The sequence below is a fragment of the Zingiber officinale genome, chromosome 2A (genome assembly GCF_018446385.1).
Source record: "Zingiber officinale cultivar Zhangliang chromosome 2A, Zo_v1.1, whole genome shotgun sequence".
Classification (NCBI taxonomy): Eukaryota; Viridiplantae; Streptophyta; class Magnoliopsida; order Zingiberales; family Zingiberaceae; genus Zingiber; species Zingiber officinale.
The window spans coordinates 3,766,100-3,825,307 of record NC_055988.1 but is presented as its reverse complement, the minus strand read 5'-3'; the positions used below and the strand labels follow the sequence as shown (position 1 = coordinate 3,825,307).

Below are 59,208 nucleotides of genomic sequence, written 5' to 3'. Positions count from 1 at the left end.
TCCTTCAGAAAATTATAGTTCATATCCGAAAAAGATCACAAAAGAGGAAATAAATACCTTGGTATTGCTCAAGTGTATTTAAACCTCTACACTCAAGGTCCTTTAATAGACTCGGCAAAGTTGTGATGATAAGAAGCGGGTACCCTTATTTGGCCCCATCGTCCTTCCTATTCAACACTTTTGTCGGCCATTATGGACTTTACAACGCATACTGACTCATCTTTATGTCACTTTGCTGAGTCATAAAGCATTCTTTACAGCTATTTGAAAGAACGGCTCCCCGGAGCTCAATCCCTTCTTTTTACACGTGTTTGGATTTCAGGCTTACCACTTGCTTCCGAGTAATGGTAGAGTTTCCTGTATGACACGATAGATGTCTCGTAAGGCATTGGATGACCTCCAGAGATCTTTTCTCGTTTCTTGAATTATTGGGAGTTTCTCGGTCCAATAATTGTCTCTTGTTCCTCCCAGATGTCTTCTTGGTTAAAATCATACTCCTTCATTTGCTGAATGAGTTTCAACTCATTAATAACTAAGGATGCATTTCTAATAGCTTGATCTTCAATGTCTCTCATCTTTCGTCGCTTCTGATGTTCTTCAGGAAGGAGTATATTTTTGGCAGTCTCATGTATTAAGTCTTCGTATTCAGTTAGTAACGGAAATTGAGCAGATCCTCCTACCCCTTCTTCTGTTAGTACTGCCAATGTCTCTGAATCTTCCACCAGCTTGGATAGATTGTCAGCGAAAACATTTAATTTTCCATCAATATGCTCAAAATTTACCTTTACTCCGGTGCTCGTAATAAAGTCTGTACAAGCAACCATCTAACTCTAGAAGGCTTGTTTCTGACAGACTTATTATGAAAGCTAATGATGGCTTGGCAATCTATCCTCAGTGTAATTTCCTCCTTATCCAGGAAGTGAATTTTTAAGGCGCTCATAGTTTCCATTGCGGCAAAATTTTCTGCATCAATTACAAATTTGACTGTTGGGAACTTACCATGAACATATGCGCATACTTTTTCCATTACTCGTGGATCATTCCTTTTGGGCTTCCATTTACAAACGCCTCCCCACCCCGTCATTGACTCATCTGTTTCGAGAATAATATAGGCCTTTTTAGGAGGGATTTCAAGGTCAGGTAGTTGTTGAACCTGGATTTTGATCTGTTTGACAAGAGCCTTCATCCTTTTATCTCCATGGGGTGATGTCTTTTCATATAGCGGCCAGAGCTTAGAGCTAAGGTTTGGTATATAAGTCCTGGCGTAATTTAAGACGCCCAACCAGGACCTCGACCCTTTCTTTTCCATTAGTTGATCATTCTTGACTTCAGTAATCTTCTTTATAATGTGTGGCTGAAGTCATAGCTTTCCTTCACCAATTTCTGCTCCCAGAAACTCGATTCTAGGGATTGCGATTTTACATTTTGTGGGAGATAAGACCAATTCTTTCCCCTTTTCTAAAGATAACTGTTGTAAGTCTTCAAGTAACTCCTGGGTTAATTCTTCTTCCTAGTCCGAATACCTCTTCGTTAGTCTGTTTATTTCAGCTGTTAACCTTCTGTTTTCTACGAGAAGATAATCAATATAGCTAAGTAACTCAGATACTAGGTTCTTTTCTTCATAAGGCATGGGTGGTGGGGGTGCAATGACTACTTCAATTCCCCAATAATAATCTACACACATTGAGCAAGTTGTTAGTGAGCATAATAAGCAATGAACTCTTGACCTTATACTCGTATTTCGCCCACAGCCTTGACATCTGATTTTAGTAGTGCTGACTTCTTTATTTATTTCCCAGTTGTGCCCACAAAGGTATTGCTCTTCGGGAATATCAATTTGCACCTGCCACCCTTGCGATTCTCCTATTAGTACAAACACGCTTTCTGGCAAAATGCTTGTAGCTGCATTACAATGTTGCTCTGTATTGTATTCTCCCTCTGAAATACTACATATTGCTTCGTTGTCACTTTCCTCTTGATCCACAGAGAGAACATCATAATCTTCCGGGAGATCTAACTCTTTAAGCATTACAATTCTTTCTTTGTTTCCTATCTTGTTTCTGCATTCTCTTGCAAAGTGTCCCTCTTCTCCGTATATAAAATACTTGCATTTTTTAACTTTGGCTCTGTCATTTTGATGTCTTTTCTTTATTACCCTCACATGAGATTTATGAGGTTTTCCTTTATAGCTATGAGCTTTCCTTAGGCCATACCTTTTTCTGCTTTGGTAATAGCCTGGCATAGGTATTTGGGAACAAAACTGTAAGTCCTTCAGACTTCGTTGCAAGGATGTCTGCTTGCACATCTCAGTAAGCTCTTGATAGGCATGGTGGATTTGGGGTAATATACCAATGGTATTTCTCTTGAATTTCTCCTGGAACTTTCCTTCCAGGTAATTCCCAATTAGTGGCGGCATCTTTCTATAAAATTTGCTAGAGAGTTCTTCATTGATGAACATCCTCCCTATTCTGGCTGCAAGATCTTTATATTGGTTAATATAAGTTATAAGATCCTTGTATTGTGGCATACTAGATGCTCTAGGTCCAGGTAGGTCTGGTTTTGCTCAGCCGTCGAGCCTGAGGCGGGATCTTCCAGTGTAATGATGCGTCTTATTTGAGACAACATTCTGGGTCTCATCTGTCGAGTTAATCAATTTATCATATTGATCCGGATACATCATTCGCCACTGGATAAATGTATTCTTCTCAATTTCACCCAATAGATTTTCAATGAAATGGACTTTAGTCCGCTTATCTGACCATAACTTTGAGTCGACCACGTTTGTTTTTATAGATTCCCACCTGGATATAACGTCATTATAAAGCCCAATGTTATCGGGAAGTACAAGTAACGCATCAGTTTGTTGTTGGGTAGACGGCAGAGTCCATGGCTCGCTATATTCTCTCTTTATCTTCCCAATCTTTGCACCAATAAACCCTGGATTTTGATAGGGATTTTGAGTAGATGGTTGTTCTGTTACTGGTGCATATTGTGGTGGTCCCATCATTGTATCTTCTGGTGGATTATATCTGTAAATTGCAGATGATGAGGCAAAGATACCTTCACTCTGCTTCTGAATAGGATAATCCAGTTCTAGCCCTTCTTCTAGGTCAATATGAGCTATCATCTGTGCATTATCATCAGATTCAGCAGAATTAAAGGAAGAGTTAGATGACTCATACCCACCACCTTCCGTATAGAATGGATTAATCCATTCGTCTGGCTCATCAGTGGTCAAAACATGTAATTGTTGCTGACTTGTTGAGGGAGTACTATTTAAAGGCACAAGTTTATTCATCAAGTTTTCCCATTCTAGGGTTCCTATTTGAACCTGCGAAGCATCAATTGGATTAGTTACCATGGTCCTTTGGTTCATATTCTGTTCTGTGGTGGAACCAAAACTTCCAGCTCCTCGTACAGTTTGTGGTAATTCCACCATTTGTATGACTTCAGGGGTTGCTATCTTCTCCAAGATTAGTTGTGCTATTGCTTCCCCTTTATTCAAGACTATATTTCCATAAGTCATATTAAAAACAAGAATTTTTACTCCGCCTCGGAAGTCGTTATCAATAACTCCTGCCCCAATTTGTATGCCTTTCTGCCATGCAACTCCTGAGCGTGGGGTTATCCTTCCATAATACCCTTTTGGTATTGCGATTGCTAGTCCTGTTGAGATTAATTCTCGTTCTCCTGTTTCAATAATATATGTATGAATTAGTGATAAATCATACCCCGCGACTCCTAAAGCTTTCGCTCCAGGAGTATTGCATTTTGGTCCAGCTTCATAACATAAAGCGTCGTCTGGAGTTCTTCCGTCATCATTGCCAATATTTCACCATCGGGAGAGGTGACCTCCATATCATCTTGATCTTCTCTTACAACATTACTCTCCTTGGTGTTTTCTGACATAGGAGTGTAACCTTGAAACTCCATTGAGACACTTCCATCAAGTAGTGTCCTACTTAATACCCTTGTTGGTGCTACCAGACTTTGCCTTGTTGATGGTCGAAGGATCCATCTTTGTTGTCATAGCTCTTCAGTATTAAATCTTGTTCCTCGTATGGCGATGATACCTCTGCTGGCCAGATAGTCTGCAACATTTTGGACATTATAGGCAAAATTTGTAAAGCTAGTGTTAGTTAACGGGTTAATTCTCAATTTAGTCCCTCGTTATTTAATGTGGTGCTGATTTCGTCCCTAATTTTTCAATTGATCAAATTTAATCCTCCAATTTTTGAACGTTTTCCCAAATTGATCCTTCCGTCTAAATCCCCGTTAAAATAAACGGAAAGACTTGTTTAACCGGTGAAAGTAACCTATGTCTTGCTGGATAATTCCTAATTTAGTCCCTCATTATTTGACGTAGTACCGATTTCGTCCCTAATTTTTCAATTAATCAAATTTAATCCTCCAATTTTTGAATGTTTTCCCAAATCAATCCTTCCGTCCAAATCCCAGTTAAAATAGACGGGAAGACTTATTTAACCGGTGGAAATGATTAGTTGCTTTTATTCTTGCGCTATTTCCCTAATCCTGACATTGATTGAGTTCGAGATTTAGAAACTTGTTTCCTTTGTTGGTTTATAAGCCGCAAAGAAGAAACACTGACCGTATCGAAGTCTGTAACGACGAAGTCAGTCATTTTTTTTTACCTCAAAGGATGTTAGTTAGAGCCTAGAGCCAATCATTTGATGATTGTATGGACTCATGTATATCATATTCTTTTATATTAATAAAGGCATTTGTTTGGTTATTATACTTATTTATATTAGTGCCAAATAGACTAAGTATAATAGCGTCCTTGAGTATACCTATATCAATCGATTAGTTGAATCGATAGTGAGATGATATAGGAACACTACTCTAAATCATTCCTAGTCAGTATTAGCATTCGGGGACAATGTTAATACAATAAGACTAGCATGTAGGTCAGCTCGATGACTTGATCTCACAAGTCATGGATATAGAGATATCAATCTGACACAGAGAATGTATCTTGAATGACCCGCCATGAGAAAGTATCATGGATCGTTATATGAATGTCATATACTTTCTCATGTGGCTATTAGTATGACTATTAGTCCTTAGACCTGAAGTCACCATGGATCCCTACATAGGAGTTATGTACTTTGATTTCGTCAAATAGATGGGATCTATCCCTCCCATATGACGGGAGCGACATCGCTATTCTTGATAGAGTGAGACCACTAAGTGCATGGCCATGCCCAAATGAGTCAACATTAGATGTTGAGCTCATTTGATTGAGTGAGTCTACTTGGAGTTCAAGATTTAGAGGATGACACGGTCTATGCCTCATATTGATCAATCTAGATGTCTAGGATAGAAGGACACTTGTCATATATTGTGAGGAGTCACAATTAGTAGTCACAAGGTGATGTTGGATCTCGACATTTCTTGTAACTTGGGTAGCAATGATGTATTGCTAGATGCCGCTCATTGCTTATGTTTCTAAAGGAGTTTAGAAACATTGCCAAGAACCTATTGGGTCACACACAAAGAACAAGTGAATGGAGATTAGGTTCATATGATGAACCAATTGGATTAGGTTCATATGATGCACCAAAGATTGGATTCGAATTAGACTTATTGAGTTAGACTCAATTAGATTCAATTGTTGAATGAGTCTAATTTAAATTTGATTCATTGAGTCAATTTATATTAATGAATTGAGATTCATTAAATTGAAATTGACTTGAATCAAAGGTTGGATTTAACTCAACAAGGAAGACAATTGGTCAAGTTTGACTTGACCAAGTAGAAGTTGAAACATCAAGTTTGACTTGATGTATTGCCACATCATAAGGATGACTCATCCTTGCCACATCACCTCCACCTCATGAGGTATGCCACCTCATGGGGGTTACACTCTCCCCTTTGGTTTTAATGTGGCCGGCCACATTAATGAGGGGGTTACATTGTGTGTGGCCGGCCACACTAAAGGTGGAATTGGTTTCATTTAGTGTGAATTAATGTGTGGTAATTGGATCATCTTCTTCCTAGTTTTCTTCCTCCTTCTTGCTGCTGTTGCCGTGGACTTCCATGGATGAGAAGGTGGTTGACTGAATCCAAGAGCAAAGGAAAGGTGAAGGTCACAAAGGAAGGATACTACTAGTGAGTGTATAAGATTTCTTTTGTACCTTCTTCTTTTCTTCCTTTCCATTTCCCATCCGAGAGCCCTAGAGAAAGTGCTAGCACACTTGGGGCTCTCTTCTCCATCCTTTGAGTGTGGGAGACACTCCTTGTTCGTGTGGATATCATTAGAGGAGTGTCTACGTTGACACTCTTGGAGGATTAAATTTGGTCAATTGAAAAATTAGGGACGAAATCAACACCACGTTAAATAACGAGGGACTAAATTGAGAATTAACCCGTTAGTTAACTGTCCAAGCATCATTCGTGTAATTAATAAATTGCTTGAACCCCTTTGCCATTCAGTATATCCATGGGTCTGAATAGAAATTTCCACATAATTTGAGAAGTCCTGTATATTCATCATTAAGTTTGGTATCACATATATCATTTGGGTTCCTCGGGTAAGGTCAATTTCCATAGTAGCAATAATGGATCTATCCCCTCGCCGTCTGGTGTCTTGAAGGACAATTAATATCATTGCTCCTGTGTCTCATCTATGTAAAGCATAGACCCTTATCATTACGTGACCCATATGAATATGGTGAAATCCAACCTCTTGTAATGCATGATGGCTTTGATTTGTAACAAGTGGTAAATCCATTTGATTTTCTTCAATACAAAGAACATCTTCTTCAGAATAGTGCTGGTAACCCCTGTGTTGAGTAGGTCTAAATCCTACTGAGTATAATATCTCCGCTGGCACCATTCTAGCTCTTCTGGATCTCGATATGTCCAATTGCTCTTCAGGGCTTATTTGGCTCTTTATAGTTCGTCTAAAATGCCTTTGGCCGGGCATTAATCTTATTTGCATATTATAAAGTCTTCTTCGATTGGTTCGATAATGTCTGATTTGATCTTTCGCGTTGGGTACTTGAGTTGTTGTTTGAGATACTGCTAGAGGCCTTGTAGTACTCATTTCTTTTTCTCTTGTTCGAGAATATCTGATGGATTGCGATGGACTAGAATTGAGCCTCGCTTCTTAGGAATTACAGATTCTGTTCCCAAGGATAATCCGCTTAGCTTCTTTGTAAGCTTTTCAATTGAAGCTTCAAGTTCCTTAGTGTTGTCCTGCCTTGTAGATGTTGAAATATTACTTTTTAGAGCCTGCACCTGCTCCTGTAGTTTCAGAACTTGATTACTTAACACAATAAGAAGGGAAATGATCGTATTGTTTTGCTTTATCAGGGTTCTGTGAGTGTCAAATGTTGTTTTAAAATCTGCAGGTTTTGCAAATCCAACGGATGAGGCTTCTAGTAATTATGTAGCCTTACTCTTTTAAATAGTTCGGGTCTTCTGATTGTTTTGCTCAATCTTCACTCATTAACCTATAAGGGTTTTGATCTTTTCTACCAATCTTTCAACCCTTTTGATGCTAATATTTAGCTCCTTAATTTGCCTAATAACTTCTTCTTCAACTGGTTTTGGTTGCTTAAACACTTCTATGATCAAGTTTAGGACTTCCGCTCTAGTTAGTGACCTATGATCTACTAATTCCTTCTCAAGATTACAAGCAGAGACTTGTAGCTGAACTACCTCCTTTCGCAAAGCTTGGTTTTCTTCCTCTAGAGCATAAAAGTGTTTTAAGGAAACTTTTGATAGTAATTAAATCCTATCATAAACTACTCCAATATTATGTACTAGTTCTGAGGTTTTGGGTTTTGGTATTTCAGCAAGGTCTAAATATTCAAGGTTTACGGTTCAGGATTTGTTGTACCACTCATTTATGCTTCGTTCAAATTTTTCAGACATGATACATCAAATGAACACATTTACAGCTTAGGAATTCATAAAACTTTCTTGCTCACCTGAGGGGTAACGACTTCTTACTATAAGACTTACGCACACTGCAGTCTTTTGCAATCAGTTAATGAATTCAGTCACCTTATCATATGCTATTTGATATATCTTCATTCTTTAGCAAGGAGTATCCTCAAATAAGGCTTTCCGGCTTACCGTCTTACGCACTTACTACCCTTGCGAAAATCCAGACCAAGGATGCTTATCGAGTCTCTGTTGGATCGAGACGTGCTAAAGGGGGGGTGAATAGCACTCGTGGCTAAATCGTTCAATTTGTGAAACACTCGAGTAATTAAGACGCAGCGGAATAAAAAAGCAAACACACAAACACAGAGGAATTTACTTCGTTCGGAGCTTAAGGCGACTCCTACTCGAAGGCCGCAACAACTATAAGCTCGTAAAAATTACAAACTAATTACAATTCAAGAAGTAAAAGATTACCGACAACAAAAGACTAAATCTGAAGCTTCACCTGAAACACTCATTCAACATGTTAGATAACAGAGAATCTTAACTTTGAATCCCTTTGCCATTATCAAAACTTAGGTTCGATCGTCAGATGCTTCCTGCACCAACAGTCTCCACCTTTCAGCCTAGCGATTAACTCCTTGAATCATAAGAGAGATAATGAACACATAAATGAATGATATACAACCCTTACCTTCACCTTGAATTTATATTTCTAGTCGGCCATGAGCTTTAGTTACTTTGCACTCAAGCTCTTATACCAGAAAAGGATTGTTATGAGAATTTGAAATTAAACTCGAGACGACGCTCGAAATTTATTTCTCCTTCAGAAAATTACATCTCACAACCGAAAAAGATCACAAAAGAGGAAATAAACACCTTAGTGTTGCTTAAGTGTGTTTAAACCTTTACACTCAAGGTCCTTTAATAGACTCAGCAAAGTTATGATGATAAGAAGTGGGTACCCTTATTTGACCCCATCATCCTTCTTATTCAGCACATTTGTCGATCATTATAGACTTTACAACGCATACTGACTCAGCATTTCTTCTTTATGTCACTTTGCTGAGTCATAAATCATTCTTTACAGCTATTTGAAAGGGCGGCTCCCCGAGGCTCAATCCTTTCTTTTTACACGTGTTTGGATTTCGGGCTTACCACTTGCTTCCGAGTTATGGTGGAGTTTCCTGTATAACACAATAGATGTCTCGTAAGGCATTGGATGACCTCCAAAGATCTTTTCTCGTTTCATGAATTATTGAGAGTTTCTCGATCCAATAATTGTCTCTTGTTCCTCCCAGATGTCTTCTGTGGTTAAAATCATACTCCTTCATTTGCTGAATGAGTTCCAACTCATTAATAGCTAAGGATGCATTTTTAATAGCTTGATCTTCAATGTCTCTCATCCTTCGCCGCTTATGATGTTCTTCGGGAAGGAGTATATTTTTGGCAGCCTCATGTATTAAGTCTTCGTATTCAGTTAGTAACGGAAATTGAGCAGATCCTCCTATCTCTTCTTTTGTTAGTACTGTCAATGTCTTTGAATCTTCCATCAGCCTGGATAAATTGTCAGCGAAAACATTTAATTTACCATCAATATATTCAAAATTTACCTTTACTCCGGTGCCCGTAATAAAGTCTGTAAAATCAATCCATCTAACTCTGGAAGGTTTGTTTCTGATAGACTTATTATGAAAGCTAATGATGACTTGGCAATCTGTCCTCAGTGTAATTTCCTCCTTATCCAGGAAGTGAATTTTTAAGGCGCTCATAGTTTCCATTGTGACAAAAATTTCCGCATCAATTAGCAACGAAGGATGAGAGATATTGAAGATCAAGCTATTAGAAATGCATCCTTAGCTATTAATGAGTTGGAACTCATTCAGCAAATGAAGGAGTATGATTTTAACCAAGATGACATCTGGGAGGAATAAGAGACAATTATTGGATCGAGAAACTCTCAATAATTCAAGAAACGAGAAAAGATCTCTAGAGGTCATCTAATGCCTTACGAGATATCTATCGTGTCATATAGGAAATTCCATCATAACTCGGAAGCAAGTGGTAAGCCCAAAATCCAAACACGTGTAAAAAGAAAGGAATTGAGCCCCGAGGAGCCGTCTTTTCAAATAGCTATAAAGAATGCTTTATGACTGAGCAAAGTGACATAAAAAAGAAATGCTGAGTCAGTATGCGTTGTAAAGTCCATAATGGACGTACTGAATAGGAAAGACGATGGGGCCAAATAAAGGTATCCGTTTATTATCATCACAACTTTACCAAGTCTATTAAAAAACCTTGAGTGTAGAAGTTTAAACATATTTGAGCAACACTAAAATATTTATTCCCTCTTTTGTGATTTTTTACGATTGTGAATTGTAATTTTTTGAAGGAGAAATAAATTTCGATCGTTGTCTCGATTTTAATTTCAAATTCTCAGAAACGATACACGTGGAGTTCTGTCCCTATTAAAGGACCCATTGCCGTAACCTCAAAAAACCCTAGCCGCCCCTCAGAGAGAGAACAAACAGAGCTCGCTTCCTTCTCCGGCCCTCGTTCGCTACACGTCGACATGGGTTAGTAATCGAGATCTCCCTTTGCTGATACAATTTTGTATTGGTATCCAATTCGTCGTCTTCGTTCTGATCGGCGTCAGGTAAGGTGCACGGTTCTTTGGCTCGCGCCGGGAAGGTTCGAGGGCAGACGCCGAAGGTGGCGAAGCAGGACAAGAAGAAGAAGCCCCGCGGAAGGGCCCACAAACGCATGCAGTACAATCGTCGTTTCGTCACCGCCGGTATTGATTTTTTTATTTTTTTTCTTCCCGTAGCTCTCCTTTCGCACCGGACAATTCTCTGATCGTTTCTTCTTCTTTGCAGTTGTTGGATTCGGGAAGAAGAGGGGCCCAAACTCGTCGGAGAAGTAAAGATTCTGGTGGTCACGGTGGTACCAAAGTGCCTCCTTTATCATTTTGCGTACCATTTCCTGTCTACGTACTTTAACCTTTTGATCTGTCTTTGTTTTTCCTGTTTGTCTTTGATTACAGTAATTAAGTGGGATATGAATTGAATCGTGGAATTCTTCTTTACATTGATGTTATTGCTATGCTGTTCTGATGCCTAATTTTATGATAAATGCAATCTCTCTGTGTGATTCTTTTGTCTCGGATCTCACTCATGTTCATAGTTAACCTGGAAACAGATCTACTATTTGCTTGATCATGAGATTACACTTGATTCCACTTTGTATTAAAACTTTCCAGTAACACCTTAATGTTCCATCATTAAAGTTGGTTTAGGAAGAAGATGGATAGCATCTTTAGGCATTGTTTGCTCATTGCATGGTTTAGGTTTTGAAATGCAAGGGTTTATTACTCATACCACTCCATCCGAGTAAACCTAGTTTGAGTCCTTGTTTAACAAGAGAATGTAGAGAGGATAGGAGGTTTTCTAGGCATGATAAGTAAACCTTAATCTTGTAGTCCCTTTTGGATAGGGAGTTTCCGAGTTCTAGTGGCTCGAGTAGACAGACGAGTTTGAGTGGTTGATTGAATGAATCAAGATGATCTAGTTGGACCACGCTCGCCAAGCTATTCGGATGAGTTGGGACAGTTTGAGTAGATCAAGTGGATCGAACCGAGAGAGTCCAGTAGTAGATTGGGGGGCTACACTATCGAGCCGGGTAGCGGTTGTCTAGGCACGATAAGTAAACCTGGTAATCCTTGTTGGATAGGAAGTTTCAAGCTCTAGTGGGTCGGGCAGACAGATGAGTCAGAGTGGTTGGTTGAATAAATCAAACTGATCCAGTCGGACCATACTCACCAAGCTATTCGGATGAGTCAGGACAGTTTGAGTTGATCAAGTGTCGAACCGACAGAGTCCAGTAGTAGATTGGGTGGCTACATGATCGGTCCCGGCCAAGGTTTTGAAAGAGTATACACTCTGTTCAAGACCTAAAAATTCCCTGTTGGATTGGATAAACCGACTAAAACCTTGGCCGAATCCTACTCATTATTTTTCTTTGAAACATTGTGATCTGTAGATAGGAAGAATAAGAAGAAAAAAAACTCAACTAAAATTGCCTATTGATGTAAACTTGGTGCTATTTGAATCTCCTTTCACTGAAAATTGAAATCCCTGCAATCTTTACCTGCTAGTGTTCCCGTGATGTAATTTTATTTGTTAAAAATTGTCTAAATTATAAATGATTTGCATCAAATAGTTGTATGTTATTTCAATCATATTTTATTATTTCAAGCGTATTTATTATAATAAATATGGAATCTCTGTGAATTAGTTAATATGTTTGTTAAGTTGGTGATTAATTTGCAAGAGTTCAATTGTATATCATGATGGTTGTGATTGTAAAGCTGTGACTGTGAAGATGCTTTTGTGATGATATTGATCGTAAAATGCAAGAGGGCAATTTCAATTCCAGTGAGGACAGTGAAAAACGTTTTGAAAATGGAAATAATTTTTTTAAGACATCTTGCAAATTAAAACCAGCTTAAGCATTTTTTTAAAAGAAAGTGAAAAAAAAATAGCCACCATGAATCCTGTGTCGACCTGCTATATTTTGTCTTCACGGCTTAAAGAGGTTGTTTTTGGGTAAAATATCGTTTTCTATTTAGCAGTATTTTGTATTCTGTATTTTAAAAAAAATACTTAATCTCTTTTGACTAAAAATCTGAAAAATATTGTAAAAGATGGTTATGTTTCTATTTGTTTTTATAATTTTTAATAATAATAAAAGGGTAAACATATTGAAATTAATTATTATATTCTTCAGTAAATTTTTTTATAAAATTCATTTATATGTAAATATAAATAATAGAAAAAAATAATTAATCAGGTTGGGTAACGTCGAGTCTAGGATGATCGATCTAGTTTCATGAAAATTTTTCACCGATCATCAAAGTAAATTAAAAAGTGTTCGCAATGGACAGTTCAAAAGTTCAACATCATTTAATTATTGTGTGTCCTATTTAAAAGAAGAAATTCTGCAAAATCAGATTCGATTTCATCGAAATAACAATCAACAAAACTATAATAAATATTTCATTTAAGTTGTATTTCATTCCACGTAGTATAACAATAAACAGAACTATAATAAATATTTCATTTAAGTTGTATTTCATTTTAAGTTGAATAATCGAGGATACGAGAAGTTTTTATTTGGTTACGATCAAACAAGAAAAATTAGTCCAATCCACCTTTTTATAGAAAAATTTTTTCGTTTTGATTTTTGTTTGCATAACATGCATTTGTCATGTACAATTTAAATATAAAAATACATGAGAGGATTCAATAATTTATATTAGATCTATGATAGATAATGAGCTAAATTTTTGGGAGTCCATCATCTTTTAATTACATGTTCCATTTCTCATTTGAAAGAATTTGTTTTACAAATTTATTATAACTAGGGATCGAATTACAGGTATCTAGTGACAACTTAAATACTCTGTCGCTGCACCATAGCCTCGAGGCGATATAAATAATAGAAAAAAATGATTAACCAAGCTGGGTAACGTCAAGTCGGGGTGATCGGTTCGGTCCACAGAAGTTTTCAACCGACCACTAGGGTAAATCATGAAGCACTCACAACGGGTAACCCAGGAGCCCAACATTCTTTAGTTGTGTGCCCCATTTAGAAGGAAAATTTCTACAAATTTGTCATTTGCGGGTGTCTGAATGATAACCTACACCATAGTCCCGGGGGCGATATAAATAATAGAAAAGTAACTATATGAAAGAAATAATCAATTAAAAATTTATATTATTGTTTATCTATTGTTTGATTTCTTTTGTTTGGGGGAGTTTTTGACTAATTATTCATTTTAGAATTAAATCGGGTTAGTTTTTTTCCCTTTTAAGGTAATTAATAATGTTTAAAAAATAAAAATATATTGTCTTTCATCTAACTTAAAATGTTTTTTTTTTTCAATATATAGAGGTAAAAAACTGCTAGAAAATACAACGAATTAAAGGTATTTTACCCTTTATTATTATTATTTTTTTCATTTTGTCATGGGATCTACAATCAACAATGGTCGAAATGAGTGACTTATCTTTTTGCCATATCGTAGCCACAGGTCAAGTCGTCATTTTAACGGCGAGGGAGGTCAGGCATCAAGGCATTTGAAAATATATATAGAAGTTTTAAAGGTATTTTAAAAAGAATTTTAAAGGTTTCTTCGTATTTGAGAAAAACTTTTAAAAATAATGTTGGATTAATATATTAATATATTTTTAAAAGAAAAAAAAAATCCATTTATTGCCGCAGACTGCCCCAGGCATCAGCTCTGAATCCCCTTTACCTCCTGCCGACCAGAGCGATCGCCCTATTTTTCGGTCGCCACCTGCTTTTAGCGGCGCCTGTGAGGAGCGATCGGCCCGGGGATTGCGCCATGAACCCCGAATTGTAAGCAGCTTACCTTTCCCTACCCTATTAGTCGTTTATTCTGCAAAGTTTCCTTCTGATTCGATCTAACTAGGGCATGTCTTCTTTTTTTTTTTTTTTTTGTTTTCAAGAATTTTAATTTTTATTCGGTCGATTTGTCTTCCCTGTTTTCCATCTTTCGCTTGAAATCGATATTATTTTTGATGTCTATATGGCTAAATTTGGGGCGCGGCATGGAGTCGCTAAGTTCGGAAGAGCACGAAGTTACCATATGACTTTGTTTCTGGATCGTTGCTAAGGAGATAAGGAACGGTCGTAGTCGATGCGAAAAAATGTCTTTCCTTACTGGGCATATTTAGTCTGATACTTTGAGATTTCCGGCTCATGGATGATTTCAAAGGTTTATTGTCTTTTCAGAAGTTATGTGGGAAGAAGGGTAGGGCACCATCTCCAAGATTTGGAAAATATTAAGCTTCCGGTTGGTAGGTGCAAGCATTAAAATATCATAGTTGATATGAAAAATTGTTTTTAAGAACTTAATTGATATGAGCAATAACATTCATAGTTGATATGAAAAATATCTTACCTTATTGGGGGTATTGACTCCTTAAGTGCTAAGAAGGATACTTACTAAAATCCTACTCATAATTAATTGCATAGCATTCATAAAATGGTGGTGTAAAATATTTCTAAGAACTTAAATACTATCTATTCACAAGTTTGTAAATTTTAAAGAAAATATATTTCAAACACAAACCGAATAAATAAGACTGTTATCATCTATGCAAAAGTTTCAAACATTTATTTGTAAATTTATCAAATTTCTTTAGCAAGAAACTTACCTTGTAAGATCTAATCATAATTTGTCTTGAGTCAAAATTGAGGCTCAATAGTTTTAGTTATTGCTGATTTGTTGTGCGGAATGGAATCTGGAGCTTTTTCTTAGCTGAGAGATTTCATTAGCATCCAGGTCTATGCAACTAAATGAACCTCATTTTTAGTCTATGTGTGACCTCTTCTCATTCTAAACTATCAATTGGCTATAACAACTGATTGGTTATATTTTATTTTCTCTTTCATAGCAAGGAGAACTTTGTCTGGGTAAAACAAAAAGAACTCACAAAAGATCGCTTCTTACCAGGCGACTCTAAGTTACACTAATAGCAATAAATGGTAAGTGTGGATTGTTCAAATGCAACTAATAGCAACCCAAGAACACTGAGATTTATGTAGAAAATCATTGAAGATGAATGAGAAAAATCATGAGTAAATTTCGAGGGGAATCCACAAGCATATAAAGATCTTCAAGAGAAAAAAAATCTCCTTAACTTTTCTTTTTTCCTTCCTCTCCTCTCTTCTCTTCTCTTCTCTTCTCTTTTGCACTATTTTTCCCTTTTATTTGAAGCTGCACTTAAACTCGCAGGACTTTGTTGGTTTATTCACACACTTGCACACGCCTGACACCGGTAACATTTCAAAACCTTTTCTTTAATTAAACCTCAAGCTAAGTTGGCCCACCTATAAGTTTGGGTGGATCGTATGGATCTCACTTACTGTCCAACTCTGCAGGGGCGAACTTGTACTCCTCAATGGGGCCCATGCTAGCTTATCTTTTGCAATAGCAAAGATCTCCACTGACAACTTTGATTAGCATGTCTAAGAGTTCCTTGCCAATGTGGATCATTATGAGTATATCAATTTATTCTCAATTGCATCATGATCCAATGATAATGAACATCAATGTGCCTTGGTCCAAGAGGGATATGTACAATTTTTGCACAGATTGAATGCATTCTAACTATGATAGAATTTTGTTATTCTTCTGTTTCAAATCCAATTCTTGCAAAATGTCAATTCTTAACATTTTATCAATTTCACTTACTGCTTATATTATGGTTAAGTTGTCAATATGACAACACACTTATGTGAATACTGAAATAGCTTTTCTTTAATTGGCATATTCATCTCTATAACCTTCAAGATTGATTTCAACCTCCCAAAAAACATTCATATTTGTAATTTGCCAAAGCTATAGCCTATATGGAATTCATTTTATTCATGAAAATGGTATCTTTGAGACTTTGATACACAAGTAATCATTTTGGAAACTGGGTCCATTTCTTTCATGAGTCAAACTTGTGCCAATTGGAATTTATGTGTTTTTCTACCTTGGTTATTTTGTTGAAAGATATCTCCATTCTCATTCATGTTCTATCACTTGCAACCTTGTTATCTTTGGTGAGATGTGTGCCATCTAGCCTCATTATAGAAAGAACTATCTGACAAGTAAGTATTTGCAGTGACTATCTCTTCAAGCTTCTGCTTATCGGTGATTCAGGTGTTGGAAAATCATGTCTTCTGTTGAGGTTTGCGGTAAGGATTCATTTAACTGCTTTGGAGTTTTCAAGTACTTATAATCAATCTTCAGTATTTCTCCTGCCTGTATTTCGTTCAGATGTTTGAGTCCTTTTGTGACCAAAATATCCTTTGTTTCCTATTTGCGACAAAAAGGTTTTTTTTTTTTTGTCATTTTGAGTGTTGTGACAAAAACAGGGTGGGTTAAACCGATGTCAAAACTAAGGATGAACATGAGTGTTGAGTCGACTATGAAGGACCTTAAGAAATGTTATTCATGGTGGGTGAATTTTCTAAGATGACCTTTATGTTCATAGGTCACGTTTCAACCAAGAATTGTTGAAGTGGTGACTCGTGGGATTGTTTTCAGTTGAGTTTGTAGAGACTTATAGAGGTATTTCTGATTCCTTTCAGGTGGGTTTGCAGGAAGTAAATCATTCAGAAGTGTGCGATCGCACGCAAGTGGCTTGTTATTTGCAATTCCACTTGCAATGAAGGATTAATTTACACTTAAGATTAGGAGAACATAATAATTTCACAAAATTGAAAATTCACTTCTGTTTGCTTGAGTTTTATTTGATGTTGTAACTTGTAAACATGCTGGCACAATCTTTGTTAATTTTTGAAAATGAAAGCTATCAAAAATAAACTAGTAAAAAATATATAGAAAAGGTAAAATATCTGAGATTCAAATAATAGGTTTACTATGTAAATGGTCGTGTACTTGTACCCTCAGGCATAAAAAATGATGTTGCTGTAAGGGTTGCTTAAACTGCAAACAATCAAATTAATTCTAGAAGCTTTACCTTTTCCTTTCATGGTAGAGTTGGAACTCTTCTCTTGATATATTTATATTTTCATGTGGATATCTATGCTTACTAAATAAGAAATGGTCAGTACTGATGGTTTTATATGAAGCACTCAATGTTTATGGTAACTTGTTCAAGCTACTTCTAGTCCTATTCTTGATTTCTGTTTTCATGCACTTTCATCTGATGTAAATTTTTTCTATCTTGCATAGGATGACTCATATTTGGAGAGTTACATTAGTACAATCGGTGTAGACTTTGTAAGTATCTGTGAAATGTTTGTCTTTTGCTTCCTGGATTGGTGTCTTTAGCTTATGCATGCTATTCTGTTATCAGAAAATCCGCACAGTTGAGCAAGATGGGAAAACCATAAAGCTTCAAATTGTAAGAGTCATGCTTATAAACACCTATCTATCTTGACTAATTGTTTTTTCCTCTGTAGTGGGATACTGCTGGTCAAGAAAGATTCAGGACAATAACAAGCAGTTATTACCGTGGAGCTCACGGGATTATTGTAACTAACTGTCCGCCTATTTTGTTTGTGTTCAAGCTAAGTTCTTCAGTTTAACATGATTGTCCACGTTGCCAGGTGGTTTATGATGTAACTGATGAGGAAAGTTTCAACAATGTGAAACAATGGTTTAGTGAGATTGATAGGTATGCTAGTGAAAGTGTAAACAAGCTACTAGTGGGAAATAAATGCGATCTGACTGCAAACCGAGTGATTTCCTACGAAACTGGCAAGGTAGGGACTCAGTATCTTAACTCAGAACCTTCTTTTACGATCAAGCAATGTAGTTTTATGCTGAGGTCACTCGGTCAGTTACCTTTATTAAGACTATCTAGTTTTATGACTGAAGGCATTTGCCGATGAAATCGGGATACCATTCCTGGAGACTAGTGCAAAGGACGCAACAAATGTCGAACAAGCTTTTATGACAATGGCAGCTGAAATAAAGAACAGGTTTCCCTTTGAGACTATATATATATATATATATATATACTTTTTATATTGTTGGTGCACGTATTTATTCAAAACATGGCTGCTGAAATAAAGAAATGTTTCTTTTTGGCATTTTTTTTTTATGAAATTGATTCCTTAAATATTGTACAAGAAACTATAATGTGCATTTCTATGCAGGATGGCAAGTCAACCAACAATGAACACTGGTTTAGCTGCTACAGTGAAGATACAAGGTCGACCGGTGGAACAGAGGAGCAGTTGCTGCTCCTGATTTGCGCGATCACGAAGTAGTCTTTGATCCTAACGAATGTGCTTTGGATGGATCGTTTAAGGGATGGAAATCTGTCATGGTTGTGGATGACTGCTTGTGTAAATAATCAGATTACTTCAGAAGCTTTAACTGTGGGTGAGACACCTTGTTGACTGTTACTAGATCGACATGACTTGTCTGGTGCCAAAGCAGTCTTTTCGGTCTCTTGGCCATTACCACATCGATGCCTATGAGAACTTATATGGGTTTTTATCAACCAGTTCCAATATTGTCCTGTCAAACTAATGCTTAAATAAGGTTGACAAATTGTCGCAGATTGCAACATAATCATGCACATGATCTTCAGAATATTTGTCCAATTTGAGATTTGAATTCAAAAACTGCCATCTCATTGCTTTAGCACCATTATCAAGCTGAGCCAAACTTTATATACTTTATAGTGTTCAAGTTTGTTTGAGCTGAGTTTAAAATGAATTAAGTTGTTAAAATAAATGTTCAAACTTGGTTTGATTTGAGTTTAGCTTAAGTGTGATTCATTTAGATATTATAATTTTAAGCTTGATTTGAGCTTAGTTTAAGTTTGGTTTATTTAGATATTATTGAATTCTCAATTCAAGTTTATTTGATTATTTGAATATGGTACCTTTTAAGTTTATTTGATTAGTTATTAAATTTAATAATATAAATTTGTTTCTCTATTTTGAAGATTTCTTTATTTATTTAGCAAGTTAATAAGAGTTTAGTTCACAAATATTGTTTATAAACATTAACTGAACATATATGTTTTCAAGTTTGTTTGTTTAGTTGAATTATATTTTCAAATTTATTTATTTAGTTAAATAAGTTGTTCAAACTTATTTATTTAATTAATTTTATGTATATTGAACGAATATAAATAATTTTTTATCAAATTTATTCATAAATATTTGATTCATTTACTACCCTAAGCATCTTGAGTTGTCTTATTTACAAACCACGTGTCACCAGCAGTCTTTTGAGAACCGGATCGGCAACAGGTTGGTCGAATTGGAAATCAAATGCCAGTTCAGTCCAGTCATTTGAGTACCACTGCTAGAGATAACAAATGATCTTTATATCAAAATAGTATCGTTTGGAGCCAAATCACACATCATAGTGAATAAGGACGTGTATTATTACATTCCAGTACACTCATAGTTTTATTCAACTTTACAACATAAATAAGTTTCTTGGAGGATGATCTGCTAGTTACTTTAACAAACTTTGTATCGAACAATCAAAATAATTCTCCACAAATGAACAAGCCAATGTTTACCCAACAAACTTCTACTGTGCAAAATTACTGCCCCAACAAGAAGAAGCAATTTGCCTACTTACGCACATTTGCTCGAAGTGACTGAAAGTGAGCGGCAATAGAGTCGTAATCAGGAAGGTTGGGATGAACATGAGATGAATTTTTTGAAGAGTTTTCACGTGAAATTGATGTTGAACTTGAATTGGTTGCAGTAGATTTTTCATTATTTTCTTCAACAGGAGGATGCCTAGACTTATCTTGGGATAACCTACTACTTTCCCTGACTGCAGATGGCTCAGTTGGCAAGTGTTTCGCTGAAGGTTCACGTGAAGTTGCTTTTGAATATGAATTGGTCGTAGTTGATTTTTCGTTTTTTTCTTTAACAGAAGACTGCCTTGACTTATCCTGAGATAATTTCATACTTTCGCTAATGGTGGATGGTTCAGTTAGCAAGTGTTTCACTGGAGCTTCTTGGGTCAATGAGTACGGTTGTCGATGCTGAGACCTCTCGGTGCCCTCAAAATCTTCAGAGTGCTTTATTTTGGCAAAAGAAGATCCAGTTGCAGACTTTAATTGAAAAGCCTGTGAATCCCTTGCAGGATTCAATATGGTTGGGGCTTTGTCTTCTTTAACTTGTGCTGCGGGTCTTGTTCTTCGAGAAAACTTAATAGCATTTCCGTCTCCTATTACAGAAGCGGTTTGTGACCCAAGGTTGTCCGTCTCGCTGTCATCAAAATTAGAGTTACTGATTGGCTTTCTGGAGCTCAAGGCATTATAAGGTCTCACATGTGCTTTCTGACTGTCAAGTCCCTCTTCTGAGACTTCAGATTCTGATGGTGTTTTAATTTGCATGTTCAACTTCTGGTTTCGGAAGGTCCGAACACTGTCTCTTGACTGTCTAGCCCCAGTTGCATAAATTTGCTCTGTGTTGCTGTCTACGCTTGGGCTTGTTGCTGAGGTTCTTAAAAATGTTTTGCTAAGCTCTTTTCCTTCTTGCTGCTGGAGATTTGACTCATAAACTGGACTGCCCAAATCCTCAGTTCTATACTCAGAGTAAACTGATCTTGATGAACCATCTGCCAACCGCCCATCACTACCAAGACTAGTATCCGTATTAGCTCTAGAAGCTCTTATCTTAATCCTGGAAGCATTTGTATGCAAATCTTTACTCTGTTTCTCTTCAATGTCTGCCGAAAAAACTGCTGCACTGACATTTATCTCTTCATTGTTGTTAAGAGAAGTATCATAAGAATTTAGTTTTGTCCTGGATAAAACATCAGCATTGCTTTTTTGTAAATGAGATGGACCAGTGTATCCTTTATTCCTCAATCCACCAGACAATCTACCAAAGTTCAGGACTCCACTGTCATACCCTTCATTTGATGCAGTTACATCTTCTGATTCTTCTTCTGTTGATCCTCGCACTGTATCATCAGAGTGAGAAGATATGTCAATTCTTTGACTTTGCTGGTTATTATGCACAATAAGACCAGATCTCCGATCCTTATCATTAGAACCTTTTTCGACTTCAAGATTTCTTTCATTATGAAAGGAAGGTGAAACTTGATTACCTTCATCAAATATCATGCCATCATCCATGGAACTGGTTCTATGACTAGGTTGTGCTGGTAATGGGCCTCTCCCAGCACTGTTATCAGCATCTACAAAATTGCTTGATCCCCTGCGCTCCAATAAATTCACCTTCTCCATCTCGTCTTCACTCTCTGAAGGAGAATCATATCTTGGTGAGTCATATTTCGGATGCAGATTGTCATCAGAATCCGACTGAGGGCCAGCCTTTCTGATATTCTCTGAATGATCACTTTGGTGTTGTTCTGAGAATGAATGTGAGGATCTGATTTCGTTGTTTTGAACTCCAGCATTTGCTTTCTCCATCTCGATTTCATTTTCTGAACCAGAGTCATATTTTGGCGAGTCATACTTTGGAGGCAGTTTGCCATCTGAATCTTCCTGAAAATCAGCCTTTTCTATCTTCTCAGAATAATCTGTTTGTTGTTGTTCTATGAAAGAATGTGAGGAGATGAATTCATTATTTAGAAATCCAGTTGCACTCTCCTTATTTCTCCAGGAGTCCGTGTTTAATGAGGGACTAGGATATCCTCTTTGTTGCGGCAAAAATGAGTCTAACAAGTTCCTTTCATTGTGCCTTGATTGATCATCATAGTCATCAAAATGTACACTGAAAGAATGGGCTTCAGTTTGATCCTCAACATAATCCGTTGTTTTATTTTCCTTGAAGATATTAGAATGAATTGAAAAAGGATATGTGTCATGTCCTTGATCATAGTCTGTAACACTATCATCATTACCTTCAGCATTATCACTATCATCAGCATCAGACTTAGATGCAGATCTACTATCCGAAAGGCTTCCTTGAGCATAATGATGCGGTTTGGTGTCATCTTGGTGAAAATTATTTCCTGATACTGGATGGACTGCCGAACCAATGAACTGAGTCTTCTCTGACATCGGTTTTTCTCTACCATCGAGATTATTATTTGAGGTTTCATCTTCAGTTAATTTGTTGGTCCTTACCAAGTCATCTTTCTGCACATCTTGTGTCTTTGGTTTCACAAACTCAGAACCTTTTCGATCAGTATCCTCAGATGTCTCTAAACGAGAAGTGTAATTCCTATCCTGATATTTGCTTTTTGTTGACTGAGAGCCTTCATTTTTCATAACATAAGCAGATGGTGCATTACCAAAAGACGGGCTAGAAACATTCCCACTCCTTACTAATTCAGCAGCAGCTCTAGCTGCCATGCTAGCTCTTTCAGCAGATTCAGCAGCTGCCTCAGCAGCAGAAGTCGCATCCTCAAATTCAAGTTTCCAATTAGAACCATGCACATTCTCTTCCTCAGCAAGTGTTGATTTGACTGCTTCCACACCAGAAAAGATCTCATTTTAGACAATGAATGGAACAAATAGCTTGTAAACAGAATTAACCAAGGATGGGAAACTAAATTGTTTCATACGTGTAATAAACGTTTAGACAGGAACTGAAGTACTAGTATGGGTCGTGTTCATTAGGATAGTCGACAATACCTTGTGGTTGACTTGTAGTATTATATGGAGAGACTGTGGTAGTCGATTCACTATTCTGTCCATGAACAAATGAGGGTTTCTCATTGAAGGATTTAATTTCCATCTTATCCAAACTACTGAAAGAGGATGGACCACTCTGTTCAAATGCAGATTCACAAGTTTAGAATTAACTGCATCTTGGAGCTTACAATAAATCTAAAAAGTGATGGAATGTTGCAGTTTACCAGCAAGTCATCCTTAGGCTTTTGAACTTGCTCCTCAAATGCTTTTGATTCCCATTTGATGTCATGTTCTTTAGCAATTTCAGTCATGACGTTAACTTTTGTCTGAATATCAGGTGCATTTGCTGATAATTTTTCAACCATCTAAACAACATTAAATTAAATGGAAACAATAATAAGCAAAATTTGTGAATTAAACGTTTTAAAAAAAAGACTATTTAGGAAAAAATGGAGGGCTTTTGATTTCCAATTAAAAAAAAAGGGGGAAGACAAGAAGAGAAGAAGCTTTGCCACTTTTATCATATTTCCTATTAACAGAGGTAGCTTAATAAATTGGACCTTACCATACGGCTAACTCCAGATTCTGGCCGAAGTTCAAGAGCAGCCTTAGCAAAATCTTTACCATACTTTGCTGTTAAATGTTTACGAATATCCATAAGTTCTGGGATATCTGCACATCTTGGGGATGCAAATATTACACTTGATATTGCTTCCTTCAGATCTATGGGGCAAGCCCTACAAAATTTGCATTTTTCAAGATTTAAAAAATTCAATGCCAGGAAAGATCTTGTGCAAAAATAGTTAAAAGAAATACAATCAACAATCTTGTAGAGTTATTTGGAATTTCAATTTGAGAAGGTTGTTATTTCCCGTTATCTTGGGTAACAAATGAAGAATGCATTTTAGCATGCGAACAATGAAGACAATTAAAACTTGCTTGAGAAAACAACTTCAGAGTGAGAGAAATAACCAGTAGAAAAAGGAGAAATAACCAGTACAAGAATTTCTACAAAAGGGTACCTAAAACATGTTGATGTAATATTCCTCAGTCAAGGTAGACCAAGTTGACTAAATTTGAGTTGGCTTAAACTTGAGTCTTGATGTATGAGTTTCGATGTTTGACAATATATGAAGATTGCAGATGCAATCGTCCGATTGGGGAGATTGTTGGTGCAATTCCCCTCTAGTCAAGGTTTGACCAGTTTGATATGAAGAAGAGTCAAGTAGGTCAAGGCTGACCGGTTACTTGACTGGGAAAAGTCCTAACCAGAGAAGTTAAGCAAAGGCAAGTCCAACAGAAAGGTTGGCAGAAAGGAATATCCAAGTGGGTCAGTGTTGACCGGACACTTAGTGGTGAAAGTCCCAGTGAGTGAAGTCAAGCAGTTGAAAATCCTAGTGAGTGAAACCAGGTGAAAATTCTAGTGAGTGAAGGTAGGTGAAATTCTTGGTGAATGAAGTCAGACAGGGGAAAGTCCCGGTAAGTGAAGCCGAGTAGTGGAAAAATCTTAGTGAGTGGAACCAGGTAAAAATCCTACTGAGTGGAGCTAAGTGAAAGTCCTAGTGAGTGAAGCTAGGCAGATGGAAAGACCTGTTGAGTGAAGTCAGACACGTAGAAATTCAGGTGGGTCAAGGTTGACCGGACACCTGGCATTGGAAAGTCCAAGTAGGTCAAAGGAGTGACCGGATACTTAGCACAAGGAAATCCAGATGAGTCAAGGTGATCGGACATCTGGTGGAAGGAAGTCCAAGTGGGAGGACCGGACACTTGGCACGAGACGGTAAGTCCAAGTGGGTCAAGGTTGACCGGTCACTTGACACGAGGAGAAAAGTCCAAGTGAGTCAAAAGATTGACCGGATACTTGGTAAAGAAGTCCCAACAGGTCAAGGTTGACCAGATGCTAGGCATGAGGAGTTCCAACATGTCACGGTTGACCGGATATTGGATTTAAGAACCCTTGAGCTTGAGTTGAGCAAATCAAGGGAGGTCAATTGATCACCCGATCGATTGAACCGAAGCCCAATCGATCAACCGATCGATTAGGAGAGTGTTGCGATAAATAGCAGCCTAATCGATCAGCCGATCAATTGGGAGCCTGAATCGCGAGCACAGAAGCATCCCCAATCGATCAGCCGATCAATTGGGCACCGCCAATCAATCGGTCGATCGATTGGGGCTGGAATTCTTGCACGAACAGTGAGCTTCCTAATCGATTAGGAAGGCTTAATCGATTAGTCTAGTCAATTAAGCCTGGAAAACTAACCGTTGTGCGTCGCGATAAAAGGCTTCACGTGCACTGTTCCAAGATATCTCTCCCGATCTTCTTCACTGAGCTCACCAGTCTTCCGCCAGATCTTGAAGCGTCTTGGAGTAAAAGTATTGCTGCACTTAAGGTCACGCGGCATTCCCAAACCGGAAAAAAAAGCTAGCTAGGGTTTATACTGTAAATCTTGTAAGATTTCATTTATATTTATTTTTCCTTTCTTCCTGTTGTATTGAGAACTTGTACGAGATTTCTCCACCTCCGGTAGTTACAAAGAAGGAGTATTTTTTATAGTGGAGAGAGTGTCATGTGTGAATCCTTGGATTAGTCACCTCTTCTTGAGATGGATACCAAGTAAATCTATTTGTTAGCATTGGAGAGCTTGGCTTTGAGTTTTATTCCGCTGCACATCATCTACGAAGCAAGCGAAGTGTCCTAACAAGTAGTATCAGAGTCAGACCGCTCTTCATTGGACTATCCGCCATTGAGGGCAACGAGCTAGAGGCTGAAGAAGTTGAAGCTCCAAAGTCAACAAGACAAGATTTCAAAAGCTCAACTTTAAGATGGATTTCCGAGATGGACTTGAATATGATACAAGGGTGCCTCCACCATATGTATCCACAAGTTTCAATTCTTGGAAATCAAGAATTGAAAATTTCTCCATGATGGAGATAGAGCAATGGTTTGCTCTAATAGAAGGCTTTGAAGCTCTAAGGGATTCAAAAGGCAAGCTCATCAAGAAAGACAAATGGAGCAAGGAGCAAATTCAAAGGTACGAGGCAAACGACAAGGTCACTAAATTATTGGTTAGTTTATTGCCAAGCATAATCATGAGCCAAATTGGAGATTATCAAGACACCAAGGAGATTTGGAGCAAATTGGTGAAGATTCATGAAGAACCCTCCACTGTACAAAATCAAGAATAATCCAAAGAGGGCAATTCATTGAATCAAGGGAAAGAAGAATCCGAAGTTAAGAGGTGCTCAATATCAGAAGAAGAAATTCAAGAAAAATCATCTTCAAGAGAGCATAAAGATAAAGGCAAAGGAGTAATACTCATTATTTTATGTGCCTTAGGATGAAGATGAATAGGCCTCCACCTCTAGGATTGAGGGGGAGCATGAACCTTTAATGTCGGATCAAGAAGAAACCTCCTCGTCTGGATCAAATAAAGAAAGTGTCATCCCATAAGCAAATGTATAGCAATTTCAATTGTCAATAATAAAGATCATATCATTTGTTTTGAGTGTAGGGAAAAAGGGCACTACAAAAGTAAGGGTCAAGTGGCACCAAAGGGCAATGAGAGGCCCAAGGATATCGGTCCCTCAGTCTGAAAAGGCAAAGAGCACATTGTGTGCTTCACTTGCCATCAAAATGGACATTATCAGAGCCAATGTCCAAAGGGGAAGAAACCGATCAAAGTCAAAGGAGAAAGTTCAAGTCAAGGGGGAGCTTCTAAAGGAAAACTCAAGGTATCATTTATTGAACCAATTCCTTTGACCCATGATAAAAAGCATGCTAGTTCTAATTTATATCATTTTAATATTATTTATCATGAAAATAGAAAGCATGATAGAGTTAAGGAAAAATATGTAGCTTATCATGCTAAAATCACTCAATCTAAGGCTAGAAAGATAGATAACAAATTAGGCAATAACTCTAAAGATTTTAGATATAAGCCTAGAAATAGAAATGCTCAAGGGAAAAATAAAAAATCCAAAACTAAGGATTTAAAGATGGAAAATCAAGCCTTGAGGTCAAGGCTTAACAAATTGGAAAAGGTCCTAAAAAGAATAGAAAATATTCTAAAAAGGCAAATGAGCATAACCTAGGTTTAGGAACACAAAAGCCATCAAATGACCATAGAGGTTTGGGATACAAACCTAAGGCCAAGAAGAATGTGGCTTCATATCATAGGGTTCCATATAATTATGGAACCAACCCTAGGTCTAGAGGTCAAGTCAAAGATACAAGGGAAACCATTCCTAGAAATATTTCTGCCAAGACCAATGTGACTAAGACTTCTAAGAAGTCAAAGAAAGTCATCAAGAAGATCACAAGGGAAGCTATCCCTAGAGTTGACTTAAGTGAGTCAAGTGTGACCAAGGCTTCTAAGAAACCTAGGAAGGTCACTAGGAAGGTATCTAAGGAAGTCATCCCTAGTGAATACCTAGAACATCCAAGGTAACCCAACCTTAATAAAATTGATACTTAGAGGCATTTTCAAGGTTTTTGTTAACCTTTGAAAATGAAAAGGATTAATTGTTTACTCTTTGGAAGAATAAAATGTGCCAAAATTTGAGAAATTGGATTTAATTTAAATTGGCACAAATGAGGAAAACCAATAAAAATGTCAAGTTGGGAATTTGACATTTTCTTATGAAAATTGGGGCAACCTAGGATGATTTTATTTAGTTTAGCTAAGGATTAAGGATACTTAGATTATCTAGGTATATTTTATCTATGCTAATTTGCCATGATTGTTTGCCCATCATATGCCATGACATCATATTTTGTATTTATGCTTATTATGAAAAACACAACAAAAATTACATGTCATGTCATATATACATCATGTAACTATAGTATGCTTTCTTTTGGAAATTACTTATTCTTGATGTACGCCATAAAACCATCATGCATTAATTTCAAATTCCTTATAATTAAGGACAATGACATTTACTAACAAGTGACATCTAGGTGGATGTTCATGAATTAAAATGCCTAGATAAATATGCATAATCCCTAGTTTAGGGCAAAACCAAAATCTACATCTCACAAAGACAATAAATTGACTTGTATGTGTTTTAGCGTACATTAGATACAAGTGAGATGCTAGAATGACAAACAAAACTCAAGATGTTGATTTGGTACATCTATTTGAGTTTTGATTTCATCAAAACACATAATTATGTGTACTCCAATCATTAGGAAAGTTAATGTACAAGTCATGTGCATTGAGCCCAAAGAACATGATTGGAAATTGGTTTTAAAAATCATTTTAAATATACTTTGGAAAACCTTAGTAAAGACTATCTTTTGATAGTAATCATCATTGAAAAGTATAGACACGAAACTGGGAAGAAACATTGAAATTTTTACAAGTTTCTGTCAATCTTTGGAAATAAAGTATATTTTCTTAAAAAAAAATTCCATGATAGTATAACCTAAATAATGTCTACAAGAATTTTCATAATTTTAGAATTTTGTAAAAATTTTAGGACATTTATGAATTTCGCTGAAATTGGATCTCAGGAAATCAGAGCTCTAATCGATCAGCCGATCGATTAAAGTGTCTCAATCGATCAAGCGATCGATTGAGATGGGGTTTCTCGCGAACAAAAGCTCGCGGAATCGATCCGCTAATCGATTCAACGCTGCTGAATCGATTGGTCGATCGATTCAAACGTTTTCTCTGCGAATAGAAGCTCCCAGAATCAATCGCTGGATCGATTAAAACGGATTCAATCGATTGAGTCTCAACCCCAATCGATTGAGAAAGTTGATTTTGGTTGGGAAAGTCTAATTTCAGCACTTTAAGCCATTTTTAGTCTCGTTAACCACTCCTAACTCCTTGGAATATATTTATATACATTTAAGGGTAGTTTTCAAGATGAAAACAAGGAGAAGTGGTTAAGGAACACTAGGTTGAAGTTTAGGATGAGGTTGGTTTCAATATTGAATTTTTTAAACCTCAAAACTTCATGTTTGGGGTTTCCTAAAGGTTTAGGGATTCCAAGTCATTGTTGGCGCAACGACAGAAGTTTGGAGCATGTTTGTAGAGGAAGCCACTCTTTAAGGACATGAAAATTTTTTTTAACATCTCGGAAGGTGGTTAACCTTCGTTAGAGAAAATACTCTAGGATGAGCATTGTTAAGTGGTTTAATGCTCAAGGGTGAGCATTAAATACAATGAAAGGTATGAGACCTTCATTATAGTGTTGTGAACAACATGTGAGGTTGTAAACAATGTATGAGTAACTCTTAAAGGGGAGAGTTTTTGATGTATGCCAAAGGGGGAGAATATAGGGTTTAAGTTAGGCTTTCATTACCTAAAGAGGGAATTTGCCCTATAATAAAGGAAGAGAATGAAGGAAACTCTCATTCATGATTTGGCATAAAAAAAAAGTTGAGGCTAGGATTAGCCTAACTTAAAAGTATTGTCAAACATCAAAAAGGGGGAGATTGTTGGTGCAATATTCCTCGGTCAGGGTTGACCAAGTTGACTAAGCTTAAGTTGGCTCAAGCTTAAGTCTTGATGTGTGAGTTTCGATGTTTGGCAATATATAGAGATTGCAGGTGCAATCGTCCGATTGGGGAGATTGTGGTGCAATTCCACTCTGATCAAGGTTTGTTCAGTTTGATGTGAAGAAGAGTCAAGTAGGTCAAAGCTAACCGGCTACTTGACTAGGAAAGTCCTAACTGGAGGTTAGGCAAAGGCAAGTCCAACAAGAAGGTTGGCAGAAAGGAAAATCCAAGTGGGTCGGTGTTGACCGAACACTTGGTGCTGAAAGTCCCGGTGAGTGAAGTCGGGCAGGTGAAAATCCTGGTGAGTGAAGCCAGGTGAAAATCCTAGTGAGTGAAGCTAGGTGAAAGTCCTGGTGAGTGAAGCCCGGCAGGGAAAGTCCCGGTAAGTGAAGTTGGGCAGTGAGAAAATCCTGATGAGTGGAGCGAGGTGAAAATCCTAGTGAGTGGAGCGAGGTAAAAGTCCTAGTGAGTGAAGCTAGGCAGATGGAAAGACCTGGTGAGTGAAGCCAGACACATGGAAATCCAGGTGGGTCAAGGTTGACCGGACACCTGGTGTTGGGAAATCCAAGTAGGTCAAAGGAGTGACCAGATACTTAGCACAAGAAAATCCAGATGGGTCAGGGTGATCGGACATCTGGTGGAAGGAAGTCCAAGTGGCTCATTGAGGACCGGACACTTGGCACGAGACGGTAAATCCAAGTGGGTCAAGGTTGACCGATCACTTGGCACGAGGAGAAAAGTCTAAGTGGGTCAAAGGATTAACCGGACACTTGGTGAAGAAGTCCCAGCAAATCAAGGTTGACCAGATGCTAGGCATGAGGAGTTCCAATAGGTCACGGTTGACTGGATGTTAGATTTTGGAACCCTTGAGCTTGAGTTGAGCAAGTCAAGAGAGGTCAATCGATCAGCCGATCGATTGAACCGAAGCTCAATCAATCAGCCGATCAATTGGGAGAGTACTGCGATAAACATCAACCCAATCGATCGGCCGATCGATTGGGAGTATGAATTGCGAGCACAGAAGCATCCCCATTCAATCAGCGGATCGATTGGGCACCGCCAATTGATCGGTCGATCGATTGGGGCTAGAATTCTCGCGCGAACAAAGAGCTTCCTAATTAATTAGGAAGGCTTAATCAATTAATCTAACAGCATGGAAAACTAGCCGTTGTGCGTCGTGATAAAAGACTTCGCGTGCACTGTTCCAAGATATCTCTCCCGATCTTCTTCACCGAGCTCACCAGTCTTCCGCCAATTCTTGAAGCGTCTTGGAGTAAAAGTGTTGCTGCACTTCCAAGGTCAAGAGACATTCCCAAACAGGAAAAAGAAGCTAGCTAGGTTTTATACTGTAAATCTTGTAAGATTTCATTTTATTTGCTTTTCCTTTCTTCCTGTTGTATTGAGAGCTTGTGCAAGATTTCTCCACCTCCGGTAGTTATCGAGAAGGAGTATTTTTCATAATGGAGAGAGTGTCGTGTGTGGATCCTTGGATTAGTCACCTCTTCTTGAGGTGGATACCAAGTAAATCTATTTGTTAGCATTGGAGAGCTTGGCTTCGAGTTTTATTCCGTTGCACATCATCTACTAGCTCCAAAGTGTCCTAACAAAACACATTATAAAAACCAGAACCCGACTATCAGATTTTATATCAATGATACAATCGAACAGTTATCTATTTTGTATAAGTTAAAATTCTGTTTACCAGGAAAGATGAGATAACATTGTTAAATATGTTATGTGTTAAGAGGCATCACACAAGAGAACGAAGTAAAAATGGAAGAAGTATTTGATAGAATAATGAAACAGACTAAAAAACAATAGTTCTGCTTGCTTTATCTTAGAGAAATCTTAGAGAAGGCCATCTCAGTGGGGGATGGATGTAAGGTGTTTGGGTGGTTGACTTGCCATGACCTTATAGAAGTTGGGCATAAAAATAAAGGTATTTGTTCTCACATGCGCACCAGAGGCATCTAAATAGGGAGAGATGTTTTCAAGTGCAACATGTAGATAAATCATCAGAAGAATATGACATGGAAATAAATATTACTGCCTGCATGGGTTGACTGGTGACACGTGTCCCACATTTAGAGAGTGGGTTTCTACTTTTCCTACAGTTTGTTGACACTAGAAAAGGCAAGTCATTAAGTTTAAATTGAGTAATCACTTTTGTCAATTAAGATATCTATGTCAGATATATATTATATATGTATCACATCTAACAACTGAATATTTTGCATGGGCAAACATAAAATTGAGTGCAAAGAGGAAAGAATAGACAAAGTAATTTAGAGAATGAACAAACAAACAAAATATAAAAAATAAGTTACATACTTCTGTGACTCGATTATTGGTAAACGTGAATCAATGATTTCACAATATATCTCAATGAGCTCATATGCTGACATAGTCTTCTGTTCTCTTATAACATGTTCAACCTGTAATCATCAATGTAGAAGGTTTAGACAAAGTAGATATTTGTATGCATTCTGAACTTTCTCAGTGGCAATATCACTAAACTCACTAGGGAAGGAAAGTAAGACGTAATCATGAACGCATTCTAAATTTCCTCAGGGTGGCAATATTGCTAAAATCACCAATTAGAATATCCTCTTTCAAGATATTGCCGCTTGACAAGCATTTTAAACTACTCTAAAATCTAAATCGACATAAAAAAGATATCAGATGCAGACTTTATCTATGGTTAAATTATATATGTCTGAACTAAACACAAATAGAAGAAATTAATGCAAAATCATAGCTAGCTTCCGCACTCATCATGAGAATTTCTTGTTCCTCCTAATGCACTTCGTATTGATGAATGCAATATCCACCTACCAATCTTTGTTGTACATCTTAAAGTGGACTTAACTGAGATCGACAATGAGTTGTGGATTTTCCTTGGACTCTGAGCTACTACAAAAAGTTCATCAAGGACTGCAGCCACTACTCCCTTGGGTGCAATTCAAGGACTACATGTAGTTAGTTAATACATCTTGTACGAATGCCTCTGCAAAGGTCTACAAAACCAGTCAACGTCTATTAAGCCATGACACCTACTTCTGCTAATTTGGTTTACCTATGTGGCTAAGTCTACTAAACTACTGTACATACAAGGAGCAAGGAACAAAAAAAGACTAACACGCTTTTAAGGTTGGAGCCGGATAGATGTCATGCTTTGAAAACATCTTTTGTTTACAATCCTCGAGGTTAGTCAGTCAGTCATGATCCTAAAGGAATCAATGGCTGCAAAACAATAATATCCGAGATCCTACGGTGCGACCCTATGATCAGGGCCATACCATTGTCACTACTATGGAGACCATAAGGGAGAATAAAGAAGACATGTTGATTATCATTCAAAAGTATATATGAACGCAGATAAAATGAATGCACAAACAATGATGAAAAATCAAACAGACACCTGCAAGGAGTCAACTCATATAAATTGATTGAAACTATCATTCTCAAAATCCATCCTTTTGCATCCTGGATCATCGATCAATATTAACTTAACCATTCAGTAAATAGAGACGGACCCGAATCCTAGCGGTTTGCTCCTGTCCAGTCTCCAGGAGCTGAGCCAAATCCCGCCGCATCTGCTTCACTAACACCTCCCGCTTGTTCTTGAGCAGTTTTATACGAGACACCGCCAGCTTCAGCGACGTCTTGCTGCCGCCAAATCCAATCACCAACGAGATAAGCAAATAAAGGGGGAAAGAGCAAGAAAATCGAGAAGCCCCAACGAGAATACCACAGACAAAGGGGAAAAAAAATTTAAGACCCCACAGCAACGGAAACGGAAATTTGCTCACCATTTCTGGGGCTTGAAGCTCCTGGTCAGCATCTCCGAGACCCTCGACCTGCTCTGCATCTCCCCGCAGCCAAATCGGATGCCCAAACCACAAGATTAAGGTGGAAGACAACAAAGACAATTGAAGACGACCACTTTCAGATCAAAGCCCACGCAATCGAAGTATTCGGCAATTTGCTTCACCAAGTCGACGGGCTATCCAATTAACCTCCCTAGCCGACCTCATCGACGAAGGAATCAAATGGGAACAAAAACATAGAAAATTGGATGGCAAAGTGACGTAATTACCCTCGTCATTTATAATTGTAGCATGAATTCTGGGATTTGGATTGAGCGGGGTAAAATCGGCAAATCAAAGCTCACGACGGTTCGCTACCGCGTTTCGTAGTTCCACCCGTTAGATCGAGATTTAACGTTATGTGATCAAATTGTAAGATTCTAGGAACTGCGGGATTTGACGGGGATGAAGCCCAGAAGAGACTCTTTGTTGAAAAAAAAACACAAAAATAAAAACGGCCCAGATTAAGAGAAATATTATATTAACGCTCATTTTTTCTAAAAAAAAAAAATTAAATGCACGTCCCTTCTTCAATTTTATTTCAAAAATATTCCAAGTTGTAAAAGGATATACGATCACGGTTCGCTCCGTGGCCCCGTATCCCAGAAATCCTCGAAGGAATTTTTTTGGGAGCTTCAGTACCATGTATCCGACGGATAGAGAATTGGTAAGAGGGCTCGAACGTGGCACTTCAGTCAACAGTGCCCAAAATAGGGACTTAAATTGATAAGAGCATGCGCAGGTGGGGGCTCGAACTTGGCACCTCAATCAATGGATAACAACGTTATAACAAGAGCACCCCTAGTTCGGTTGTTTATATCTAAGGTAGGGTAAACTTTTTAACATGACTGGATCCACGGCTCCGCGACGCGATATCCCAGAAAACCCCCGAAGGAATTTTTTGGGGGTCTCAGTACCACGTATCCGACGGATAAAGAGTTGATAAGAAGGCTCGAACGCAGCACCTCAGTCAATAGTACCCAAAATAGGGACTTAAATTGATAAGAGCATGCACAAGTAGGGGCTCGAATATGACATCTCAGTCAATGAATAATAACATCATAACCAGAGCAACCCTAGTTTGGTTGTTTACATGTACGATCATGATTAAATTTTGTCTTGCTTAATGAATTATTATTTTAATTTAAGTCATGATTAAATTTTATCTTACTTAATTATTAGCTTACATGTTGAAAAGTCAATAACTAATTTTTACGTAGGATAAAAACTATATACTAAATTATATAATTGATTCATTTAAAATGTAATAACTGTCATTGAATCCTCATTATTTTGTTTTATTTGTTGAAGTGTTATTTTAATTAGATTATCATCATAAAAATAAAATCAAAATATATAAAATGACTATTGTTATCATCATAAAAGTAAAATCAAAATATATAAAATGATTATTGTAAAAGCTAGTGCTTCTATAACTGTAAAAGCTAGTTGTTAATTCCTACACGATTGAATGATCAAATAATGTAAGAGTATTTTGGATAATTTATATTAAATATTAAATGAGGCGGTCATTTGACTCCTTTGAATTTTTTCCAAAAAAAAAATCACCATCAAATGTGCAAGTCAACAAGTTTAGCACACTTAAACTCCTGATGATCAGGCAATTTACCAACTCATGACAAGGAGGCCAATGGATTTACGGCTAATCAACCATAGTGAGCTTGTGAGTAGGATGTGAACTCACCATTGGGCTCATGGCAACAATCAACAATTTTACAATTAATGGTGAACTCGTGACCCTTGTAACATTATAGCAGTTAACTCATGAACAAGTGACAAACTCATTAATGGACTACTGTCAGCTCCTTAACTCGTTGGCAAGGGTAAGCACAAGGATTGACTCATTGCTCCTTTGATCTAACTTATTTGGTATGTGTGTAAAGCATGCTAAGCAACTAAAGGATGTTCATATATCTTCACAACGACATGACATTGTCCACTTTGGACCTAGACCCTCATAACTTTGCTCTTAGGCTTTCCCCAAAAGACCTCATGCCAATAGAGGTATTCTACATCCTTTTAAACCCATGATCTTTCATAAATCTTTCCAATATGAGACTTTGATTGAACCCCAACAATCCTCCCCTCAAACGAAGGATCATAATTACTTTCATGGTTCGGGTCTCCCTGCGAGCATCCGGTCACCCTAACCTATTTCGGGCTCACTCTCAACTTCGTTCAAGGTCACCCCACATGGTATCTGACCTGGACCATGACTCTGATACCATTTGTTATTACCAAAGGATGTTCACATATCTCTATAATGACATGATATTATCCACTTTAAGCCTAGGCCCTCATGACTTTTCTTTTGGGCTCTCCCCAAAATGTCTCATACCAATGGAGATATCCTACATCTTTTTAAACTCATGATCTTTCCCAAATCTTTTTAATGTGGGACTTTGATTGAACCCCAACATGTGAAGATTGGATGTGCAGAGTCTGAGCATTTAGCCAAGCAAGGCTTGCAAAAAGGGCTAGTCATGACATGTGGCAGGCACATGCAATGCAACATGAGTGATGGAGCAACAAGAAGGTCGTTTTTTTTCACCTGAGTCCATAGTGCAGGATTTGGGCCATGCATTAGGTGTGTCAGCTAGCATTGAGCATGGTGCCAAAGTAACCAATTTGTGGAGTCGGGACTGGGCCAAGCACAAGGGTGTGAGTTGATGTTTGGCATGGTGCCCAAGCAGCAAGTGATGCAGACATGCAATTGGTACATGTGGCATGACAATTTGACAAAACTACCTTGCAACCGCTAAGCCAACTTCTACTTATGCATTATAAATAGACAATGTTGGGCCAAGAATGTGTGAGCAATCTATCAAGAGTCCAGTTTGTAATCCTTTATTGTGAATACAAAAGGTTGGGAGTTCTTCCTGTACGTTGGGCGTTCTTACTTGTGGCTAATTTTGTGTCTCTGTCTTGTGCATTTTCTTGCACTTTGGTGTTATGTTTGTAGGATGAATCAAGTGTTGAACTTGGTGGTCATGCAGAAAATTTCTAAGGTAGAAATTGCTCCTATGACAATTGATATTAGAACTTTGAAGATGGTCGGAGACAACCATAAAATTAGAGAAATGATTGCCGCTCTTGAAGCCTTGGTTGGTGTTGTCCCCAAAGGAGAAGATGTTTGCAATTTTGTTGTAAAGATTTTCAATCTGGAGGCTAATATGGAGCAAATTCAAGAGTCTTTAATGGAGGAATTGGTGCAGATTTGCAAAGATAATAAAGATCTATACTTTGAAGTTATTGTTTTGCGAATAGCAATGTCTTCAAAAATAGGGTATGATTGTTTAGTGGTAAGAGTTCCTAAACCCAAATTCTTTGGAGGCACACAAAGTGTCAAGAACTCAAAAAAAATTTATGGGATATGGAGCAATACGTTTTGGTTACTAAAGTGTCTGAAATAAAAAAAAGTGACAATTGCAAGTATGTACCTTGTTGGTGATGTGAAACTTTGTGGTGAACATACATAGTGGATAATGCTAATGCGGATCAATAGAAAATTGATACTTAGGATCGGTTGAAAAAGGAAATGAAGGATCAATTCCTTTCGAGCAACACCATGTGGATTGCACGAGATGGTTTAAAATGTCTCAAGCAGAATGGTTCTGTGAGGGACTATGTCAAAGAATTTAATTCTTTGATATTGGATATTCAAAATATGTCCGAGTAGGATAAATTGTATAATTGCTTGCATGATTTGTAGCATTAGGCACAGATTAAACTTTGAAGGCAAAACGTAAAGGATTTGTCTTGGGTTGTTGATGCCTTGGTGGACCTTCGTATAAACAAAGACAATCTGAAAACTTCTTCATCTTCCAAATCCAATTATATCTAAAAGGATAAGAAAGGAGATTGGAAGAAGAATTGCAAGAAGGATGACAAAAAGAAGGATACGGGGAACAACCAATGGAAAGGAAGGACAGAACATCGTGTCGCTTGAGGAAAGGATAAATCAAATAATTGGGATTGTTTCTTGTGCAATGACTCTCATTTTGCCAAAAAAATATCCCAAATGTGAGAAGCTAAATGCCCTCTTGGTGGGAGAGGATGGGGAAGTTCCATAACAGAAAGTTGCTACTCTTATAAATCCCTTACAATTGTTAAATCCAATTGTTGACTTTGAACTAGTTGAACTACTAACCAATATATTAGAGGATATGGTGCAGACACATTCTCTACTCTCACACATTTTTGTGGAAATGGATGGAAAAGTGTGAATGTTATGGTTAGCATAAGGACTATTCATACCTTTGTGTCTGCCAAATTAGTGAAAGAGTATGGGTTGTCAGTAAGTAAATGTCAAACTATATGAAATCGTGAATGTCAAGGCACAGATAGTTGTCAATATGACTTATAATGTTTCTTTAATTGTTGATATTTGGGTTGGAAAGACAAATATGATAATGATTTCACTTGAGGATTTTTAATTAATCATGGGTATTGATTTATTGCGAAAGACAAAAATAGTATCTATGTCTCACTTGGATAGAGTAATAGTGATGCAGGAGTCAAATCATTCCTTTGTTCATTGTGTGCATCCTTATGGCAAGGGCCAAAACAAGAGGAAGACAAACATCATATCTGTAGTGTTATAAGAGAAATGTTTGAAGCAGGGTGAAACAACTTATTTGGCTGCCTTAATCGATGTCAAACCTGATAAGAAGGTCAAGTTACTTGTCGATGTTAAAGACATTTTGACTAAATTTGAAGATGTGATGCCAGCGGAGTTACTGAAGCACTTGGCACCAAGGTGAAATGTTGACCACAAAATCAAATTGATCCTTGGTGTTGTGCCTCCCATAAGTCTTCCAAAAGAAGGTGCAATTACATGTTCTTGGGGCATATAGTTAGCAATTGCATGTTCGGATGAATTTAAAGAAGGTGCATGTTATTGTTGATTGGAAATCTCTTTCAACAGTTTTTGAACTACGATCATTCTTGGGCTTACCAAACTACTACCATAAATTCATTTCTAATTATTCAAAGAAGGTTGTCCTATTGACAGACTTATTGAAAAAGAATATGCGATGAGAATGGTTAGATGCATGCAAATAAGCCTTTGAGACATTAAAGATGATTATAGCATCTAAGCCAGTGTTGCATTTACCAAACTTTGAGTTGCCCTTGAAAGTGCATACTAATACTTCAGATAAAGAAATTGGCGGTGTGTTGGTGCAAGAAGATCATCCAATGGCCTTTGAAAGTGGAAAACTTAATTCAGTTGAATACAAATATTCTAAACATGAGAAAGAGAATTGCTTACAAGTTTGGAGAGTCTACTTGTTGGGTACAAAATTTCTTGTGAGAACTGATAATGTTACTAATATTTTCTTTGTCACTCAAAAGAAATTGTCCCCTAAGCAGGATCGTTGGCAAGAGTTTTTGACAGAATATAGCTTTATATGGGAGCACAAACCTGGCAGTCATAATCATGTTATAGATACATTGAGTCGAAAAGAAATTTTGTCACTTTTTACTATATCACAAGTGTAGAATTAGATATGCTGGAAAGGATAAAGGTTGTTACTGTAAATGATATAACTTATGAAAAGTTGGTGTAGCAAGTAAGAGATTAGACAATACGATTGTATTGGAGCGAGGATGATCTCCTGATTTATAAAGGGGTGAGAATCTTTGTACCTGTAGTAGGCAGTCTGCGGAGAGAGTTACTAAAGGAAACTCATGACTTACAATGGATGGGTCACCCCGGTATTGAAAGGATGCTTGCTCTTTTGACCTGTTCTTACATTTGACCTAAGATGGAAAATGACGTGGAGACTTATGTGAAAACTTATCTAATGTGTCAACAAGATAAGACTAAGTGGAAGAAGGAAGCGGGATTACTCCAACCGCTGTTTATTCCAAAAAAAACCTTGGGTTTTGATTTCTATGGACTTTATTAGTGAGTTCTCAAAGGTTGATGACATGGCTTCCATCATGGTGGTGGTGGACAGATTCTCTAAATATGTAGTATTTATTACAGCTCCTTCAGCTTGTCCTTCTGATGTTGCTGCTAAATTCTTTTATCGCAACATGATAAATTTTTTGATTTGCCTAATGATATTGTGAATTATAGGGATACACGGTTTACTGGGAGATTTTGGACTTCCTTATTTGATATGATGGGGATTGATCTCAAATTCTCTATCACTAATCATCCATAAACTGATGAACAAATCGAAAGAATCAATCATGTACTTTAAGAGTTCTTGCAACATTATGTTACAGCAAGTTAGAAAAATTGGCTAGGGTTAGTGTTCTAAAAAGTGCTAGGTGATAGGCGGGCGCACACTTGTGGCCTAGCTCCTAGGCGACACCTAAGTGGTCCTACGCGGCGCCTTTTAGAACATTGTTTGCAAGTAGTGATCTAAAAAGTGCTAAGTAGTAGGCAGACAAATATCCACCACCTAGCGCCTAGGTGATGCCTAGATGGTCCTAGACGTCGCCTTTTAGAACACTGACTAGGGTTACTAGACAGTGCACAATTCTGCTACAATTTATATAAGTCCTCGGCCATAAAAAGGAGTCCCTTTGAGATAGTATTGGGAGAGCAACCAACAACTCCTGTGGAGATGGACAAGCAAAAATCTGGAGGAAAATGTACTGCAGCATACAAATATGCAAGGGAAAAGTAAGAGTTGCTTAAGGAAGCCCAAGATAGTTTGAGGAAAGCTGCAAAGAGAATGAAAAAATATGTTGATCAAAGGTTGAAGACCCTTAGAATTCTATGTTAGAGATAAAGTGTTATTGAAACTCACTCCTTAAATATGGAAGAGAATTAGTAGTAAGAATATTCATCGAGGACTAATTGCTAACTATGACGGACCCTTCGAGATCATGGAGAAAGTTGGTAATGTGACTTATAGGTTGAATTTACTTGAAAGGCTAAAGGTACATCATACATTTCATGTAAGTGTCTTGAAGAACTTTCATGCAGATGAAACAAATCCATTAAGAAACAGTATCAAGAGAGATCTGCTAGTTGTGAGGAAGCAATTCACCGATGATGTTGAGGAGATCTTGGATCACAAAACCTTTATAATGAGCAAGAAAAATAGAAGGATAGACTTCATAGTTCTTTGGAAGCAATTCATGGTTCTTTAGAGGCTACTTGGGAAAGGGATGTTAACACTTTGGCAATTTGAAAAATAATTTAAGGCATACTTGCAAAAGCATTCGACGAGGACGTCGAGTTCTTTTGGTGAAGGTGGTTTGTTAGCCCCTTAACTCGTTAGCAAAGATGGACACATAGATTGGCTCATTGCTCCTTTGATCTAGCTTATTAGGCATGTGCGCAAAGCGTGCTAAGCAACGACAGGATTTGTGACAACGTGCAAGGGTTGTCCAAGAACAAATCGAGCAGGAGGTCGACTTGACGGTGGCGAACATATACAAAGATTAGATGTGCGAAGTTTGAGCATTTAGCCCAGCAAGGCTTGCAAAAAAGTGAGCCATGTCATGCGGCGAGGTGCATACAGTGGTAGCACGAGGGATGGAGCAACAGAAAGGCTATTTTCGCCTAAGTTTGTGGTGCAGGACTTAGGCCATGCATTGGGCGTGCCAGGTAACATTGGGCGTGGTGCCAAAAGCAACCAGTTCGTAGAGCTAAGCCTGAGCGAAGCACAAGGGTGCGACTTGATGTTTGGCATGGTGTCAAAGCAACAAATGATGTGGGTAAACAGTTGGAACATGTGGCATGACAATTTGACGTAACTACCTTGCAACCGCTTATAACCGTCAAACCAACTTCTGTTGGGGATCGGTGGTCGACTTGAAGGGGGGTTGGATAGACGGCACCCCCAAATAATCACTTCCTACGTATTTGTTAGTGCGCAAGCGGAAATACAAATATTAATATGAATACGAAAGCTAAAGACAATGAAAGAGAACAAGCAAACCAATACATGTCGTTTAACGTGGTTCGGAGATTAGGGATCCTACTCCACGGCTGTTTGTAAGGTGGACGATCCCTATCCGTCGATGGATTAGCCCCCGGCAAACTCCGGCTATCTCAAGTCGCTCCTTGTGGTGGAGAAATCCCACCACAATACTCACAAGCACTTGAGAACTAGTAGACTACTAATTAGGGGTTACAAAAACTAATTTCGTCAACTATAACCAAGCTCTCACGCCTTGGTTATATAGGCCACGGGTTGAAAACCCCGCCTACCAGTCAACTGTCAAAACCATCAGTCGACTGTCCTCTGTGGAGATTCGACCGTTACATTCCAACGGTTATTTACTAGTCGACTGGTAAAAGTACTAGTCGACTGCTCTACACTGGCCGAGTGAACAGAAGCATTATGTTCGCTCCTAGTCGACTGCCCAGTCGACTACACCAGTCGACTAATGAAACCACTAGTCGACTGATATCTAAGTACACTTCACTCAGCACTCGGACCCTCACTCTTACGACTCATTTGACGTTTCTTTGCAGCCTTGACCTCTTGCCTTCAAGCTTACTTCCTTTGACTCTCGTCCCTCGGATGCATTTAAGCCCGCGGCTCGTCCCCAATGTTATCCTTTGCGTATGCCTCGAAGTCGCTTCCCTCAGCCCTTGTCCTCGCTGCCTTGTCCACGGTTCCTCGGATGCTCCATCATTCATCGGACCCGAAGCCATCAATCTGAGTCACATGTGTATCTTGCAATCATGCACAACTCAAATACACATATCAAATATAAGAGTGAACCTAACTTAAACCTTTTACCCAAACACCAAAACACATGGTCGCACGGACCATTGAGATTGCTCCAACAACTTCTACCTATGCATTATAAATAGGTCATGTTGGGCAATGACTAAGCAAAAAGGAATGTATGAGCAATCGGTTAAGAGTTGATTTTGTAACCCTTTATTGTGAATATAAAAGGTTGGGAGTTTTTCCTATACGTTTGCCGTTTTTACTTGTGGTTTAATTTATGCCTTTGTCTTGTGTATTCTCTTCTACTTTGGTAGTGTGTTCATAGGCTAAATTAAGTGTTGGATTTGATGATAGTGTAGGAAATTTCTAGGAAATTATCCATGTCATAACTAGTAATATTAGGAGGAAGGTAAATATTTGTGATGAAAGAGTTAAGATTAATAGGAAGACTTAATATGCGATAAAAATAATAATTATAAATTTATCCTTCTACTAATTTAATAGAACAAGTGAAAAGAAACGAAGAGTTAAGTTATCTATGCTTTAATTTCAATTTTTTTTATAAAAAAATGGGTTCTAAAACCGGAAAAATATTTTTAGAAAGATGTAATTTAAAATAAAAGAATTCTATAGCATATATATATATATATATATATATCAATCAACTATTTTCTGATTAAATTATGTGTTAAAATTGGAATAACATTATGCGAATTCTTAACAAAGGCAACAATTGAGTATAAAAAAAATATATAGATTAAGTATAGAAAATATTAGTAAATTTGACTATAATTTCGTATAAAAAAACTTAAAAACTAATTGCAATTAGAAAATTATATTTTACCATTCTTTAGAAACGTGATATATATATAACAAAACAACGGCATATCTATTTCTGACTGATATTAATTAATTAAAAAAATAAGGGACTTTTTCGTTAAGGAATTGGGTGTTCTACCCTCTATCTTTTTTTTGTTTTTTCTTAATTTTTTAATTTTATTTTAAAATTTTTTAATTCATACTTATATATTCATACTTATATATTTTTAGTTATTTTTAATTTTTTATTTTTAATTAATTATATTATTATTTTTTTATTCATACTTATATATTTTTAAATTTTTATTTAGTTTAATTTTATTTAGTTTTATTTTAAAAATTAATTTTATTTTTAATTTTTTTCATTCATACTTATATATTTTAAAAATTTTATTTAGTTTATATATTTTAAAATTTTTATTTAGTTTAAATTTTTAATCAATTTTATTTATTATTTTTCATTAATACTTATATATATTTTTAATTTTATTTAATTTTATTTAGTTTTATTTTTTAATTAATTTTGTTTATTATTTTTTCATTAATACTTATATTTTTTAAATTTTATTTAATTTTTATTTAGTTTTATTTTTAATTAATTTTATTTATTATTTTTTAAATTTTTTAATATTTATTTAGTTTTATTTCTTTAATCAATTTTGTTTATTATCTTTTTATCAAATTTTTTTATTTTATATAATTTTTAATTTTATTTAATTTTTATTTATTTTTATTTTTAATTAATTTTATTTATTATTTTTAAATTTTTTAATATTTATTTAGTTTTATTTCTCTAATCAATTTTGTTTATTATTTTTTTTATCAAATTTTTTAATTTTTTTTTAATTTTATATAATTTTTAAATTACTCCCTTCCTTTAAATTACATTCCTAATTTGACACTTAAATTACCCGCATCCAACTATTAACACATGTCATATTCTTCTCTCCCTTTAAATCATCCCTCCCTCCAACCATTGACATATAACACATGTCAGAATCTCTCACCCTCTTTAAATTATCCATCCTCCAACCATTGACACCTGTCAAAACACTTCCTCCATTTAAATTCGTCATTCTCCAACCATTGCCACATGTCAAAACACCCCCCCTCCCTTTAAATTACCCCTCTTCAATGCTTGACATATGTCAGAACCTCCTCTCCCTTTAAATTACCCCACTTCTAACCCTTGACACATGTCAAAATCTTTTATCCCTTTAAATGACCCCCTTCCAACCCTTGACACATGTCAAAATCTCTCATCACTTTAAATGACCCCCCTTTCAACCCTTGACATATGTTAAAATCTCTCATCCCTTTAAATTACCCCACTTCCAACTCTTGACACATGTTAGAACTTCTCACTTTATTTAAATTACCCATCATTCAATTCTTGACACATGTCAGAACCCCCCCTCCCTTTAAATTATCCATCCTTCAACTCTTGACACATGTCAGAACCTCCCCTCCCCTTAAATTACACACCCTTAAACTCTTGACACATGTCAGAACCTCCCCTCCCCTTAAATTACCCACTCTTCAACTCTTGACACATGTCAAAACCTCTCCCTTTAAATCCTCCTCTCACACTTCATTTTTAGTCACTCTTCATTCACACCTCCCTTCACTGCTATCTCCCTCTCAGCCTCTCCTTCTCTCTTCCTGAAAATATGGATGACTATTTGAGTTTATTTTCAGATAGTTGGTCAATTGAGAATGATGTTCCTAGTCAAGATATCTCTAACAACAGTCGCGATTATACAATCGAATTTACCACAGATCAGGTTAGTTATTATCATTGTTTTATGCATATTCATTATTTATTTTATAAGTAGAGAAATTATATTAAGATTGGTAATGTCATACTTATACATCTTTGTTATATTTTTTTATATAGATATTTAAAAGTAGAGAAGATATGATAAATTGGGTAAAGACAGTTGGTTTGAAGAATGATATTGTAGTGGTTATTAAAAATTCTGCTAATTTAAAAGGTGGCAAACTACCAAAGTGTCATCTTATGTGTGAAAGAGGTGGAAAGTATAAACCGCCACGGTATCTAGTTGATGGACAATCCTTAAAAAGAAATACTGGGACTAAAAAATGTGAATGCTCATTTGAGCTGCGAGGTATACCAATACCTCCAGATGGTGTGATGTGGGGTTTAAGGGTTGTTTGTGGTTTTCATAATCATCAATTAGCAGAATATATTGATGGACATGAGTACCCGAGTAGGTTAAAACCAAAACAAAAAGAATTTGTGCTTGACATGACCAACAACACCACATCTCGTGAAATTCTTAGTATTTTGAAGGAAAGAGACCCATCAAACACTACGGGGATCAAAAGCATTTATAATGCTATTTTCACAAATAAATCCGCTAAATGGGGTAGCCTAAATTCTATTCAGTATGTCTTGGACCAATTAATCAAGAAAGAATACCTCCATAAATACCGTACAAATCTAGACACCAACGAAATCACAGATATTATTTGGGTTCATCCAAAAAGTCTAGAGTTGTCTGTCAACTTTTCATCTGTGTTGATCATTGATGCCACATACAAGACCAATGAGTATCGGATACCACTATTGGAGGTTGTGGGTATCACATCCACAATGCGAACTTACTCACTTATGTTTGCATATCTTAAAGAAGTGGATGGTTAAATGGAATGTTATCTGTCAACTATTGAGTTGTAGTTCGCATTGTCAAATTATCTAAACTGTTGGTTGCTACTCGGAAAGCCTAGAGGTTCCACTGTACAAAAATTTTGTACAAAGGTCTGAACCTTTTCCTAGCTACCATGTGTTCTTTTAAATTAAATTTTGGATCGCCTACGGAACTTAACACGTTTGATCCAAAACTTAATCTATTTGTTCTTTTAGGTTTTGACTTGGATCTCCTGCGGAACTTAACACGTTCGACCCAAATCACTTTAAGTTATTAATTCCATTAAATATTAATTTCCATAATCGGTTCCCAGTACTGACGTGGCGAGGCACATGGCCTTCTTGGATATGGGAGCAACCACCACAGACTAGACAAAACTTTTTATAGAAAGCTAATATTTAATTTCCTAAAATAACTTTAGGTTAACCGAAAAGAACAATCAAATCACAAGGAAAAGAAAAAACAAAAGAACACAACATCGAAAAACATATTCGAAATTCTAGAATCGTAAGCCTCTTGTATTTGGTATTATTTCCAAAAATAACTAGTATGATGCGGAAAGAAAAATTACTAGTTATACCTTTTAGAAAGACCTCTTGATCTTCTACCGTATTCCTCTTCTAACCTCGGATGTTGTGTGGGCAACGATCTTCCGAGATGAGAAACCACCAACCACCTTCTTCTCCTCCTAGCTAGGTTCGGCCACAAAGAAGCTTTACGAAGGATGAAGAACAAAACACTAACCAAGCTCCAAGAGACGCAAGCTTTCTCTCATTCTTCTTCTCCAAGTAGTATCCGGCCGCCGCAAGAGCTCCAAGGGGAGAGAGAGGTTCGGCCACCACAAGAGGAAGAGAGGGAGAGGATGATGATGATGGCCGACCACACCAAGGAACAAAAGAGGGAGAGAAATAATAGAGGTTGTGTCTCATGAAGGCACCCTCACCCCTTCTTTTATATTCCTTGGCCTAAGCAAATTAGAAAATTTATTTACAATAAAATTTCCTCAATTCCCTTGACATGATTTAATTGAGAAAATTAAAATAAAATTTCCCCAATTAATCTCTAATGGCCGGCCACATCAAACAAATAAATTAGACAAGTTTTAATCAACAAATTAAAACTTCCTAATTTGTTTCCGGAAATTTTAAAATATAAAATTTCTCTTCAAAAATCTCTTCATGGTTGATAAAAGGAAATTTCTATAATTTTAATTCAACAACATGTGAATAATTTTTTAAAGAGAAAATAAAATATCTCACCAATTTACAAATAAGGAAAGAGATTTAATCTCTTTCTTTAATCTTTTGTAGATCTTTTACAAGAGAGATATTTTAATTTTAATTCTCTTTAATAAATTATATCTTCCACATAATAAAAATTAAAATTCCTTTTTAATTTAATTTGGCTGACCCCTCTAGCTTGGGTTTAAGCTAGGGCCGGCCACCCCAATTTATACCTAGGCCGGCCCTAGCTTAGTTCCCAAGCTAGCTTGGCCGACCCCCTATTGGTGGGTATAGAAGGTGGGTATAGGTGGGTATAGTACTCTATAAATAAGAGGCTACAATAGGGACCGAGAGGAGGAATTGGTTTTGGTCTCCCGATAAAATTAAGCATCCCGTGTTCGCCCCGAACACACAACTTAATTTTATCAATAATAATTCATTCCACTAGAGAATTATTATTGAACTACCACACCAATCCCAAATTATATTTTTGGGCTCCTTCTTATTATGAGTGTGTTAGTCTCCCTGTGTTTAAGATATCGAATGTTCACTAATTAAGTGAGTTACTGACAAATCATTTAATTAATATCTTAGTCCAAGAGTAGTACCACTCAATCTTATCATCATGTCGGACTAAGTCCACCTGCAGGGTTTAACATGACAATCCTTATGAGCTCCTCTTGAGGACATTATCAACCTAGTATCTCTAGGACACAGTTTCCTTCTATAATCAACAACACACACTATAAGTGATACCATTTCCCAACTTATCGGGTTTATTGATTCATCGAACTAAATCTCAACCATTGATAAATTAAAGAAATAAATATCAAATATATGTGCTTGTTATTATATTAGGATTAAGAGCACACACTTCCATAATAACTGAGGTCTTTGTTCCTTTATAAAGTCAGTATAAAAGAAACGACCTCAAATGGTCCTACTCAATACACTCTGAGTATACTAGTGTAATTATATAGTCAAGATAAACTAATACCTAATTACACTACGACCTTCTAATGGTTTGTTCCTTTCCATTTTGGTCATGAGCTACTGTTTATAATTTATAAGGTACTGATAACATTATCTTCTGCATGTGACACCACATACTATGTTATCTAAAATATAAATTAATTGAACAACTACAACTAAATATAGACAATTTGACCAAATGTGATTCTTTATTTATAATGAATGTTTACAAAGCTTAGGCTTTCAGTATACACTCCAACAACTCAAACGACCCATGATCACTCTCCAGTTCCACCCATCCGTGATACTTATATTGAGAAATTACTTGTGCCTCTGCAGCGTTATATTTCTTACACTGTTGATGTTCAACCTCATGATCATTGTGGATTCAGGGCAATAGCTGCACAAATTGAGTATGGTGAAGAAGGTTGGGTTCAAGTACGATTTGAGCTTATAGAAGAGATTCAACAAAATAAGGATCTATATAATCAACTTTATCCAGATCCAAATTTGGTAACCAATCTATTATTCTCATTGAATTATTTCGAGCAGTGGGCACCAGAAATATATTGGATGGACGCTATGCCTTTGAGAATTGTCATCTCATCAAGGTACAATCTTGTACTTCATACATTTGGTGAGAATATTGGGAGTTGTTTTACTCACTTGCCATTAAGAACTCCTCCAGTTCCAAACCAAGAGCGTTGAGAAATAGCTATTGCTCATATTGGCAATCACTTCGTACAAGTTTTCTTATATCCTCATTATCCTGTACCACCCATTCCAACTTAGTGGTGACAACATTCATCGTATGAAGCTAAAAGATGGGTCACTCGTTACATGATACACACTCATTTGTGGTACAAAATAATAGGTGCATCACCACCAAATGCATCGGGAGCAGAATTTGGAGGAAATATTGATTAAGATTTCTATTTTTATATGTTTTTATGTTTTTTTTGTATTATTACATATATTCTTCATTTGGAAAAAATATGTTTGTTTCTAAGTTATGAATGTGTTCATTATTAATTGGTAGTATTTTTTTAGTTTTAAATATAAACTAAAAATAAATAAAAGATTATAAACATATAAAAAAAATTATTGAAAAAAATAAAATTGATAAAAAATTGATAAAGAGATTGATTAAAAAATTAATAAAAAAAAAAAAAAATCAATTGAAAAAATATAAGAATTATGGAAAAAATAATAAATTAAATTAATTTAAAAATAAAAACTAAATAAAATTTATATAAAATTGAAAAATAAAGTATTGATAAAAAATAATAAATTAAATTAATTAAAAATTAAAAATAAATAAAATTTATATAAAATTTTAAAATAAAGTATTGATAAAAATAATAAATTAAATTAATTAAAAAATTAAATTAAATAAAATTTAAAATATAATTGTATGAGTGTTATTTTTAAATAAAATTACTTAAAAAATTAAAGCTAAATGAGAATTAAATGAAATAAAAAAGAAATAAAGAGGAGGTTACATGCATCTTTTGGCAGGGAGAGAGAGGGGAGATGAAGGGGACGTGTGTAGGGGAGGGGGGGGGGGTTAATTCAATCTTATCTATACAAATAATGCCCCAACCTCTTATATTGAAATGATTAAACTCACACTTAAATACTGGATCCCACCCTTACCCGGGGAGGGGGAAGCAGCTCTCATATCAAATTCTCACACGGCTTTTGAATGGTCGCGCGAACAAGTCGGTTTTGGCGTGAGCCGTACGCAACCATTGACCGAGTCTCCCTGCTCTGACAAATTAGAATCCGCCGCGTGTTAGGCGTCCAGAACCTTCTCGTAGGGGCAAGCGCTGGCTATATAATATCCACACGCAGTAGCCGTTCTAGGGTTTCTTGCGATCTGGATCTGGCCCTCAACCTGCTCTTCCTTGATCGGCAAATCGCAGATCATCTGGATTTTTTCCCCTCACATGTGTTCGAGTGTTTTTGTTTTTATGTAGAGATCTTGGTGAAGTCCCTTTTCACGATCCAAGCGGTTCTCTGCGGTGTGGTTCTTCGGTGCTTTGCGGATTAAAAGATGGTTATGGCTTCCGATCAGTTTCTTGCGGCTGTTCCACCGATTGGTTCGTTCTGTTCTTGCTGCCGAGGAAGCACTGCAGGCGCGGAAGCAGATCTGCGGCTCGAAGTTCGGATCGACGGGCGTTTTCGATGCACAAACTCCAGTTGCCAGGAAAATAGACGTTGTTTGCCTGAATGATTAAGTTCTTGCTCAGAACTTACCAGTTGTAAAGGAGTGGATGCCTCTTGGGGATCAGAACAAGACGGATGGGCTGGGTTCTTGATGATAGACTGGGAAGGTAATATGCATTTGAATATGTTGCATCGACCTTTGCCATGTTGGGTGCGCTCGCATGGCAGGTCACCCCTGCTTAATAAAATGTAATATTTTTTGGGTGCTGGCGGGGAGATCGCACGGGGCATTTGTTTTTATTCCCCGGGTTCTCCATCGTCTATGTGTGTGTCTGCCTCTACCTCTTTGAATTTCATTTTCCCTATCGTCCCATCTCGCTATCAGTTAAGTGTGGTTTCATGGCGATATCAGCAATATCCCGATTCAACCGCTGCATATTCAATTGTCCATCCTACGCATCCATTCCAAGTGGTGAAATCATGGGGTCCCCAGCAATTTGAACCATCTTTCTGAAATGATAAGGTACAATTCTTATAAAGACTCAGTAGCTCAGTTTGGTATTTGCTTAACATGATTAGTGGATTAATTCTTTAGTGATATGAGACAGACGTATCCATGTTAATTTCGTCACAATCTGACTGAAGAGGAGCAAGTTTTTTTTGATAAAAAGCAACGTGAGTGAAAGAAAAATAGAATTCTATGAATCTTTATTCATTTTAGGGTGCATTGGATAGAATGAAATGAAATGGTTCATTTACTGTAATTTATTAATTATTCCACTACATTCAAGTATATCACAATGTCAAGTTATCATTTCAAAACTAAATGTAGATAAATTATATGAGTGACTTGGACTGATTTGACCATCGATATTGGGTCAATCCTATCTAGTAAGACAATCTGGCTGGCTAATTCAATTGAGTGAGCTTGATGGTCAGTTCCTTGGACTCGACATGTTGGTTGGTTTGATCTGATGGATCAACCAAGCTTGGCATGCCAGAAAGACAAGTAACTCTGGCACATTGAACTTATCAAACTCAAGTAATATTGACAATGCATGATTAAAACAAAATAATGAATACAAATTGATTATACCTCTTAATTTCATTCCATTCCTTTAGTTTTATTCTAATTATATTTCATTCGATTATACTCTATTAAATTTACTCATTACTTGGGTACATACATTACAATTTTGGTTCATTATTTTGCAGATTGATTCATTTAAGAACTAAAGATTATCAAATTTGCATACTTTTTTTTTTTGAACGTACATATCACTGGTATTGATAGATGTGGTTCCTCTTTCGTAATCCACAGCGTGCGACTTAATCATTGTAAATAGTTTATCAAATACAGTAAATTGCAAAGTTTTTATGGTCACTAATAATTGATAGCAAATGGTACCTTACATCAAATTGTTATAACTAGCATGAAATGTTTAATATGGATCATTATCTTAAGAAGTAATTTTTCAAATGGCAATCAAGTTTTTGTTTCTTAAAAATAATTTTTTGTAGTTAATATCCCTCCATTACTGCCATATCATCATATACAGTTGGTAAAACTTAACCAAGGCTAAATATGTTGAAACAATTACATTTATGGGTTCAAATATATTCTCAAGTTCATGATTGATGTTGTGATTGCTTAAAATTTTACTGTCATATCTTCTGTTCACTTCTACAATTTTTCTGCGGGCTGTTGCTGTTTCCCATTTAATCTTATAGAACAGTTGTAAATTGGGGTCTGGTTGGGTGATGGGTTTGTTGGGAAAAATGTGTAAACATGATTGGGGTAATTGTGAATGTAAAATCATGTAGTAGAAAAGGCTCTTATGCTCTACTCGTTACATGGCTTACAACAGTCTTGAGAGTTCCTGACAACGGGGGTAAAGATTTTGCAGCTGAAGCTCTATAGAAGTTTGTCGATTGTATTCAATTTTAAACATGCTGCTGCCTAAGATTGTCTGTAGCTCTGTCAATTGCTGTCTAGTGCTGTCAATTGAACTCGGGGCGCATGTAAAATATCTGGAAAAGACTTGGAAGCATCTCGCCATGCATTTTGGTGGAATCAATTCTCGGTTCAAGATTCGGACTACTTTTGTAGAGATTTACATTTGAAAGTTTTTCTCATGTATATATCTCATTTTGGATGGATTTCTAGCTTTAACTATGGGTATATTTCCTTGTAGGCCTGGATTTGTTGGTACCTGAAGCTTAAAATTTCGTTGCTACATCTGACCGAAATTGAGATACATTCATGGAGCGAAAATTTGGGCGTATTATGACTTGTTTTGAGCACTCTTATTTGATGTCAAGTTCTGAAGACTCCTGTAAGAACAAATTTGAATTTGTAAGCCTTTTTTTTGGACTCAGTTCTTGATTCCTATTTTGCAGAAGTCAAATTCATCAAACGCTTACAAATTTAACTATTCAGTTCTTGATTCCTTTTTTGGTGATTGCAACTTTAACTATATCATTACCTGATGACTTCGACAACCATTTTAAATTGACTTAGACGTTTTTATTTTATTTGCTGTGAAAAATAGTTTTTTAATTGCTAATTTTTATTACAGCATCTGTGTCCTTGCCTAGTGATATATATATCTATTTCGTTTCGCCTTTCAGATGGTAACAGTTCTATGGAAATTGTTGTTTAAACTTTTTTAACCTTGCACATTAGTATCCGTGGCTCTGAATTTGAAGGTAGGAGTATACAGTGAATCTTTGTGTAAGGATATATATATCTTTTTGTGTAAGGATGATTGTTTTTCACATAACACACCATCGTTTTGCACTGGATCTTTAGCTCAAAATGGTAGAGCACTCGGTCATCCATTGTCCTGTGACTGGCTCGAGAGGTTGGTGGTTCAAATCCATCAAGATTCGTGTTCGTGGATCTATATATATATTTAAACATTTTATCATATTGAATTGAACTGGTTGAAAATGAAGAGAGGACCCGTAAGGATAAATGATTTGAGCACTTAGTCGAGCCATTGGAATGGCTAGTTAGTTGTAAGTTGTTCTTCAGGCATAAATGATTAACTATCCTAAATTCAATGCGGTTGTAAAAGCATATAGAACTAGTAAATAGTTACTCTATGTTACAAAATGTAAAAGCATATAGAACTAGTAAATACTTACTCTATGTTATAAAATTAATTATGATTAAATTATGCCCATTTAAAATGTAATGAATGTTCATAAAATTTACACGTTTATTTTAATTGTTGAAATATTATTTTATTTAAATAATCTTTCATAGAAACAAAATCAAAATTATTTAAAATCATTGTTGTAGAAACTACCAATTAGTTTTTACACATTATAAAAGTTAGTGACTAACTTTAATACGTTGTAAAAATTATATATTAAATTATAATGTTGGTTCATTTGAAATATAGTAAGTGTCAAGGAGTTTTCGTTATTTTATTTTACTTCTTAAAATGTTATTTTAACTAGAGTATCACTCAGAAAAATAAAATTCAAATATATAAAGTGATTATTGTAGAAGCTAGTGCTTCTATAACAGTTGAAGCTAGTTGCTAGTGTTAGATTGTAAAGACCCTAGATAAGGGGAACGGGTGAATAATATTCAGAGCCTTCAACGACTCTAATTCTATGATCGTTGAATGCTTTCGTTGGATAATCACTATAATCACAGAATCGTTATAAGAGTAAGTACGTAGGAATTTAGATTATATTGGCAATACAAAATTGTATACTTGAGCGGAGCTTATCGGAGCTGCTTTTCAGTATCTCGGAGACCTTTTCGAAGTAGTCAGAGTAGCGTGCGAGTATGAAAGTTGTAGTGAGTGTTGTGTTCAAATTGTTGGTCGAAGAGTGCTTTTATTGTCCTATCCGGGCACCTAGATCCTCTCCCGGACGCCTGGATTATGCTAACGTGACGACTCTCGTCGAAACTTTATCCCTGAAGTTTCTCAACGTCTAGGCGCCTGGATCCCCTTCGGGTGCTTGGACAGCTGACGTGGGTCGACCACTCCTCGTGCTCCAACTGACCTTCTGGATGAATTTTCATTGGTCCGGACGCTGGGAGCAACTCCCGGCATTCGGACCACCCGGGTACTAGGCCAAGCACCCGCCCAAGGTTCTTCCTCATCGAGCTTTACTTGGGTGCCCGGAGCAACTCCGGGCACCCAGACTCCGGGTGCCTGGAGCTCTTTCGGGTGCTCGAACCATTTTTTTACTTTTTATTTTCTGTAAAAAAGAGTTAGTCCAGGAAACAAAATATTTAACCAACAAAACAAAGTTATTACAATAAGACAACAGTGTTAATTAGATTCTGTGTCCGCGAGACCTAAATCTAGTCACGGTCTCAATTTAGATTTCTAAAATGGATCTAAATTGGACCTGCGCCTAACGTTCCCAAGTGTGACTCATCCTCACTGGATCACTCTTTACAGTGCTTACCTTACTTACCAATTGCAAACTTTCTTGAAGTTAGGTCCCTTGACTGACCAAGATTTCTTGCCAGATCTCAACCAATCTGGACTTCAGCTAGTTGTCAATCCAACTAGACTTCCTTCTGCCAGATCTCAACCAACCTGGACTTCAGTTAGTTGTCAACCTAACTGGACTTCGTTCTGTCAGATTTCAACCAATTTGGACTTCGTGCCAGCTATCAACATAGCTAGACTTCAGCTGGTGTTTCGATCCTCTAGACCCATCAAGTTAGTCAACCCTGCACACTGGGTAACAAGGTTAGATAAATATAAAATCTAACTTTAATCTATTTGTTATTTATTAAAACTTAGGTTTGATTATTGATGCTAATTGCACCAATAGCTAGTTTCTATACGGTCGAATGGTCAAATAATGTAAGATTATTTTGGATAGTTCATATTAAATGAGGTGTCCATTTGACTCTTTTGAATTTTTGTCCAAAAAAAAAGACACCACCAAATGTGCAAGCCAACGAGTTCAGCACACTTGAACTCGTGGCGATCTAGCGATTAACAAACTCATGTCAAGGAGGCCAATAAACTCGTGGCTAAGCAACCATGGTGAGCTAGTGAGTAGGATGTCAGCTCACAGTTTGATTCGTGGCAATAATCAATAATCTTATAATTAATGTTGAACTCGTGGCCCTTGTAACATTGTAGTAGTTAGCTAATGAACAACAGAACAATGCGATAAATTCACTAATGGACTACTGTTAGCCCCTTAACTCGTTGCCAAGGTTGGGTACAAGAATTGACTCGTTGCTCCATTAATCCAGCTTATTGGGCATGTGCGCAAGACATGCTAAGCAACGATAGAATTTGCGGCAACACGCAAGGGCTATACAAGAAAAAGTCTAGCAGGAGGTCAACTTGACGATGACGAATAAATGTGAAGATTGGACGTGCAGAGTTTGAGTATTTAGCCAAGCAAGGCTTACAGAAAAGGCTAGTCATGGCATGCGACGAGTGCATGCAATGCTGCACGAGGGATGGAGTAGCAGGAAGGATGTTTTTGTTGGGGCAATTTTCCTAGGTCAAGGTTGATCAGTTTGACTAAGCTTGAGTCAGGAGTTGAGTTTTGATATTTAGTTTGAGTATTTAGCCAAGCAAGGCTTACAGAAAAGGCTAGCCATGGCATGCGGCGAGTGCATGCAATGCTGCACGAGGGATGGAGTAGCAGGAAGGATGTTTTTGTTGGGGCAAGTTCCCTAGGTCAAGGTTGACCAGTTTGATTAAGCTTGAGTTAAGTCAAGCTTGAGTCAGGAGTTGAGTTTTGATGTTTGACAATATAAGGAGATTGCTGGAGCAATCGTCCGATTATGGAGATGGTCAAAGGGTTGACCAGGTTTATGAGAATACAAGTCAAGTAGGTCAAGGTTGACAGGAGACTTGACTGGGAAAGTCCTAACTGGATGTTAGGCATTTGAAAAGTCCTAGTGAAGAGCTAGGCAGGAGAAAGTCCTGGTGAAGAGCTAGGCAGTTGGAAAGTCCAAGTGTGATCTTGACAAAGGAGAAAGTCCTGGTGAGGAGCCAGACAACGAGAAAGTCCTAGTGAGGAGCTAGGCAGGAGGGTGAGGAACCAGGTAGTTGGAAAGTCCTAGTGAGGAGCTAGGCAGTTGGAAAGTCCAAGTGTGATCTTGGCAAAGGAAAAAGTCCTAGCGAGGAGCCAGACAATTGGAAAGTCCAAGCATGTGGTCTTGGCAAGGTAAGTCCTGGTATGACTTGGCAAGGAAGACCCGACAACTAGGATGAGACCGAAGGAAGCTCCTGAAGGCAAGACGTGAAGGATGAGGAGATATCCGAGGGATACAAGGCTGATGGAGGAGGTTAGAAGGCTTGTTCGAGATTGGTTGGGTGTGGCCAAATGCTAGGCATGGAGAACCAACATGTCACGGTTGACTGGGAGTTGGGTTGGAGACTTTGGACTTGAGATTGAGTCAAGTCTAGGCTGGTCAATCGATTGAACCAAGGTCCAATCGATCAGTTGATCGATTAGACTGTGCTGCGATTATGGGAAGGCCCAATCGATCGGCCGATCGAATGGGATGTGAAATCGCGAGCACAGAGACTTTCCCAATTGATCATGCGATCGATTGGGAGCTGCTAATCGATCGGTCGATCGATTGGGCAGCAGAATCTCTCACGCGTATGCGAGAGCACAGAAAGGCGCTGAATCGATTGGACGATTGATTCAGGCAGTCCCAATCGATCGGTCAATCAATTGTGAAGTGATCGTTGCGTAGGATGTAGGTGATGGACAGTTGGGATTGTGCGTAGCTAACGTGATAATCGATTGGGGTTGATTTTAATCGATTGCGAGCACAAGATATAGCCGTTGCGGAGCGTTTTCTCCGTAGATTTTTGCAATCTTCTTCCTGCGATTTTTTGGTGATCTTCAGTGACTTTCTCTGATCTTCACTGCCAGTTCTTGAAGGCTCTTGGGAGTGTTCTCTCAAGGTTCAAGAGGCAACAACAAGCAACAAGTAAGCAAGAAGAAGTAGTATTTTCATTTGTATCTTGTACTCTCTTCTTGTATTTTTGTTTGTGTTATTGTATGAGTTTGTACGAGGCTTCTCCGCCTCCGGTTGCGACCGAGAAGGATTTGTTCTTAGTGGAGATAGCGTGTCGTGTCTGGATCCTTGGATTAGTCACCTCTTCTTGAGGTGGATACCAAGTAAATCCTAGGTGTTAACGTTTTGGTTTGTTGTGTCTTTCTTTCCGCTGCATATCATCAAGACGACGCAAGCGCGACGAAACGCTATTTACCCCCCTCTAGCGGGCACATCGGTCCCAACAGTTTTCGCCTAAGTTCATGGTGCAGGACTTAGGCCATACATTGGGTGTGCCGGCTAGCATTGGGCATGGTGCTAATGCAATCAATTTCTAGAGCCAAGCCTGGGCTAAGCACATGGGTGCGAGTTGATGTTTGGCATGGTGCCAAAGCGGCAAGTGATGTGGACAGATAGTTGGGATATGTGGCATGGTAGTTTGACGAAACTGCCTTGCAACCGCTTGCAACCGCCAAGGCAACTTTTGCCTATGCATTATAAATAGACAATGTTAGGCAATGGCTAAGCATAGAGTAATGTGTGAGCAATATGTTAAGAGTCCACTTTATAATTTATTGTGAATACAAAAAGGTTGGGAGTTCTTCTTGTACGTTGGGCGTTCTTGCTTGTGGCTAGTTTTGTGCTTTTGTCTTGTGCATTCTCTTACACTTTGGTGGTGCGTTTGTAGGATGAATCAAGTGTTGGACTTGGTGGCCAAGCAGAAAATTTCTAAGGTAGAAATTACTCTTGTGACAATTGATATCAGAGCTTTGAAGATAGTCGGACGCAACCATGAAATTAGAGAAAGGATTGTTGCTCTTGAAGCCTTGGTTGGTGTTGTCCCCGAGGGAGAAGATGTTTGCAATTTGATTGCAAAAATTTTCAAATTGGAGGCTTATATGGAGCAATTCAAAAGTCTCCAATTGAGGAATTGGTTTTAGATTCACACGGATAATGAAGATCTACGTTTTAAAGTGGTTGTTCTACGAAGAGCAATGTTTTTAGAAATGTGGCATGATTGTTCAGTGGTAAGAGTTCCTAAACCCAAATTCTTTGGAGGCACAAAGAGTGCCAAGGAGCTCAAAATTTTTTTGTAGGATATGATGCAGTATTTTTTGGCTGCAAAAGTATCTGAAATCGAAAAAGTGACAATTGCATACATGTACCTTGTTGATGATGTAAAGCTTGTTAGGACCAAAAGTAGCTAGAGGGGGGGGGGTGAATAGCTCGTCGCGTTCGCTCGGTGCTCGGTGTTGCTTGTTCCTTCAAAGATGTGCAGCGGAAATACAAAGAAACAAATCACACAACGCTAACAAGGTTGGTTTACTTGGTATCCACCTCACAAGAGGTGACTAGTCCAATGATCCACACCTACGCACGCACCCTCCACTAATAAAACTCTCCTTTATGGTAACTACCAAGGGCGGAGAAGCCCTACAAGACTCAGTACAAGAAGAGAGGGAAAGGATACAAGACATACAAGCTTACAAGCTTACAATGAGTACAAACCCTAACCCTAGCTTCTCTTCTTGACTTTGATCCGCCTCTTGACTTGGAAACCTTCCAAGATCCTTCAAGAACTAGCGATCTGAGCTTTGCAAGTACTGTGGAGAAGCTGGCGAGAGATCTGGAGTGAAACGGTGAAGAGATCTGCCAACGCCGCCCGCAGCTCAAATACGACGCAGCGGTGGGATCCCGATCGATTCGAATATTCCCGATCGATCGGGAGGCTTTGGATCGATCCACAGATCGATCCGGAGGCCTGGAATCGATCACGGATCGATCCACGGATCGATCCGGCTATTCCAATGGCGTCCCAATCGATCCAGCGATCGATTTGGACATCTGGATCGATCCACGAATCGATCGGCTGATCGCTCAGGCACGGATCGATCCAGCGATCGATCCGGCTCTGAATCGATCCAGCGATCGATCCGGTTTTTGCCCAAAACCAAATCCCAAGCCTCTCAAACCAACATCCGGTCAACCTTGACCTGTTGATACATCATGCCTAGCATCTGGTCACTCCTTTGACCTGCTAGGACTTCCCACCAAGTGTCTGGTCAATCTCTTTGACCCACTTGGACTTTCCCTTGCCTGGCTTCACTCACCAGGACTTTCACCTGGCTTCACTCACCAGGATTTCCTTCTGCCTAGCTTCACTCACTAGGACTTTCACCTGGCTTCACTCACCAGGATTTCCAATCTGCCTAGCTTCACTCACTAGGG

At 37.4% G+C, this 59,208-nt stretch overlaps 3 protein-coding genes and 1 long non-coding RNA gene across 7 annotated transcripts; 3 read left to right on the top strand and 1 right to left on the bottom strand.

Moving 5' to 3' along the window:
* Positions 1 to 10,334: 10,334 nt before the first annotated feature.
* LOC122044362 (40S ribosomal protein S30) lies at positions 10,335 to 11,002 on the top strand. The gene is made up of 3 exons (XM_042604861.1): positions 10,335 to 10,493; positions 10,574 to 10,711; positions 10,794 to 11,002. The coding sequence occupies exons 1-3, from the start codon at positions 10,490 to 10,492 to the stop codon at positions 10,838 to 10,840; spliced, it is 189 nt and encodes a 62-aa protein (XP_042460795.1). The 5' UTR covers positions 10,335 to 10,489; the 3' UTR covers positions 10,841 to 11,002.
* Positions 11,003 to 14,179: 3,177 nt separating this feature from the next.
* On the top strand, positions 14,180 to 19,123 carry LOC122040568 (ras-related protein RIC1-like). Of its 3 annotated transcripts, none has more exons than XM_042599923.1 (8): positions 14,180 to 14,337; positions 16,617 to 16,689; positions 17,693 to 17,740; positions 17,817 to 17,828; positions 17,923 to 17,994; positions 18,070 to 18,225; positions 18,341 to 18,444; positions 18,622 to 19,123. In XM_042599923.1, exons 1-8 carry the CDS (start codon positions 14,324 to 14,326, stop codon positions 18,713 to 18,715), a joined length of 573 nt encoding a protein of 190 aa, XP_042455857.1. In that variant the 5' UTR covers positions 14,180 to 14,323; the 3' UTR covers positions 18,716 to 19,123. The 3 variants fall into 3 exon arrangements, with proteins under 3 accessions (XP_042455857.1, XP_042455856.1, XP_042455859.1); XM_042599922.1 differs by having other exon boundaries at positions 17,817 to 17,864; XM_042599925.1 differs by lacking the exon at positions 17,817 to 17,828.
* A 664-nt stretch (positions 19,124 to 19,787) lies between these two features.
* Positions 19,788 to 33,613, bottom strand: LOC122040567 (microtubule-associated protein futsch-like). 2 transcript variants are annotated; one of them, XM_042599921.1, is made up of 8 exons: positions 33,378 to 33,613; positions 33,102 to 33,234; positions 31,897 to 32,000; positions 23,620 to 23,791; positions 23,279 to 23,419; positions 23,055 to 23,190; positions 21,560 to 22,885; positions 19,788 to 21,412 (listed from the first exon to the last, which is right to left on the bottom strand). In XM_042599921.1, the coding sequence occupies exons 1-8, from the start codon at positions 33,434 to 33,436 to the stop codon at positions 20,064 to 20,066; spliced, it is 3,420 nt and encodes a 1,139-aa protein (XP_042455855.1). In that variant the 5' UTR covers positions 33,437 to 33,613; the 3' UTR covers positions 19,788 to 20,063. The 2 variants fall into 2 exon arrangements, with proteins under 2 accessions (XP_042455855.1, XP_042455854.1); XM_042599920.1 differs by having other exon boundaries at positions 19,788 to 22,885.
* A 15,991-nt stretch (positions 33,614 to 49,604) lies between these two features.
* Positions 49,605 to 52,746, top strand: LOC122040565. Its single transcript, XR_006128640.1, has 2 exons — positions 49,605 to 50,128; positions 50,374 to 52,746. It is a non-coding gene; the product is annotated as an uncharacterized LOC122040565 (long non-coding RNA).
* Positions 52,747 to 59,208: the final 6,462 nt, after the last annotated feature.

Excerpts from the sequence above, each read along its gene's own strand:
- LOC122044362 (XM_042604861.1), top strand. Across the intron at positions 10,712-10,793 it reads TCGTCGTTTCGTCACCGCCG|TTGTTGGATTCGGGAAGAAG; the intron begins GTATTGATTTTT and ends TCTTCTTTGCAG.
- LOC122040568 (XM_042599922.1), top strand. Across the intron at positions 16,690-17,692 it reads GTCTTCTGTTGAGGTTTGCG|GATGACTCATATTTGGAGAG; the intron begins GTAAGGATTCAT and ends TATCTTGCATAG. Across the intron at positions 18,445-18,621 it reads GCAGCTGAAATAAAGAACAG|GATGGCAAGTCAACCAACAA; the intron begins GTTTCCCTTTGA and ends ATTTCTATGCAG.
- LOC122040567 (XM_042599920.1), bottom strand. The coding sequence starts at position 33,436 with ATGCAGAGCAGGTCGAGGGTCTCGGAGATGCTGACCAGGAGCTTCAAG. Across the intron at positions 23,420-23,619 it reads AATCTGGAGTTAGCCGTATG|ATGGTTGAAAAATTATCAGC; the intron begins GTAAGGTCCAAT and ends AATGTTGTTTAG. Across the intron at positions 23,191-23,278 it reads AGCCTAAGGATGACTTGCTG|AGTGGTCCATCCTCTTTCAG; the intron begins GTAAACTGCAAC and ends GCATTTGAACAG.